Below are 72,089 nucleotides of genomic sequence, written 5' to 3'. Positions count from 1 at the left end.
GGGTAGAAAGGGGAAGGAGAATTGGAGAAAGGCTTGGGGAGAAAGAGCAAAGAAGGGCAAATGCAAATGCTGGCCTGTGGCTGAGAAGAATCAAACCATGAGGAAGGTCCATGCCCCAAGGTCCGTGCCCCAGGCTTAGCATCATTGACTGGCGACCTTCCCCACGTGGATTGGTGTCCTTGGCTTTACAAAATCAGAATCACAAAAGTAGAAAGAAGATTCTTCCTCTTTTCCTTTTCAATGTCATAGAATTCTCATTGAAAACCCTTCTGTTTTATTTTTTTGAGATTTATTTGTTTTATTTAGGCAACAAGAGCTGGGGGTAGACCAGAGGTGCAGAGTGGTGAGAGGATTCACCAGAGACAGAGTGGGGAGCAGAACAGGTGGATCCACTGAAATACCCTGCTGAGGGGAGCAGCAGGGAGACAGGAGAGGTCTGCTGCTCCACATGGGTAGCTCCCTGGTTGGGAATGGAACTCGTGCTGCAGTGGCTGCCGATTGCTTCATAGTGCTGAGACTTAACTACTTGTGCCACCAGGGAGGCCCCTTTTTGTTTTATCTTTAATACTTCTGAATCAAATTTTACTGACATAGCCTTGATTTAAATACTGCATCACTTGGGGAGCTCCACACCAAGGCTCACCACGCCCACACCAAGGTTCTAGCACCATCACATTATCAAATCGATCCTCTCTGCCCAATGCTCCATTCACCTTCCCTCTGAAATCCCTTTATTTTAATTAATGACTGAAAAACATACCTATATTTGTAGTACTGTTCTTTGAACTTTTCTATTTGTTTAAAATGTTGGGGTACATGGGTGAAATGGTGGTGGGAATTTTATGGGGACTTACATGTGAGAAGAGAAAGCATACGTTATAAAAAAGGTAAAATGATGTAAAATATATATTTTAAAAAATTTAAAAAATAAAATGTGGGGGGAGCAAATGAATGGAATTTTTATTTTTATTTTAACTCCTCATATACAAAGGAGGCCTGCTACTGTTTTTCAAAAATATACCATGGAGCATCCAGGTAGAAAATATCTACCTATGTGGTAATGAACTTGGAAGGAAAGAAGTATCCCACAATTCCTAAATTTCCTGTGGTCTTATGAAGTGATGTTAAGTTGCTACCGAGAAAACTACACCTGGAAATACTGAAAGAAAATGTATGGCTAAGCTTTGTGACAGAGAGCCGCGGACTGCCAAGTCAGAGTGCAGAGTTTTCATTTTTTGCAGATCGCTTTGGAACACTACCTTATGTAAAACTTCTCCAAGATCAAATAAACATTGGAAAAGATTATATGATCTTCTAGTGATCCCAAGAGGGGAAGGGAAGGTTGCTTGGATTAAGCAATTGACTGATTTTCACAAAGTCAACTTCATTTTTGGCATCAGTTTTCATATCTGTAAAATGACCTGGTGATTTTTTTCCCCATCAGTGGTGAGATGGAATTCTGTGTCCAGTCTCAACCTCTTTTTGAAGTCGACTTGAAGGATATCCCCAAACTTTCTGAAAATTACTGCTACTACCAATGCAACTAACAGGTCCATGTGTCTGGGAGGGATGGAGAGCTGTGAATATACACTGTGCCAAAGCAAAGGTGCAGAAGGTTAAGACAGAAGATCGTTTTACCACCAAAAAAAAGTGAAGGGACTAGCTTACATTTGAAATAGTTAATTTAAAAAATATCTAACATGCATTATGTGACTCTTGCTCTGCACCAAAAAAATAAAAGCTAACATTTTAAAAATTTTCATAGGAAGCTTTTTTATCTTCAGCAAATCTTTAAACTCCTACTAATCTCCAGGAAATACCTGGTCAGCAAAATAAACTTTATTTGCAGAGTAATTAAATAACACATGTTAGAAATGGTGAATGTCTGAAAAACAAATCAGCATCCACTCTTCAGCCAGAGAAAATTTTCATCTAGGAGAAAATTTGTGTTTAGCCTAGAGTTGAAATGAGTACTTACAGAACAGACTGCGTGTCCCTTTTGTGTCTTTGAAGCCCATAGATGTCGAGACTGGGCCTTGCTGGTGGTGGTGGTGTCCTGCCTGTGAAATATTCAGAGGGCAGGGAGGAGCGGCGGATTAGCCGAAAGGTGAACATATTGAGACAAAGATGAGGGTGTGGACAGAACATCCACTGGGGCTCCTTGCTTTCTCTGACAGATGTAAGAGACTGGACACAATAGGATTAGCTCCCAGAACATGTTCAATTGTGTGCGTGTGTGTGCCAGTGCATGCAGCCTTAGCAGGGAGCTAAGGAGGACGCTGCATTTTCTTTAAGAGTTGTCTTTTACAGGGGGAAGAGGTGGATTCTATTTCATGGGGTCACCCTCATCATGCCTGTTCATGCTTCTACAGTGGCTGTTCAGCCCTGAGAGGACAGAGGGGGCAGAAGGGGTGCAGCAGTCAGCAGAGGAAAAGATGCGGGACATTTGCATCCAGTCCCCTCCCCCTACATGGCCCCTGGGCCAGAGGGCCAATCCCCAGCCCTTCCTCCTTTCTCCGCTGCTTTTTGTGAGGCTCTGAACTAACCTGTTAGAACCATCTGCTGGGTGGGGGAAATGTGACCAGCACTCAGTTGCCAGCCCACAGGCCTGACGCCAGGGAGCCATTGAAGCCGAAGGAAGGGAGGCAACAGGCAGATTTATGGGCAGCAATCTGTTCTCCCCAACCCCCAGAGCCCCACTGCGGGGGGACAGCTTGATAATCCATCAACCCCACTAATGAATTAATTAGTATTCCCAGTAATCCTGACCCCTAAAGGAAACCAGCCTGTGGGCCCCTAAGGGGCCAGAAACTGCCTTCTTTGACCAGACACTTAAGACCCAGGACCAATGCCTGACATTAGGCCCCAGGGTGCTAAGCTGCAAGCCACAGACCCCATTGTTAGTGACCCCCAGATGTCCCTCCGTCTCACCTTCCCTTGGGAGCCCCCCAGCTTTTGCTGGATTAAAACCAATATCACCAACAAATGGACTCCAGAGTCATAAGTCAGGGACTATGGAGGCCCGATTAGTGAACCTCCAAGAAAGCGAGAATTAAGGTTGCTCATGTATTGATTTATGATGAAACTTAAGCAGATCCTAATCTGCTCTGCAAGGATCGTATGGTTTGGGGTGAGGTAAGGAAGGGGCAGAAGGTAAAGGAGGCATCTTTCCTGACCTCAAGGAGCTCAGCGCTCCGGGAGGGAAGTGATGCAAGGTCAAGAAGAACTGTGAAAAAGGTTGAAACAAAATGCTTCGTGATATGACTGGCTCCTGAATAAAGACTGGTGTGAAACAGAGAGGTGTTGGCTGAGTTTGTGAACAGTCTGGAGAGGGTGGCCGCTGAGATGCAAAGTCCTTCATTCTTTTTTAAAAAATCTGTGATGCCAGGGTCAAAAACACAACAAAACAATGAAACAAAACAAGCAAACGACACTTGGGAGTCAGGAAACCCTGCGCTCCAGGCCTTCGTCTGCCTCCAACCACGTGTCCATAATGAGTGACCGAAGCTCTCTGGACCTCACATCATCAATCAATGACCAGGGGGATTATGGTCTCGAGGCTCCTTCAAGCTCCAACATTCAGTGATGGTGACATAGTCAAAGGCTACACCCTCTAAGGCTGAATAACACCTGCCCGCTCAAACATGTGCAACTTGCATTCATAGATTTGAATAAGATGATTACAAAGTGGGTCTGGAAACAAGGGTGTCTGCTCTCCACCCAGATTCCTGCTCTCTTTTGGGAAAAATGCTTAACTCCACCTTCTCCCACCTCATTCGCTCAAGACCTGTGCCTTTGGGCTTTCACAGGGCAAATGGGGTGATCTGCTCCAGTTACAGAAAATGACCTGAGCTTGCTAAAATTTGTTGGAAAATTTCTGCATCTTTGAAAGTTCTGTACCATTTACCTCCAGGGTCCTTCTCTGCATTTGCTATACTCAATTCTTAAGAGCAAAATCCAATTGAGTCCTAACATTTCCACTTACTAAGCACATGACTTCAGACAAGGTCTGTCTCTGAGCTGAAGTTTCTTCAACTGTCAGTTGAAGGTAATAATACCTATTCGATGCACTTGCTCTGAAGGAAATATTGAAGTTGAGCTAAGGAAACTAGATCTCATTTAAACTTAAATTAAGTATGCAAAGTACCTTGTGCAGAATCTGGCACTTAGCAAGTGCTCATTAAATGGTAGTTTGTTATTTTGTATGTTATTTTGTCTAAACATTGAAGTCTGATTTTTCATTACTTGGAAATTTTAAATTTAAATTAGAAATTTTAGAAGTGGTATCAGAATCCACTTATGGGCAGAGATTCTGTTTCCTTTCTTATAGGGTGGACTATGTAATAGTCATTCATCCAGCAAATGTGTTTTATGCCCATAAAAAATGCACCAAATGCTGTGCAAAATTCTGGGACTACAGAGTTGGATAACATTTCTCATTACTAACTAAATTTCCAATATAATGGTAGAGGCAGAGAAGCAAATTATATCAATACGTAATAAAAAAACTGTATTTCTCTGTGTCTTTCTAGCATAATTACATGTGTGCCTAAGGGGACATGTGTGAAGCAGAGTTCATTGCAGTTTTGTTTTTAATAATGAAAAGGTACATTATGAATATATTAAGTAACCAACAGCTTAGCCAAATAATGGACTACTATTTAATTCGCACGAGTTGGTCTACATATACTAACAGGAAATGTGCTTTATGAATTAACATGCTATGGGGGGAAGGCAAAAAAAAAAAAAAACCTGTAGAAATACAAGGTTAATATGATATACCTAAGTTTTACATTAAATAACAGAAACACATATGTATACACATATGCACACACAGACTGGTAACAGTGAATCTCAGGATAGTCAGGACTAAAATAAAATAGATTGAGTTTAGGTAGTTATCAAACGATAGTGTGTTCTTTTTGTACAAGCATAATGTGTTCATATATAACTTCTTTTTAAAAAAGATTTATTTATTTATGCATACAAGAACTGGGGTACAGGTCAGAGGTGCAGGGGGTGAGAGGACTCACCAGAGACAGAGTTGGGAGCAGAACAGGCAGACTGACTGAAATACACTGCCGAGGGGAGCAGCGGGGAGACAGGAGAGGTCTGCTGAGTCATGTAGGTTGCTCCCTGGCCAGGGATCGAACTTGTGCTGCAGAGGCTGCCCGGAGCTTCATAGGTTGCGTCTTAACCCTTTGCACCACTAGGGAGGCCCCATATATAACTTCTGTAAGTAAAATTGATATTAAAATAGGCTGTATTTAATATGATCATTCCCCTCTCAGCCAAACTTATTATTGTCAGGAAGGAGCTGATAGATCCTCGCCCAACCTAGAACCTGGGGTACAGGGGGAGAGGGCTCACTTGTGAGGATCCCTTGCTGCCTCCCATCAATGCAGCCTCACCCTCTCAGATCCAGGAACACTTTCCTAGTCTCAGGAGCAAAGTTTCGGTTGAATTTAAGAAATATCAATTGTAATTCTTAAGTCCTGAAAACTATCTCATGGTGGGTAGTGAGGGTTTCTGAGAGCCCAGCTGTAATCTCTTCCACGGGAAGAAATGATTAAAGCCAAGTCTTCCGGGAGGACCAAGCAGAGACCAGCCCGGCACCATCCAGTCACAGCCAGATTGTCTCCACGGTCTCTCCGCTCGTGCACATACATTGTCTTAAAGCAGGTAGTTGTAGGTAACTATGCATCAGAGTCTGTTCCTTGAGTGCTGTGGGAGGGACATGAAGGCAAAGTGACTAACATTGTCTTTTTGGAGGTCAGATGGACAGCCTGGCTTCTCCCCCACTGCCCAGGTTGTGTTCAGAAGACTCCTGTTTCCCCATAATGCTCTTGCCTGAGGGTCAATTTCAGGAGATACTTTTTACCTCTACAACCTGAAATGCAATGTGAGGACATGCATCTTGTTCCTGAAAGCCCAAACAATAGGGAAAATACTCCCCACTCCTCTGGCCTTCCCTGAACCCCACTCTGCTCAAAATCTCATGCTCTGAGCCAGTCTATTATGAGTCTGGGCAGAAGGAATAACTGCTCTGATGAAAATAAAACACAAAAACCTTGTAGGATTTGAGCCAAGTAGAATGTTGAAAGGGAAACCATCAAGGGTGCAGCAGTCTCCAGAGATGCCCCAGCCTGAGGCTCATCTTCAGGGGGCGCTTTCCTGTTCTCCCACTAATTTCAGGGGAACAATAAGAATGCAACAAGCATCCACATAGCCTAGTTTTCAGACTCTGGTGTTCTGCTTTTACAATAAATGCTTCTTCAACCACAAGATCTGGTTGAGGGCCTCCCTGGAGGCGCAAGTGGTTAAGTCTCAGCACTATGAAGCTGTCTGCAGCCACTGCAGCACTAGGAGGTGACCCACATGGCACAGGAGACCTCTCCTGTCTCCCCGCTGCTCCTCTCAGCAGTGGATTTCAGTGGATCTGCCTGTTCTGCTCCCCACTCTGTCTCTGGGGAATCCTCTCACCCCCTGCACCTCTGGTCTGCACCCCAACTCTTGTACGCATAAATAAATAAAACTTAAAAAGATCTGGTTGAAATTTTCATTACATTACACACTGCTTCCTGCTGCCCCTTCTCTCAGCTAGAACTACTTCACTAGACACTTTAATTCCTGAGATAAACTAAGAAGGCAGGGAGTCAAGCAACACAGAGAATACATTGCACTGCTCTTCACATTGGCTCACTGGGATTCAAAGGCATTTTAAGACGGAATTATGATGTGGGGGGAAATGCAGGGATAAAGGAGGAAAGTGACATTTGTCAAGAATCTACACCATCTAGTTGTGGCATCGATAATCTGCACATGGCTTCATCTCTAGAAACACAGCCAGCTTTCCCTGAAATTCTGCATTGAGTTGAGAGCTTTGCCTACATTATCTCATTTAATTGGTGCAACAACTCTTTGGAATGGGTGTTATTACAACTTGTTTTTAACAGATAAGGAGAATGAGGTCCATTCATTCATGAGCCAGATAAATATTTGACTGCTTGCAATATGCAGTGGGCATTGGGATATATCAGTGAGCAAAACATAAAAGTCAAATAACTTGTCCCAGATAACATCGGCAGGAGGTGACTGTGATCCTTTGAAAGTCGGCTGACTTATTGTTATGACCCTTGAATTTATTATGAATATTATTGTGTTCTTTTAATCCTTAAGCACTAAGAGAGTAGATTGGAACGAGCATGGAATAAGTTGCTATCCTATTTCAGAACCCTGCCTCCCCCAGGGAGTCACTTTAGTTTGATAAAGGGAACTAATGGTCCTAGGTAGTTGGCGTAGAGAGATTCTCTGTGGCAAGTCCAGCCTCCACATCCCACCAATCCCCTCCCGCAAACACACACACACTCAAAGAGAGAGAGAGAGAGAGAGTTCCCACCTATAGGGTTACATGCCGATGTATTCATGTCCAGGGTGACCATAGGTTGTGGTTTGCTTAGTGCAGTCATTTTTGCACTCAGAGTAGCTCAGTGAATACGTGTCAGTTATTTTTAGAGCCCTTTTCACCTTTTCACTTTTAAAAGTATCCCAGATTTAAAGTACATCATACGGTCAGTCGACACACGTTCTACGTTGCATTTCCAACTGGCCCGTTGCTGGACTCTAGGACCTCAGCTCTCCCTTACCCATCTTTATTCCACCATGAAAGGAAAAAGCACTCCCACGGATCTCCTAGGTGCAAAGAGCTCAGGATAAAAGGAGCTGGAGGGGTGTGGAGACAGGGTAGGTTAGGGGCTTTATAAACAAAGATGATCAAAAGGAAAATTAGGAAAGGCAGGTGAGGAAGGAAAAGATTAAATAAGCAAAGAGAAAGACAAAAATCTTTCTTTATCCAGTCCAAGGTCCAGGAATACCTTCCCGAGGCTCAGCCTCGATCCTTTGACCTTCACCCTGCTCAGTCCAGGAGTCCAAGCCCAAATCCAGCTTTAGGGATGGAGCTTTTTATTCCCCCAGGCTAGAAGGGATTTAACCTCGTTAAAGGCTAAATGAAGTCTCTGAACGTTTTCTGCGGGTACCAGCTGAGGCCAGGCTAAAACTACGGCTCGACACTCTGGGAAATTTCTGCAGTAATTTGTGGGGAGAGTTGCCACTACCATCAAGCATGGAGTCTTTGCCTAGATCGTCCTCCGACACACTTACTCATCCCCGGTATTGAGATTTCAGTTTTGCAGAGATTTGAGATTGAATGAAATTCCCGCCTACATTGGCCCAGGCCTTGAAGGAGGCCGGTCTGTCTTCCCCTTCCCTTCTAAGAGTTCTGAGCAACGCCAGCCTCCTGAGACCTGACTTCCTTTCCTGTTTCTCTCTCACCAAGTAACTCTGTTCTCGTCTAGGCTCTAAGGGTGTCTTTTTCTCACTCTCTCACCCTCTCCCTGTCTCACTGCCCTCGTGCCCCTCCTAGCTTTCTTCTTAGTGCACATGTTCCTCAATTTGATTTACTTCTGTACATTGTGTAGCTTTGCAAAGGTTGGTCCTCAGAGAGCCCTCCCAGGGAGCACTCCATCTGTCAGCCTTTCCCCATCGCCCCCAGCCATGCCCCCCCACCCCGACTGGGCAGCTTCTAAGGGAGCTGTGGCAGATTTGGGGAAACCTCCTTTACCCTACTTCATCCCACCTCCGCCCTTACTTGAGAATTTTATTTCCCCCCATCATTCCATTTGATTTCTGCCTCAGGAAAGTCTTTGAAATCACAGAAATCAGTAAGAAAATACAAGTCAGTGAAGTCTGCTCCCGTACTGGGATTCCTGATGCTGTGTAATTAAGACTTGCTGATCTAATAGTATATTGAGTTATCGGTCAATACAGGATTAGGCACCTAACAGTAGGGAGCAATGGTGCAGAAAACCCCAAACAGCAGATAATCCAAAATTCTGTCCCATTCCATGAGTATCTACCTATTCAAATCCTATGAGGTGCTGGGGACACCAATGTAAATAAAATAGGAAACACTCAAGGAATTCTAGGGGCTCAGGGTCTAATGGAAGTAATTCACATATAGTCATAACGCTAATCAAGAAAAATTATGGGGAGTGCAAAATGTGCTCTTGGACTCTAGAAAAAAGTACCTTGTAGCTCAGGAAATGGCTCCAGAAGGAGGTGCAATTTGAGCTGTGCCTTGCAACAGATGTGGTTTTCAAGTGTAGTGCTGTTAACTCAGCACTAAATGGGAAGTGGATATTTATATGCATTTTTTCTATAGCTTCGCAGTCATCTATTTTCTATACTGTGTGTCATTCACTGGGGTTTTTTTTTTATTATTTAAGATGAAGAGTGTTTTGCTTTGTTTGTGTGCTGAAAAACATCAGTAGATTCATTTTGTCATTTTGCATAGAAGTTAATAATTCAATAACATTTTCTGAAAGAGGCATTGTAGCACTAGCTTTCAAGATTCTGAGAGTTTGGACTCAGAAGGAATGACAAGCCCATCTTTCCAGAGAACTTTAAATACAGAGAACTTCCTTTTCCTTCCTTTCCTTCCTTTCCTTCCTTCCTTGGGCATGAAGTCTGAATTATTTTGTGCATGGAAAAAAGAAGAAAAGATAAAATATCTGTAGGGAAAGTGACTTGAATGAGGTTATCCACTGAGAAGGCCTGACTTGAGTAACTGGAGCTTATCCGCAAACAACCAAAACCATTTGTAGCCACCACTGTTAAGATGTCACTACAGGGCCTCCCTGGTGGCGCAGGCAGTTGAGTGCAGCGCTGTGAAGCTGTCCACAGCCTTGGCAGTGCCGGTTCAATCCTTGCCAGCCGCAGAGAGACCCACATGGCGCAACAGACCTCTCCTGTCTCACCCACTACTCCCCTCAGCAGTGGATTTCATCAGTCTGCCTGTTCTGTTCCCCTCTCTGTCTCTGGTGAGTCCTCTCACCCTCCCGTGCATCTGGCCTGTACCCTGGTTCTGGTATAATAAATAAATAAATAAATAAATAAATAAATAAATAAACTTAAAAAAAAAATACAGATGTCACTACAGTCCTTTAATCCCATAATCTCACACCACATGATTTCTCTAAAGGAAACAAGTCCAAATCAGAATTACCCTTGTGTATAAATAAATGCATCACTTTAGGTGAATTTGTAAGAAAAAACTTTGCAAGTATTTAAAGCAGCAATTTAAATTACCAAGTATTTACAGCAGGGTCCTATGACACAGAAAAAGGACATAAAATAAATAAAAAGAGCATAATATACAAAACGTTGCACCTGATATGCTCTTGATGTCCTACATGTACTAAAAACTGACGCCTCTCTACAGCCTTAAAGGTTACTATCTACATCAACCTACTTTCCCTGTTCAGGAAGTTATTGACCAGAAGGAAAAATACTACAAATAATCCCACTGTTTACTTCAGTAATTTTGCTGAGAAAAAAAATTATTGAATATTGACTAATAGTCTCAAGAGTATCTTTGATCACTTTTCACAGAATATCTGTCCCAACTATATTGTTTTCTGAACAATTCTTCAAAACTTCACCTGTTCAAGAATGCCCTTTCTGACTCCTATTCTTGGCCTCCTGTGCCAGCAGGACACATGTGTGCCAGCGCCTGGACACACTTCACAAAGGCTCTATTGGCACATCAAGACAAATAATGAGACCCTGTTCTTCTTGAAAGTGGGAATTATGCCTGTACATTAACAGCCATTTCACTAAGTTGCATATGAGAAGCGCACAATAACTGGTGAATGGAAAAATGAAGAACTGGAAAACTTAGTCCTAGTCCAGTTGATACATTTATTATGTTCCAGCCATGAATAAGGAGAGTCAAAATTTGGAGGACAGGTTGTGCAACAATATTCTGTAAGGGCAGTACCCCTCTTTATCACATGACCCAGTAGTGAAAGATTTCAGCAACAATCATTGCAGGACAAGTGGCAATAAATATAGGAAAGACTTTAGAGTTGGGAAGAGCAGAAAGACCCACAAAGGTAGCAGTAAAACCTCATGCTTGAGAAAGAGTTCCAGGCCATTCTTTTCTGTCCTTGGCCAGATGATGGTGGCCAGGCACACTGAGGTAGCCTGCAGGAGGATGGATGGGTTATTGGAAGAGCCTTTGACTAAAACTCTCTTCTCTCATTCAGGTCTAATCGAATTCAAGAGGCCCAGATTAGCCAGGGGAAGACAACACCACGCAGGGAAAAAGACTCAAATATCCACAGCAAATATTGGCAGTGCTCATTTACCCTTCAATGGTCCTGTACCCCAAAGGTGGGGGAAGAAAATTCCAGGCCAGAAAATATAATTAGTCAGCCTGCTGGTTTGGGCTCTAATTTAATCTGGGCAGCTGTGCCAGGAGTCTGTATTAGCATGACACTGGGAGGCGGAGAATATAATTACTGAGCAATAGAGAAGGGGAGGAGAGTTGGGATGGTGACCAGTTTGTGCCTGCGCTGAAAGATGGGGGCTGGGGAGGATGTCAAGGGAGAGTGAGGATTCCCCCAGGAGAAGGGAAGAGGGAAGAGGCTTCTGTCAATGGGTGGATAGTGACTTTAATTTGACTTTTGAGAAATGATGTGTGTGGTGTGCAGGATGTGTGTGTGTGTGTGTGTGTGTGTGTGTGTTGTTGGTTGTAGCTAGGGGCGAGTCTACTCTGCATGACAAAAGTGAGGCTAAGAGTTGATAGATGGGCCTTATTGGCTCCTGTGAAGGGAAGGGGGAAGGAGAGTTGGAGCAGGTTATGGATGAATTCTGGGCAAATATTCTTAGATAATTCTTGGTGGCTTTTTCTAAATGGAAAAGCAGAATAAATACACATACCCATTATCTCATTTTTGTCTCTAACAGAATAAATGTGATTCAAAGGATACTTCTTTTTTTGTTTTGTTTTGTTTATTTATTTATTTATTTACTTATTTATTTATACAAGCACTGGGTACAGTCAGAGGCGCCGGAGGGTGAGAGAATTCACCAGAGCCAGAGCGGGGAGCAGAGCAGGCAGAAGGACCGAAGGACACTGCTGAGGGGAGCAGCAGGCGGCAGGAGAGGTCTGCGCGCCATGGGGGACCCTCCTCCGGTGGCCGGGGAGCAGCCGGGGATCGAACCGGCACTACAGAGGCTGCGGGCAGTTTCGCAACCCAGCGCTCAACCACTGCGCCACTGGGGAGGCCCTCAAAGGATACTTCTTAGATGATTTCATTCATACTGAACAACTACTAGCTACTAATTTTACTTTCAGGGTATTTATTCCATGTTGGACTCTGGGTTAAGCAACTTCTGTTTTCTCACCTTAAATTGTCCTCATAAAGCTCACCAAGGTATTTGCTATTATAATCTCCACTAAACAATTGAGGAAACTGAGGCTCAGAGATGTTAATATCGTCCTCTATCTAGTTAGTGTTGAAGGTATGATTCAAATCCAGACTTGTCTGACTCTGCACACCATGCTGTTTGCCACCAACCCAAAGAGGTATTAGCCTCTCCATTTAGATATGGGGAAACTGAGGCTTGAAGGAATGACATAATTTGCATTAGCTCAAAACATGAGTCAGTATCACAAGGGGAACTAGAACTTGAACAAGGATATCTCAAAACAGGCACCATCATCACAACTGACCAGGGCAATGCAAATCAAACCACAAAGAGATAACATCTCACACCTGTGAGAACGGCCCATCTCAAAAAAGACAGCAACAAATGGTGGAGAAAAAGGAGCCCTCACACTCCAGTGGTGGGAATGGAGGCTGGTCCAGTCCTTACGGGAAATAGGATGGAGGCTTTTCAAGATATTAAAACAGATCTAACACAGGATCCAGCAATTCCACTCGAAGAATACAAAAACACTATCTTGAAGGGATGTATGGACACCTGTGTTCATTGCAGCACTAGTCACAGTAGCCAAGTCACAGAAAGAACCTAAATGCCCAAGGGCAGACGAGTAGATAAGAAGATGTCATATATTACACATTGGATTATGATGCAGCTATTTAAAAAAAAAAAGATGAAATCTTGCCATGTGACAACATGGATGGAAATGGAGGGGATTATGCGAAGTGAAATAAGTCAAAAGGAGAAGAAAAATATCAGGTGTTTGCATTCATAGGTAGCATCTAGAGAAACAAAACCAAGGGTCAGATAAACCGATCCCAAAACAGATGCTGGAATCTGTCTGTAGACTGAGGTAACCGGACAGGAAAGGAGAGAGTGTGGAAGACAGATGGGAGGGGCCGGGTGAGCTATGGTGGAGAACTGTGGGTGCTGGGGCTGGGTGTGGGGTGGTGACACACACCTGTGCAGGTGAGGATTATGTCTCCTAATAGTGTGCAGTGTTACAAACCCAGTGTTATTACCTAGATAATAATAATATTAATGATGCATGGTCATAAACTACAGGCTGATCAACCAAAACAACATCCACAAAGGCCAAGGAACCTGGTGTGGGTCTTTCAGCTCCATTATCACCACGACTGGAAAAGCAGAGATTCGATCTGGACTTTAATCAGAGGTTCTCAAAGTGCAGTTCCCCGAATCTCTTGGAATGGGATCTAACCATTGTTAAATTTCAACAAGCTCTCCAGGTGATTGCAAAGCATATGTTTGCGAGCCACTTGTTTCAATAAAACGGGGAGACAAAATTCAAACAAAATACAGATGACATGACAAAAGGGGAAGCTAAAGAATAGTTCCAGATGAAAAAGAGACAAAAAAGACATGAAAAGTGTGTAATGTGTGATTCCTCTTCACGTTATTGGAAAAATAATGCAATTTTAACAAGTTCTATAAATTAAATAATAATATTTCATCACTGCAAAATTTCTCAACTCTGATAATTACTGTAGCTGTGAAAATCATTGCTCTTATTATTAGGTAAAGGGTATAGGGGTGTGCCAGCTGCAGATTATTCTTAAAAGTCTCAGAAAATAAAGCGAGAGTATGTTAAAGCAAAATATTAACAATTGTAAACCAGACTGATAGGTACACTGGCGTTCTCTTTACTCCTCTTACCATTCTTCCAAAAGTTGGAAATTAGTTCAAAAACAAGCCTCAAAATAAAGTAAATGACAATAAAAAATAATTCTTGAAACACTGTCTCAAAAGAAATTGAAAAAAATTAAGTTTACACCTGAAAACACAACATTCAAAGAATGTTTTCAGATCTAACCTCGAACCAGCTCCACCATCTTCTGTCCCACTCATTCCTTTTCAGGATGTGGCTCACCCCAGAGCCGGCTGAGCCCCCTGACTTTTCCTGACATACCCTCTGCTCCTCCCCACCTGGGCCCTGGAGCTCCTCCGGATCGTCCCACTAGGACAATCTTCTTTGCACTCCTTCACTTTGAAGATCCTATTCATCCTGGACACACTTAATAAAAATTACCCAATCTGAGAAGAAACCCGCATTGACCCACTTAATCCCTTAATCCACCCAATGTCCAGGATGAATCACCAGGTTCCCTGGGTCGCAGCTCTGAGCAGGGCGAGTCCCAGCGAGGGGCAGAGGCTGCCCCCTGGCGGTCGTCGCGGGTACTGTCCTGCGGAGGCTCCCGTGCGGCTGCAGAGATTTGCAGCCTGAGCCCCGCGGTCTGCGGGGGGCTGCGGGAGCCGCTTTCCTGGCTGCGTTGAGGACGAGGGTTACCTTAAACAAGGGGCCAGGAAAACGAATAACTGTAAGAAAGTGAAAATCAAAATCAACAAAAAACTATGAGCCAGAGACACTCCATGGGGGGTGGGGGGCGGCGAGGGGAGGGGTTGGGGTCAAAATAAGGGGGTTGCAATTGTATGGGGAATATAAAAATAATATTTATTTTTAAAAATAAAAATAAAAGACATGTAAAAAAAATAAAAGCCTTTATATGAAAAAAAATTTTAATGATAACATATAGAACTTGGTTGAAATTGTGGCTTCCTTTTTTTTATTGTTACCCCATTTACTTTTCTAGGACATGTATAGTAGCTCATTATTTTTGTTCCCAGAAGATATGTTTTGTGTACATATATATATATATATATATATATATGCATATAAAACCTGATTCACCTGAGACTGAATAAAATTTAATCCTAAATAAATAAATAAATAAATCTTTAAAAAAAGATACATTATTCATTTTCACGCAGTATTCTTTCAAAGAATGGTAGCCAGTGTCTTTACAGACATAAAGTATGACAGCAGGTAGAAACTTAAACGCCATTTATTTTCTTTTTTAATTTATATATTATTTATATATATTATATATATATATATTACATCATTGTTCATTTTTAAACAGTGTTTGCTTTTTCCCTCTCAGGCACAGTCCCCATAGAGTTTCCTCCACCAAGGCACCCACGCCCCGGCTCCTCAGTCCCCTGTGCTCCTCCCCGCCATGCCGCCCCTCCACCTCCCCTGCAGGGTGTCTCGGGTTTAGGGGGAAACGCCATTTATTCTCATTTCATCACTTTATTGTTCAGAAACCTGAAATCCAGGCGAGAGCAGAGCATGACCTCAAAGAAGGCTTGGTGACTCCACTCCCTTGCCCAAGCCTCGGTCAGAGGAAACAAAATCTTCGTCTCATTCGGCTCCACCCTCTAGTCACTGCTGCCGTCCAAGGAAAGCCTGGCGGCTGCTGGCACCAAAACAATCAGCGCGAAGGAGGCTCCAGAGAACGTGGCCACTTGGTCAGGGAGGGGGGTGCTCTTGGCAGGGGCAGGAGCCGCCCGTGAGGTTGGCAGTCCCGAGCAGCGCCCAGTCCCGAGCATTGTCCAGCCCCGAGCAGTCCCCAGTCCCGAGCAGTGTCCAGCCCCGAGCAGTGTCCAGTCCCGAGCAGTGTCCAGCCCCGAGCAGTGCCCAGTCCCGAGCAGTGTCCAGCCCCGAGCAGTGCCCAGTCCCGAGCAGTCCCCAGTCCCGAGCAGTGTCCAGCCCCGAGCAGTCCCCAGTCCCGAGCAGTGTCCAGCCCCGAGCAGTGTCCAGTCCCGAGCAGTGTCCAGCCCCGAGCAGTGCCCAGTCCCGAGCAGTGTCCAGCCCCGAGCAGTGCCCAGTCCCGAGCAGTGCCCAGTCCCGAGCAGTGTCCAGTCCCGAGCAGTGTCCAGCCCCGAGCAGTGTCCAGTCCCGAGCAGTGTCCAGTCTTGAGCAGTGTCCAGCCTGAGCAGACCCAGTCCCGAGCAGTCCCTAGTCCTGAGCAGCCCCCAGTCCCGAGCAGTGTCCAGCCCGAGCACTCCCCAGTCCTGAGCAGTCCCCAGTCCCGAGCAGTCCCCAGTCCCAAGAAGTGCCCAGCCCGAGCAGTGTCCAGTCCTGAGCAGTGTCCAGTCTTCAGCAGTCCCCAGTCCCAAGCAGTGTCCAGCCCCGAGCAGTCCCCAGCCCCGAGCAGTGTCCAGCCCTGAGCAGTGCCCAGTCCCGAGTGGTGCCCAGCCCCGCGCAGTCGGCTTTCCCAGCCAGTTTCACTTTCTGCAGCGTGTGCCAGAGACTTCCTTCCCGATTCTCTCTGCGCTGCTCTGGTTCACTTTCTTCTCTCTCTCCCTCCGCCTCTTGCGCCCCCTTTTCCTCAAGGCCCAACACCAGGCTGCCTTGAAGGCCCGGGCCGGGTCCCCTCCGGTGCCCTGAGGGTGATGGGGTGACGGTTAGCCCACTTCCTCCAGACAACCGGCAGCCCTGCTGACACACTTCGGTGTCTTTCTGGAAATCCTGGGCTCGAGCTCACGATACTGGCTCTGCCCACCCAGCCTCCAGCCCCCCGTGGCTGGGGGGTGCCCGTGCCAGCCCGGGTAAAGGCGGCAGTGGCAGAGCCTCCTGTGCAGAGAGGAGAACCCAGCTGACTTGGAAAAGCGTGACCCCATCCCCCCTGCTGCCTGGAACACGAGTCCCCAGGCGCTTTGCTGAACCCTGACCCCACACTGTCCCTGCCTCTTCTAACTTACGCCGAGTCCCTGGCGGTCTCCACTGCCACCTGCCGCCCTGCCTTGGTTTTTTGATGACAACTGCCAGGTGTTGTTAATGTTTTCATGTTCTCAATGTTTTCAAGTGCTGGACCCAAAAACTCCAGTTTCAAATATGACCCAAATCCCTGGGGTCACCAGCTCCCCAGCACTTGCTCAGCAGTTTGTCTCTAAGAGTCAGCCCGAGAGAATGAAAGCCTCCTTCACCCGAAATGGCGATTGCTCTTCTGCCCTCCTCCCGCTTTGCCGCCACCAGGTATGACACTGCTCTTGGGGTGCATGCTGCACGCATCTAGAGAGGGACCCTACTGGAAGCCTCTTTTCTTCAAAATAGGGAGTCTAAGCTGAAAGTGATTCCACATTTCTTGCTCCTCAAGTCCATAGTGTTGTCCCAGTACAAGACAGTGGGGGTGTCCTCCCTGCAGGGACCCTGACTGCCTTCCTGCTAAGTCCCCGGCCCCCCTCCACACACCTGCACCCCCACCCCCGGGCCCCCAATCTCTCGCCTCCTCTGCGGGTTTATAAAACACTGAACACTCCCTTTGTGATCCCAGGGAGACCCTGGTGAGGCCTGTGCTTCTAAATTCAACAGACTTCATGAGCACAGAGCCAGAACCCGGGCTCACTCGGCAGACAAACCCGTGTCCCGCCATCGGGGAGGCGAAGCATGAGGGTCAGCGTTTCATCTTGAGAAGAAAGGATCCAGGGGGCTGCAGCGAGGGACAACTTTCCCAAGAGTAATTTCCTTGGGATGATCCTTCCAAAAAAAAAAACCCAGATCTATACATTTGGGAAATACAGACACTCTCCGGGGAGAATCATGCCTGCGTCCTCTTATTTAAACCTGGAAGAAGTTGCACCTTCGAGAGTCGAGTTTCTCTTTCGTTAGCCACGTAGCCTCCAGGTTATTTGATCACATGAGAGAGAGGAAACCCTCTAAGGGACAATATTTTATATTTTCCCATTATTTCCCCTTGGGCCTAGTTTATTTCTGGAACTCTTAAAAGACATCCAATACAATACAATTTAGATGGAATCATAATTCCAGATCTTTAAAGGCCTCCCCTCCGCAGAGGCTCTGACAGGTGGCTTTGCGATTCTCTGGGACTGACAAATGAGGAAGAGAGAGAAGACAGGAGGGAGAACAGGCCTGTACTGCTGTTGAGAAGGGCAGGCGAATGCACTTTACAAAATTAGCATCTCCCATTTCTTGTAATCCACTTTTCGCAGAACAGAGATGCAAAGAGGACAAAACGACTTTGCTGGGCCCTTTTCTGTTGGGAGAAATTACAGCAAACCCTCGATTAGTTGGCCCACACCTTCCTCCCTGGCTTGCTTTTTTTTTTTTTTTTTAAATAATAAATTTTATTTTTATATTCCCCATACAATTGCAACCCCCCCATTCTGACCCCAATCCCGCCCCCCCCCAAAAAGGGTCTCTGGTTCATAGTTTTTTGTTGATTTTGATTTTCACTTTCTTATAGTTATTCATTTTCCTGGTCCTTTATTTAAGTTTTCTAGATTCCTGCTATGAGTGAGACCATCCGGTATTTTTCTTTTTCTTTTTGGCTTATTTCGCTGAGCATGATCCCTTCCAGCGCCATCCATGTTGCTGCAAATTGCATGTGTTTATCTTTTTTGAATGCTGAGTAATATTCCATGGTGTATATGGACCCCATCTTCTTGATCCAGTCATCTATTTTGGGGCATTTGGGTTGTTTCCAAAGCTTAGCTATTGTAAACAGTGCTGCTGTAAACATAGGGGTGCAGGTGTTCTTTGGAATGGATGTTTCTGTGTCCTTTGAGTAAATACCTAGGAGTGGAATTGCTGGATCCTGTGGAAGCTCTATGTTTAGTAGGTCCAGAAATCTCCACACAGCTCTCCATCGTGGTGGGACCAGTTTGCACTCCCACCAGCAGTTCCCTGGCTTTCTACCCTCTCTCTGCCCTCCTGAGTCGTTGGCAGAGGAAGGAGGCACATTTACTCAAACTCCCACAATCAGCAATTTGGAAGGGACAGAATGAGGGACAAGAGGCCTCTGCAAGCCCTCGGTTCTGAGAAAGGAGCAAGTTGAGGCTTGAAATGGAAGCAGACAGCTTGCGCCGGGGCCTGGGCAGAGCAGGGGTCTAGCAGCAGCGCCTCTGTTCTGGGAGGGCTTCTCCGGCAAGGTCCTGGCTCTTCCCCACGTATGGCTGGGCAGCCTGCCAGCTCAGCTCTCAATTCTGTAGCCTCCAGATCTCATGCTCAACCCCAGCTCGTCTGTTTGAGGAACATATTCGTGCTCACAGACTGTTCTTATTTATCAGTGTTATCTCAGCAGCTGAGAGTTTAGTCATCTTCTCACTCAGTACACATGTTTTTGTTTTGAAGCAAAGGAAAAAGTAAACACAATCTCATAAACTTTCTGAAATCTGAACAGCTTCTGGGCCCAACATGTCTGCAAGATATCATTCAAAAACAAATTTTACTTGATTTTGCAACGTACAAGTTCTATTTCTAACGCATTCTCTGTTACCTTAATAATGATTTCTTACCAAAGATCTGTTGCTGTATTTTTTAATTACACTTTCTCATTTTCTTTATATTTTGACTTTGCATAGAGAGTAACACATAGTTACGTGACGGCAGAGAAAAAGCGTTTGTAGATATCACAGATTTCTAGAGAATCTTGGAAACATTTCTCTTTGTTAGAAGAAAAGGATATGCAACAAAATTAAGTTGCTATCACAGGGTGAGTGTTCAAGTCAGAGGGCCCTTTATTCCAGCTCAGTGCTCTTGCTAAATTCCACCAAGCAAAGGGAGGCCCCCTCGTCTGGTATGCAGGCCAGGGTAAAGCACCAGGTGCCACAGAGAGTAGAGTTAACTCATCTTCCTACTCAGTGCAAGTGTTTTTGTTTTCAAGCAAAGGAAAACAGTGAACAAGATCTCATAAACTTTCTGAGATATGATCAACATCTAGGAACAAGGGCAAATGGCTAGGTTTTCAGGGAGCTCGTGGAACATAGGATCACACAACTTCAGAATGTGAAAGCTATAGGGGCGAACCTCTTAGAGTTTAGCGACGCTTCTTGGAACTGAAAAGCCAATACATTAAAAACATCTCCAGGATGTGGCAGATTTTTAAAAATCCAGTTTTTAAAATTCCTTAAGACAGCAATCATTTATTTTCAAAAAGAAAAAGCATTTACGTGGCTTGAGCATAAACACAAAGTGTTAAGATGTTGACACGGAAGAACAGTTGCTTATTATCAAAATGAAAGGCACCCAAGTGAAAAGGAGAAGATATTTGCAATCATAGACCTGATGAGGGGCTTATATTCAAAATATATTTTTAAAAACTCGTAAATCTCAACAATAGGAAAAAAAAAACAAATAAGCTGATAAAGAAAGTGAGCAGCGGCTCTGAATAGGCACTTCTCTAAAGGGGACACACAGATGGGCAGCGAGTGCAGGGAAAGATGTTCACGGCCTCTCATTGTGAGAGAAATACAAATCAGAACATCAATGGCGTGTCACTTCACACTTGTGAGAACAGCTCTCATCCACAGACAGGAAGCAACAAGGGCTGGGAGAAGGGAGACTTGCATGTTGTTGCTGGGAATGTACATTGTGCAGTCGCTGTGGACAGCAATGTGGAAATTCTGAAAAAATTCAATGTAGAAATTCCGTACTATCCTGTTATCCTACCACAGGGTATTTATTCAAAGAATATAAAATACATATGCTCTCTGTGTTCACTGTAGCATTATTTTTTTAAAGATTTATTTATTTATGATTACAAGAACTGGAGTACAGGCCAGAGGTGTGGGAGGTGAGAGGATTCACCAGAGACAGAGTGGGGAACCGAACAGGCAGAAGACCGAAGTACACTGCTGAGGGGAGCAGGGGGTGATTCAGGAGAGGCCTGCTGCACCATGTGGGTAGCTCCCTGGCTGGGGATCGAGCTCCCGCTGCGGAGGCTGCAGACAGCTTCACAGCACTGCGCTCAACCCTTTCGCCACCAGGGAGGCCCCATTGCAGCATTATTTACAAAAGCCAAGAGCTTGAAATAAATTCTGCCATTTACAACAATATGGATAGACCTAGAGGGTGTTAGGTTTAGTGAAATAAGTCAAACAGGAAGACAAGCACTGTGTGATTTCACTCGACTGTGGTACAGAAACAAAACAAATGTTTCAATTAAATAAAAATAAAGATTTAGGCTATAAGGCCAATGAGTGGTTACCGGAAGAGAAGGGGGTACTGGGGTGAGTAAATTGAGCAAAAAAGGGCCAATTGTTGGGTGAGGGATTGAGCTGGACCCCTTGTGGGGACCCCAGATAGTTTACACAGATACTGATTTGCAGTGATGCACACCTCGAGCTTCAATGTGGCTTCAGTAAAAAATTAGTAAAAACAAAAGAAAGGAAAACCATTGCTCACAATAGTATTTAACCTTGGAAAACTAGTTTCTGGGGAATTTACCAGAGTTGAAATGAAAATAGATTCATTTGAGCTCCCAAGTGCGTGATAGGGCTGTCGGCCTCTCACCTGAGATAAATGTGAGGGGAATTGGGTGAGAAGGTTTTACCATTTGCGACAACTCTTGGGGACAGAAAGTTTTCTTTGCAGCTGCGGGATCTGGTTCTACGGCAGGAAGACTTTGCTGTGCATCTATGGTTCGATGGGCTGCGCCTTTGCCTTCACGGAACAAAATCCCTTGTTTTGGAAAACCAAGGCAGGTGTCTGACTGGAAGAGCTCCTGGTGGTGAGGGGGTGGCTTCCGATATTTTGTTCTTTATTCTGTCTCCTGAGCTAGAGCAAAGGATGTGGCTGGTAGAGGAGGCGGGGACTGAGTGTGTGTGTGTGTGTGTGTGTGTGTGTGTGTGCTCATTTCCGCTTCCCCTTTCAAACTGGCAACAGCAGTTTAATGAAGACAGAGAGAAAGGCACCAAGTGCAATATGATCCCTTCTCACCGGCCGGGATCTCACTGGATCTCACTGGACCCCAGTACCTGGGAAGGGTTGGGCCCAGCCTGGGGAACTCTCGTGCCTCAAACTCGGCTCTCTGCCAGGAGACAGGTGAGTACAATTTCCACCTCAATTTTAAGATGAACAGATATAGGATGGCTCTGGGCACGCAGAGGACCGGGTCACAGAAAGAGCAGGTTGCGACGAAATCACAATCATCAGGAGAAAAGCTCCACTATCCCTGATTTCACACTTAAAAAATTCATCACTGTGCCTCCTGAAACAAGGATGCCCCTTACCTCTTTTTTTCCCTCCTTTTACCAGAGAGGTCTCTTTCTAGGGTCACAAAACTTGCTTTCATGGTTTGAATTAATCATTAGGAATTTTTCACCTTTCCAAGCCAAGAAGCTTCTCTGCATCTTGCTGTACTCACTTCTGCTGTCATTTCTATCTGATTCTAACTTTAAGGGTTTTTGAGGAGAAAACTTCTTAGCTTTGTTGCCGGTCCTGTTCTAGTGCCCAGCCAGACTGACTATTGGGAACACTGAGCCTGAAACGCTTGCTTTTTGTGGATACAGCCACTTTATCTAGGAACTGTGTCAGAAGATATGTTGGAGGCTACATATGAGGGGGTTTTCACAAACGCACCAGGCCAGGCCAGATCAACTAGAAGCATCCAGATACATAAACTAGCGGGCTTGTGTTCCAGACGCAGAGATGGATAGATAGGTCTGCTGGTCGCCTCATGACCCACATAATCGTGGGGTGGTGGGGTGTGGCCAGGGGAGTCTGTCTTCTTCCAACACACCTGGTGTCAGTGATAGCCAGGCTGAGCATGTCACCACCTACATGGGCTCCGGCAGGACAGAGGAGTGGAAAACTCCTCCATTCCGGGGTTTTCCCAACCCCTTTCTTGGTACTGAATTCACCATTGGGTGGAGGATATGAGGTGGGTCCCCACTGCGGAACAAGGACAAGACGACAGAGTCCCAGAGAAGTGTCTCGACAGGACCCAGGGATTAGTAGAGTTGTCCATGGACATGTGAGTGACTCTGCTGCCGCGCATGGACCTGAGCGGAGAGACTCCCAGCAGGACCCCATGGTGTGGAGGAGGAGACTGGAGATGGAGACTTTCGACTTGTGAGTCCCAGCTATAGACTTAACAGTTGTTAGGTTTGCGTGATTAGAGACAAAGCTCAGGTGTGATTCTCTCACGACGTGAAGCATGACTAGGAAGAGGATTTACTATCTGTCACTACTGAGAATATTTTCAGAGATAACAAACCTAAGATATAGCAAGAAGGACAGAATGAGTTCGAGCAAGCAATTTGTTACTCAAGGCAGCCCAGGGAGTTTAGAAAGTCTCTGCAGGTGTCCTGATAGCACCTACTTGTTTCCCTGGTCCTCTTGAAAGTCAGATGGGTCCTGTGGTTATTCCTTATGTAGAAGCCATAGAGACCCAACACAGTTGTTTTTATTTCAAGGTTTATGACTTGTGTTCTTGTAGAGAATGGAAAGGAAGTTTACTCGCAGGCCAGGTCGTGACTCATAAGGTCCACTCTACTTTACAGTAAGGGAAAAAGATCAAACAGCTATTTCCACTTGATAGCTGATGACTGGTCTGTTTTCTACCCAGAAGACAAGAGGAAAATGAATATTCCTGTACCCATAAAATTCTGGGTCCTCCCAACATTTAGACCTAATGCAGAGAGGCTTAAACATAGATTTTGAGGGAAAAGAGAGAAGGTATAGAGTCAGTGAAAGAAAAGGAGCAGAATAAAAACGAGTATACAAGGGAAAGCGCTTCATTACCTAGGAAATAGAGTGAAGAATTAAAGGTATTGATTCACAGAACTAACTCAGTGATCAGGAAATCTGTTCCTTTGCACTCTGGTCTCTAGACTGACCTATAGGTAAACCAGCCCAGAGAAACTGATGTCTCTTATTCTTGATGTCTTTAAAGCTTATCCAGATGAGAAAATCTAGTGTCTCCCAACATGGAGAACGCAAGATTACTTGTTCCCAAACGTACAACTTTAATATTTCTTGTAGAAACTTGTAAGCCTTCCATAGAAGTAAGGAAGTAAGGAAGAAAAGGAAGGAGAAAAAAAAGGTTGTAGAAACTCTCCTTTTAGAATTTATTCAGTTAAATATATTTGTGGGAGGGAGGGACTAAGAATGGAATAGATGTTTTAATGGTGAATTGGCATATTTCTTGGTTTTATTTGTGAAATAACAGCCCCCTTTCTCCTTCAGATAGATTGCATCCTTAGACCATAGAAACGCCAAAATGCTCACATGCTACTCTACTCTGGGTAAATTTTGTTCTCACGATCTTCGAACAGCAAAAAGATGAAAGAAGGCCATGAATTAGGAAGAGAGTTCCTCTCTATGAAGGAAGTGAGAGCGTGTTTCAGGTTGTTCTGTAGAATGGAGGGCAGTCACCCTAGCTTTAGGTGGGGTTTGCGCTGTCCACAGGGCAGTGTGGACCATCCTTAGGATTTCCCACAGTCCTTTGCAATGGTGGTGATGTGTGACTTGAATGTGGATAAGTTGCAGAAGGTCTTATGGGCCCCATCATGGAAACTCCATTTCTGCTTTCTCTCCTCCCACGTTTGTTTTCACTCTCAGTTCAAATTCACAAACACAGCTTGAGGTGTAGGTACAACACAGGCAGAGACATGTCCGGGGAGGAGGCCCCAAAGGCTAAAGAAAAACTGGGGGCTGGGTCTTTCTTGGAAACCAAGAGTGTCAGGAGGAAGGTTGGGCGATATTAAAGAAGAAAGCGTCCACCTGGGACTCGGAACATGTGAGTTTGAGTTCCATCGATAACCAGTAATATTCTGCGTGATTCCAGACACGCGCTCTCTCCCGCTCACCCTCAGTTTATTCAACCACAAAAAGAGTAACCAGGATTAAATGATCTTGCTGATCCTCTTGGATATTAATTAAGAATAAAGTGCCTATTAATTGCTTCTTTTTCATCCCTAAGCAGCTTTCCTCTTTCACTAACTGGGTTTTACACAGATTCTATATCCTGCAATTCATTTTCTCCCTTCTTCCATTATTTCTGATAATGTTCCATCTTTAGTGAATAGTTTAGACCGAGGGAAGATTAATCATAATTATAATGATAATTGCTATCATTTATTAAGTACCTCCTTCATGTATCAGAGACTTAATATACATTAACTGCTCTTTAACCCCTCAAAACACAAGTTTAGTACTTTATCTGTTTCACTGATCAAAAAAAAATTAGGTTTAGAGTGACAAGTAATTTTACTGAGGACATACATGCAGTAAGCGGACAGAACTTTGAGTCCAAACAAGACTTAATCTGATTCCTCAGCCTGTGCTCTCTCTATGTTTTACTGTAAAAAATAGTGAGCTATCTCTTAGCAGGGCTGATATTTGGCCGGTACAGACAACAGTCTGTACTACTTCACAATAGTTGTTAAAATGCATTTGTGCCAATTTGTAATAGCTTTCAGAGCCCTCAGAGGTAACTGGAGCATGCCTTCAAAAGTTGGACAGTCTTGTTTTGGTAGAGAGGAAGGTAGATGAAACTGTAAAAACTAAAACAAAACAGCAAAAATATTCAAAATGAGCTGGAAGTCAGGAGCAACGCCTGGCTGAATCATTCTTATTTGGATTTCTTTTTGGCCTTATTCCTGAATCAGAAAAGCTGAAAGTCTAGGAACCCCGTAAGTCTGTGTTAATTTGCAAGAGATTTCCTAAGCAGGAAGTGACTCCGGAGGCCACAGCATCACTTCCTAATTCATATGGGAAATGAATTTTGTAGAAAAGAATTTTGTCCACCAGTATTATTCCTACGTATATTTCAAATTCAACTCTAATAAATTTATAAACACTGCTATTGGAGGAAACTTTATAAAACGTTGGGTCCCACCAGTTTGTTTCCTAGAGGATCAAACAGATGCTCAAACAGAAAACCTAATCGACTTGCCAGAAATCTATTAATTACATTAAAAAGTTGCAAGAATGCCCAGTTCCCCTGACTCCCGCTTCCTAGGTATGCTCCTTTCACTGCATCAAATTCCACTTTTCATATAGGTAAACGTTTTTGTGTGACTTACTCGGAGGGAATAATTCCTTGTCCCTCTCGCTAAAACAAGGGGCGCCCCGCCTTCAAAGTTACCGTCTTGACATCTGTCTGCACTCACCCTTGAATTTTTTGCACCATTCCCCCTGCTGATGTGCTCATCTGATAATCATTTGCCACAAACGATTCCACAAATATTAACCAGTTTCTCATCCCTCCCTACCAGGGTTTCCTCTTATTACCATTGGCCAGATTCTTCTATTTCTTTTCTCCCTACCTCGTAATATTGTTGTCCTTATAGTATTTCCATGTTGCTCACTGTGAACAGGTCTAGAACCCGACTGAGACAGAGACCATGAAAAAACAACGTATTCAGTTCTCCAGTTTGCCACAGTTGTCACGATTCGCTTAGACAGATCTTGTATCTTTTATTTCAGATATGCCACTGTTTTTTATGTGAAAAATTATTCCATTATTTTTAATGTGAAAAAATTATTTCAATTATTTCCGTTCCATACCCAAATTGCTGAGACTAGAAGCATCCCAAGAGATAGATATTCTCTGTTAACCCTTAATATGTAGAGCAGGAAATGAAGCAAAGAGAAACCAAAAACTAACCCAGAAGGGCTGTCGTTGGAGTAACATCCTGCTTGTGAGATCCTAGAAAAGCGTTTTCTTTTTTTTTTTTTAAGATTTATTTATTAATTTATACAAGCACTGGGTACAGTCAGAAGCGCGGGAGGGGGAGAGAATTCACCAGAGCCAGAGCGGGGAGCAGAGCAGGCAGAGGGACCGAAGTACACCGCTGAGGGGAGCAACGGGCGGCAGGAGAGGTCTGCGCGCCATGTGGGACCCTCACGGGCAGCTGGGGATCGAACTGGCGCTGCAGAGACTGCGGGAAGCTTCGCAGCCCAGCGCTCACCCGCTGTGCCACCAGGGGAGGCCCTAGAAAAGCGTTTTCTATTTAAACTTTGGTATCTAAAAGAAGATAAAATAAAGTGAATTTCATAAATTGTGAAGCTGTTATTTTAATTATAATGGAAGAGTTTGAAAGACAAAATCCTTCAGGATCTAGGAAAGATGGTTTCTAAGAGAGCATTTCAGCTATTGTGGGAAGTAGAGCTCTTTTAAGATCTGTCTCAGTGCCCCTTAAATCATATGGTGTTGGACCATCTGGTATTTTTCTTTTTCTTTCTGGCTTATTTCGCTGAGCATGATCCCTTCCAGCGCCATCCATGTTGCTGCAAATTGCATGAGTTTATCTTTTTTGATTGCTGAGTAATATTCCATGGTGTATATGGACCATATCTTCTTGAGAGCCACACTAGGGGGGAGAGAGGAGGAGAGGGGTTGGAGTCAGAATAAAGGGGGTGGGAATTGTATGGGGAATATAACCAAAATGAAAATGCATACATTGTGCAAAAATGAAAAAGATGTAAGAATTATACAGAATAAAATAATTTTTTAAAAAATTCATATGGCGTTGGAAGTTCCCATACTTGCTGATTTGAAAGTCCTGCCTTGATGCTCAGATTTTGTTTTTGGGAGACCGCAGATGGCCGCGACCTCTCCTTCCTCCTCAGTGGCCAGGGGCGCCTCTTGAGTCTGAGCTGGGAGGAGGTGGGGGGTCGCTGGGCGGGCTGGTTTCTGAATGGACGGTGAGACCCTGTCGCTGCTTCATCCCTCAGGAGAGCACTTCCTCGGGGCGAGACCTTGAGGCCTGAGTCAGGGCCATGGAGGGCTCGGTGCTGAGCCCCACGTCCAGGGAGCGGCGGCGGGCCTGGCTGCGGCAGAGCCGCCACTGGCACACCCAGGTCCTGGAGGAAGAGGCCGCAGCCGCCCTGCAGGATGTCCCGGACCCCGAGCCTTCTAACCTGGACGACGTGTTCCACGAAGGTAAGAGGGGGATGTCCACGTTGCCGTGGGGCAGGGAAATGTGGCGGGACTCTCAGGTCTGTGGACTCTGGGTCTGTGGAGGGACAGGGACTGCTTGTCCCAGGGAGGCGTCAGGGAAGCAGTTGTAACAGATTTAAATAAATTTAAAGGAAGAAGAGTAAAGTAATTACAGGAATTATGTGAGACAGGGATTATGGGGGGAAAAAAGAGGCAGATTTTTTACTTCCTGAATAGCTGTCAGGAAAACCCCAAGGCCAGGTCTCTCTGTGAACCCTGAGGGGTGTTTCTGTTGTGTCTGTGTAACAAGGGCACGCTCGCTCTGGATGCCTGAGCTCTGGCTGCAGCTCTGACACTAGCAAACCATGTGACTTTTGGCAAGCTGCTCGCCTCCTTAAGACTTACCTGCCTAATCAAAGCAGCACCAGCCACCTCTCTACAGACACCCACCCACACACTCACCTTGCTTATTTAGTAGGAAACAGAAGTGTGGGTCCCCCCACCTTTTTGTAAGGAGAAGCAACCTTATCTGTTCCCAAACTTCATGGGAAAGAGAGTACTGAGCCCACACCCTGGGCATCTTCCAGCTCCTGTGGGAAGGGGGCGGTGAGGCAGAGAGAGAAATAGTTGCTGCTTTTATGTCTGGGTGTTTTGCCCTCATCCCTGAAAGAAAACTTTTATGGGGCCAAAATGGATTCACCATGGGGCCTCTGTAGGATAACTTGTGGGGCTGGGTGGGTTGCAAGTGTGTTTGCTTCGGGTCTCCAGTGACGTGACGTCTGACTTTTCTAGGGAATCCAATCAGTAAGATTGAAGACTGGCTGCAGGACTGTGGGTGAGTGCGAGAGGCGACGGGCTGAGCGCGGGTAACGCTGGTTGTGCTAACAGACTGCCTCTGGGGAGCTCAGACACTGGGAGATGGGCTTTGAATTGGATTGAATGATTGAAGAGAGGTTGAAATGGGGGGGTGGGGTGGCGGGGTCATTGTAATGGTTTGGGGTGAGTTTGGGGACTTGGGGCTGTGAAAAGTGCTACTTTGGGCGGAGAGTAAGTTTAGGGGGACGTCTGCTGCTGCAGACTGGATCTTGTCTACCCTCAAGAAGGGTGGAAATCTGCAGCTGTGGGTAGGGGCTGAATTGAAGTCCAAATCCCCTTCAGACTGGAGTCTTGCACTGCGGAATAAAAGAAGAGGAGCTAGAAATTTAATTGTTCTTGTGATCAGAGTAAGACTATGTTATGTCTGTGAATGCAAGCAGATACTTCAAGGCAAAATTCAGTGTCTCTCTTTGGAGAAACCCCACACCCCATCAGTTGGTATCACTTCAGGCTTAGTCTATCCAGACACAAAGGGAAAGTTTCTGTGACCTATTTAAGTCTGATCACTTGTGTGATAACGAATTCTCAGAACTTAGAGCTCGTGCCTGTTCCTCCCTTCCCCTCCGTGAACATTTCAAACTTTACGTGCATAGTCTTCGACCTAAACTCACCTACTAACTGCTATAAGCAAGGCTGCAGGGAATTCAGTCCAGTCCTCTTCCAGGACCTCATTTTAACAACTCTGCTCTGCTCTGCTCAGCCGCCATTGGAGATCACATCCAAAGCATCACAGGCAACTTGCACTTTATTTTGTTGTTGTTGTTGTTGTTGTTATTTTTATTTTTTTATTTTATTTATTTTTTAAATAAATTTTATTTTTATATTCCCCATACAATTGCAATCCCCTTATTTTGACCCCAATCCCTCCCCTCCCCACCCCCATGCCCCATAGAGTGTCTCTTGTTCAAAGTTGTTTGTTGATTTTGATATTTTCTTTCTTATAGTTATTCATTTTCCTGGTCCCTTATTTAAGTTTTCTAGATTCCTGCTGTGAGTGAGACCATCCGGTATTTTTCTTTTTCTTTTTGGCTTATTTCGCTGAGCATGATCCCTTCCAGCGCCATCCATGTTGCTGCAAATTGCATGTGTTTATCTATTTTGAATGCTGAGTAATATTCCCTGGTGTATATGTACTGCATCTTCTTGATCCAGTCATCTATTTTGGGGCATTTGGGTTGTTTCCAAAGCTTACCTATTGTAAACAGTGCTGCTATAAACATAGAACTAGACATAAGACCTGAAATCATAAAATACATAGAAGGAAATATAGGCGAAACACTATGTGATATGCACATCAAAGGCATCTTTACAGACACATCACCCAAAGCAGTGATAGTGAAGGCAAAGATAAACAGCTGGGACTACACAGCAAAAGAGACAATAACAAAAACAAAGAGAAACCCCACTGACTGGGAGAACATTTTTGCACACAACTTGCACTTTAAAACTTCCAGGGGAACAAACTCTATAAAACTCACAACACATCAGCGCTTAAAGTGGATTAGAAAACACAGACATGTAGGCCTCCAGATCCCCATAGGTGGGATCTGAGACACCACAGCACCAAGGAGCAGGAGTGGTATCCAGGTACTCTGGGCCCAGCTGAGAGTTTCTCCCCAGGTTACTTCACTCACCTAGTTTACATAGAGAATTTCTTCCTTGTTTTAAAACTAAGTTGTTTCTCATGGTCATTGATGCTGATTTCTTGTCTGTTCTTCCTTTGCACAGATGGCAATGGTTTGATAACAGTGTATCTCAAAATGTAAAAATACAATCTTTAACCAAGATGCAATTTCTGGTGCTCCTAAAAGATATGATATTCTGCAAGAACAAAGCTCAGAGAAAAGGAAGGGGTTTGGGGAGATAAGCTGACTTCCTAAAAGTTTCGCGAAAAATCTCAATGTTTGTATTTATGATGTCAAAAGTAGGGCAAGCATCTGCTTTTATAAATGAATGTCTCTGGTTTTGCTTCTACATGGTCTTTATTATTTTACGCAGTGACTGAAGAGTCATAGCTAAGCTGACTTTAGACAATCTAGTTGGTCGATGAAAGCGCAATCTAGAACAGGGCGCACACCTCTCCCAACTCAGTGGTCTCTCTAAATGTGTCCACTAAGTATTGTTAAATAAACTTTGTCTTAGTTTTCTTCAACATAAAACAATTTAAATACTAATGACTCATGAAAAAATGTGAAGTTGTGGGAGATACTTAAGGAAAAGCCTCTTGCAATGTAGTGATTTCAACCCTTTATGTGATTTTGGGTTTTAGAAATTCTGAAGAAGGGTTTTTTGAGGACACAGGACAGTCGATCTACAATGGTGAGTAGAGGCTCTGTCTTTTCTTCTGTTGTTCTTGTACCTGCACAATGATATGACTTTGTGTGTGAGAGAGAGAGAGACCATATGGACACACGCGTGCATGAGAGTGCTGTCTTAACTGTCTGCATAACACCTACTTGTGGGCACCAGGCAGCCTAGGGGGTTCAGGAGAGAGTCAGCCCTGGCTCAGCGGCCAGGTTGACTGTAATCTTCTGTTAGTGGTTGCTCAGGTTAGTAGTTACTACTATGAGAAAAGAGCTTTATAATGATATGGGTTTGTGTGAGTGCACACCCCATATACTTAACTTTGGCAGAGGATTGTATCCATGCCTATGTGATACAGGGGACACGTTAGCTATGGAGGATTAATTACATGGGATTATTTCTGAATCAGAACATGAGTGTGATTCCCAAGACTGGGGAGAGTTTTGCAGGCACATGAGTATCTGATATGATTGTGTGGCTGTACAAGGTTAAGGACATGTCGATGCCCGTGTATGTATGTGTGTGTGTGTGTGTTTATGCCCATGCTCAAATTTCCATGACCTTTGCCTTATTATTTGACAGGGTGCCCCAGCCATGGGACCAGCTTTGAAGATGACTTGACCCTCGGAGCAGAGGGTGAGTGGCACAGCTCTCTGAGGAAGGGGTTGAGGGAAAGAATAGTCTCATTGTGATCTAATGTGTCACATGCCCATAAATACTTCCATTTATCATATGTCCATTTTTGGAGTTTTCATTTGGGCCATAGGAAAATAACATGTAAAGTCACCATATTTGCTGCCCAAATTAAAACTGTTTCTGTATAGGAAACCGAAGTAACCTGAGGCCACAGAAAGAGATTGCACTGCAGGAAGTTAAGGATTTGAGTAAAGGAGGGACATATTGCAACCTCCCAGTATCTCATGTACAGGATCACGTGGCAGGATGGGACTAGCAGCTTGTAAGACCAAATAACTCTGTTCCCAGGACAGAGCAGCTCTTGTCTGGATACTGGCAATAGGTCAGAGTTCAGAGGCTTAGGGCCAGTTGCTATCCACCATATCTGTTCCCCTCCCAAGCCTGTGTTTGATAGAGGTACTCCCATAAAGAGCAGAGTTCATGGGGTTCAGCTAGGCTGTAGTTGAGGCAGAGGAGATCAGAAAAGGCAGAGCTTTGAGGGGACAGCTTAGAAAACTTTTCATTTTCCCTTCTAACTTTCATCTTTGTCTTTCTGTTTCCTGTCCAGCCACATTGTTGGCCGCCAATGGCAAACTCTTCTCCAGGTAAGCATTCAGTTCAGCCAGGCAGAATGATGTCCCCTTCAAAAATTACTGACTCGGGATAGGTATCAGCATCAAAGAGATTGAAATGAAAGAGCTAAAAATTCGCAATGGAGGATGGGAGGAGATTCCCCAACCAGAAATAAGGCCATAGACTGAGTTTTCACAGCAGATGGTGCAAAGGGGCCCAAGCAGGGCATGACCATGCCCAGCAGGGCCTGTGTTGGAGTCAGAGTACTGACTGCTTGTGAGGTGAGTGTGGCATCTCTGATCCCTGCAGGAACTTCCTGGAGACAGCCCGGCCTTTCCAGCTGCTGGACCTTGGCTGCAGCTTAGCTTCCAGCAGCATGACTGGTGGGACCAACAAGACGAGCTCAAGGTAGGTACCAACTTGGCAGGAGTAAGAACAGTGGAGGAGACAAGAGGCAAAGAAGAATAAAACTGAAAATCACTGACTTTTTTTTCTGGAATATCTTACTGAAGCTTTTATACAGTCATATACTTGAGAAGAATGACTGCATTTACTTCAAGAATCACAGAGCATACAGAAGAATCTAGAACTCAGAGCTGGGTGCTGTGTGAAAAATATAGTGTCTCTTTCTGCTGACTTTCTGTCCCAAGAGGTGTACTATTGATAGTTCCTGGACCATGATATTTCCTGGACTTACAGTAGGTTCTCAGTGAGCAATGAGTTAATTGATTCATTGATAGAATAAAGCAAGGGGATATTAATTCATTCAGGCAATTTTGTATCACCTATTGCAGGCCAGACCTTGATTGTATGGAATTTGAAAAGCTGAACTAGACAAAAAACTTGATCCCAGGGGCTCAACAATCCTATAATGTAGACAAAATATATATGAAATAGCTTGAAAACAAAATGAAAACTAGTATAAAACTGGTATAATAAAAAAAAATCTGAAACTTGGAGCCAAAGTTGAATTTGAGACTTGGTTCTGGGATTTATTATCCATGTAACTCTTTAGTGACTTGGCCTGCCTGAACCTCAGCTTGGGCTACACCCCCTTTCAATTTAATCAGAATTTCAGGCAAGGATAAATACTCAGATATATGCATTTTTTTAAAGATTTATTTATTTATTTATACAAGAACTGGGGTACAGGCCAGATGCACGGGAGGGTGAGAGGATTCCTCAGAGACAGAGCGGGGAACAGAACAGGCAGACTGATGAAATACACTGCGGAGGGGAGCAGCTGAGGAGACAGGAGAGGTCTGCTGCGCCATGTGGGACCCTCTCCAGGCCAGCCAGGATTGAACCGGCGCTGTAGAGGCTGTGGACAGCTTCACAGCACTGAGCTCAACCGCCCACGCCACCAAGGGAGGCCCTCGGATATATGCATTTTTTAAAAGCTCCCATGGTGACTCTAATGTGTTTGTCACTATGATTAGAAAACAGTAATCCAGTCTTACGCTCACAGTTCAGACAAGGAGACGTAGGACCCTGAAGAGAAAAATAAGCACACGGTATCGAGCACCGGAGTAGAGCTGGCAACTTTGGTTATCCAGCCATCAATGAGACAAGATGATCTCTCTTTGGGTCAAAGCCCCTTAGCATCTTTTCTGATAGTATTCAAGCTTCAAATAATCCAACACTAATCTCTCTTACTCATTGTTTGGGGTGCAGAGCGATGGAGCTCTAATGTCACACCGCTTGATGGTTTACCAAACCTGATGTGGAGAAAATGCAGGGGCTACCTAAGGGCTGAGGAGTGCTCAGTCTTCTGTAGTGCAGTGTTTCTGTGCTAAATACAGTACAAAGGAATACACCTCTCAACATCAGGCTTTGAACATACTCATACTGATACATTTTTACTCTTCGAATGAGAATAAAATCAGTTTTGTGTTCTTTAGACACATTTTCTGTTGTCTGGGCCAAGCTGGGTGCCAAATTGTAAAGCACTTGATAGCTGGATAATCAAGGTCAGACATACCACGGTCCATGCCAAAAGGAGCTGACTGTCTACTAAGATGACTGCAAGATTTCTTAGCATCCATACCGGTTTTGATTTTTCCACGCCTCGTGTAGCAAATTTTCACTCATCTATAATCAATAATTCAAAGTATTATGATAGAATCTCATTCAATTTTTAAACCAGGGCTAGATTGTAATTCTCATATTTCAGAAAGAGAGTTTAGGTTCAGAGAAGTAAAAGTTTTGCTCAAATTCACAGCAGAAGGTAGAAAACAATCTCGGAAACCTGGCCAGAGAATCATCAGTCTCCTGACACATTTACTAGACACTGTGGGTTACCCTGTTCCTCAAAATTGCTGTCATTTACCCAAACTCCCTCCTTTCAGCATCTCAGAGATTCTGGACAAGGTGCAAGAAGATGCGGAAGATGTCCTCTTCAGTCTGGGTTTTGGCCAGGAGGACCACAGGGACACTTCTCGAATTCCTGCCCGATTTTTTACCACCCCCTCCCAGGCCAAAGGCATTGATTTTCAACTCTTCCTGAAGGCCCAGGTGCAGAGGATTGAAATGGAGGACCCTTGTCTCATGCTGGCCAGTGAGTTTCACCACAGACCCATGCTCTGCTTCTCCTCCAGTGTCTAGGGATTCTCTACAGAGGTCAAACCCTCCTTTCTCTTGGTCACCTTCTCTAAACTCTTTGTCTTGTCTATTTCCTCTTATGTTGTCTTCAGTGAAGATGGAGAACTTTGAAATCTACTTCTGTCTCGTGAAGAGACAGTCTTCAGGAGGTCCCATGTCGCTTTTGCTTTCTTGAGGATTCTCCTTTAGCTGAACCACGTCAGAACCATGTCTTTAAATCTTACTGCAATTTTCTCTTTCTCAGTTGGAATTATTCAATATTCTCCATTTATAGACACTGCATAAAATTACTTCCATTTAGGGCAGCGGTTCTCAAAATTAAATTTGTTAATTGTCCAGGGAGTGTCTAAGGAATATTTATAATGACTATTCCTATTCATAGGTTTTTCTTTAAGAAAGGGGCTGGTTCACAAGCACACAGACAACCTTGCATGTAATCCTTAAACCTAAATAAACAATGGTTTAAGTTGTCCTGATATGATACTAAGGAAATATATGAGAGGGCTTCTTCACCTTGATGAGAGAAAATACTCAATTTGGTTGTATATGCTGAAATGTATTTCAAATTATATTCTACCCCGACATGATGTTGTTTCCGACAGTATTGTTTCAAGTTATTTATATCAGATTCAACTTAAAATCTTGGTAAAACTAGATTCCAGAGTTCCATAGGCAGAATTCTGAGTTAGAGTATTTTTAGAAGCACCTTAGATGATTTTTATGTATGCTAAAATTTGAGAATGATTTATTTAATGTATTTTATGGAACAGGTACCTAGCTAGGTATTAAATTCTGGAAGAACAGTTGCTATGCAAGAGGAGCATGATCCTTAGCTTTAGGAAGGTTACAGTTTAATAGAGAACACAGTTTATCAGAATGCTTTTCGAATATGGGTGTGCATATGAATTACCAAAAGATATTGTTAAAAGGTTTGTGGTACAGTCTGAACTTCTGCTTCTATAATACATCCCCAAGCAATGCTGACACTACTGGATGCAATCCATCTAAATATCTCTACCCCATTCATTGCCTGGTAATTGCTATCCTTCAAACTAGTTGCTATCAAGAAATCATTTATAATCCTAAAGTTTGGATACCCATCTAAGAAAATATCACTCTTTTTTGGGGTCATATTTGTCATCTAAAGCAATTACAGTGATAAAGGCCATTGTTTAGAATATAGTGGCAGCAAATAGGATAGGCTAAATTATGATATAGAAATTTTTATTCCATATAAAAATTAATTTTTTGACTAAAGGTAAATATCTACTTGGGGTGGAGAGTCAGGAAGTCAAGAATGGAGATCATGGATATTAAATATCCAAATGGGATAAACATCAGTGGCAAAAGGGACACTTTCTTTCTGAGCTTGGAGCTTTAGGAAGCTTATTGCTGGAAGGTAGTAAAAAAATAATTGATCCCCAGATTCACTGTCTTCAACTTTTGTGCCCAGGCCGATTTAAACAGGTGCAAACACTGGCTGTCACTGCTGATGCCTTCTTCTGTCTCTACTCCTATGTGTCCAAAACACCTGTTCAAAAGTTCTCACCATCTCACATGTTCTGGAATTGCAACCCAACCGAGGTACCATCCATCAGAATTCTGGCCCCAGAACCTGAACCTCACTCACCCAGAGACCGCCTCCGGAAGGCCATCTCCAAGATGTGCCTGTATACGTGCCCCCGAGAGCGGTTATCACCACCCCACGATACCTCCAAAAGGAACAGTTTGGACCAAGTGGTGTGGGAAGTGATGGACAGAGTGAGAGGAGAGAAGCTGGTAAATCAGAAAGACCCTGGATTTGGGCCCAGTGCACAGGACATTCCTATGGCTCCCATCATGGGTACAAATATTTCCTCTTCTTACCCATGTGTCCTCTGTGCGAAAGTGGAAACGCAGCAGGAGACATCCACAGAGGGAGCACCATCACAGACTCTGGATTGTAATCCTGAGGTCCCCTGTTGCATGCATTTTCTGCCCAGGGCAGATGGACAGTGGAGCAGAGACTCTGCACAGGCAAAGAGAGAACTGTGGGGTTTACAAGTCACCAATAAGGAAGACCAGTTCATCAAGGATGAAACATTCTGGCAAAGAAGGAGCAGAGCAAGAAAATGCCTGTTTCAGAAGACTCCCATGGACAGGAAGATTGAATCACTGGACCTGTCTGCCATCAAGCAGAAATGGAAGCAAAGCCCAGAGAGACAAGAACTGCCCCAACCTCTGACCCAGCAGCTGCAGGACACTTGTGACTTGGAGGAGGTGAGTGTGTTGGAGATGAAGGAGACATTGGCAGAGAAAGACTCTGGATTCTTGTCACTGGGTAAAACGAATCCAGGATCCCTGTCTTTGCTCCATACCAATTCTCAAGCTACATTCAGAATCCTTGTTAGCAGGTTAGTATAGAAAGATAAAGTAAGGGCCTCCCCTGGTGGCGCAGCGGTTGAGCGCTGGGCTGCAAACCTGCCCACCACCTCTGCAGCACCGGTTTGATCCCCGTCCGCCAGCGAGGGTCCCACATGGCTCAACAGACGTCTCCTGCCGCCCGCTGCTCCCCTCAGCAGTTTATTTCATCAGTCTGCCTGTTCTGTTCCTGACTCTGGTGAATTCTCTCACCCTCCCGTGCTTCTGACTGTACCCAGTGCTTGTATAAATGAATAATCTTAAAAAAAAAGAAAAGAAAAGAAAGATAAAGTGAAATAGGTCATTTCTTAACAGCATTGAGGTTTCCAGAACTCCCTTTCAAATTCTTCATTTCATCTGATCTGGTCTACGCTGAATTTTCTCTTCAGGTACACCTGTTCCATCATTTGCGCCATCAGTCAATAATATAAATTGAAGCTGGTTATACACTAAGCTAAATGATGAAACTTTCTTCTCTACCTTGTCAAATAGGTAATCAAAACCACCCATGATTACACGTCTAGAGTTGTCATATTCTTAGGATGTCTGTGCTAGAAGAGCAGTGTGGGCAGAGCCACTCCAAAGTCCACGGGCCAACCTGCCATGCTCACATCTGTGCCGCACCATAAGGGACTTGGCACACAATGTGTGTGCACCACAGTCTGCCTATCCAGATGTCACATACCCACATGAATAATGCTACCATTGACTATTGTCTTTAACCACTTTTCTTTAACTCTTTCGTAAATACTTTATATATCTCTGTGCTCCACCATTCGATACATATATATTTAAAAGTGTATATGTTTTTCTTGTATTAGACCCTTAATCATAATATAATGCCCATTTCTATTTCTTATTACCTTCTTAACTGGAAATCTATTTTATAAATAGATACAAATATGTTCATCCCTGACATATTTGAGCATTTGCTTGAAAATTGTTTTCCAGCCTTTAACTTTAAGCAACAGCGAGGAGGAGGCAAACCACTGGCCCAGGAGACTCAGACACCCCTACCTGTACCAGAGTTTCTCTGACCAAGATTCAAGAAGTAAGTGGGTCCCTCTCTCACAGGCAGTGGTTCTCAAGCCTGACTGCACATTACAAACACCTGGGGAGGGATATTTTTTTAATTTTTTTAAAAGATTTATTTATTTTTATACAAGAGCTGGGGTACAGGCCAGAGGCGCAGGAGGGTGAGAGGATTCACCAAAGACAGAGTAAGGAGCAGAACAGGCAGACGACCGAAATACACTGCTGAGGGGAGCAGCGGGCGAGACAGGAGAGGTCTGCTGCACCACGTGGGAATCTCCCTGGCCAGCCGGGAATCGAACCTGCGCTGCAGAGGCTGCAGACAGCTTCACAGCACTGCGCTCAACCCACTGCACCACCGGGGAGGCCCCGGGAGGGATTTTTAAATACCCACAATGAAGAGTCCTACATCCTGCCATTCTGATTGAAATGGCATGGCATGGAAACCAGTGACTGAATTTTTGTTTTTATGCTCAGAGGAGGCGATTCTTTTATAGCTGGGTTAAAAACCTCTTTAGGTCAGTGGTTCCAAGCCTTTAGCATCAGAATCATCTGCAGGACTCGTTAAAATATAAATAGCTTAGGTCTTTTAAGTCCACATTGACCCCAACTCGCAATGTTCTGATTGAATAGTCTAGACAGGGTCTGAGAATTTGCATTTCTAACAAGTTCCCAGGTGCTCTTGGTACTGCTGGTCTGGTGACTACAGACTGAGAACTGCTGTTCCGGGGAAAATTCTATATAAATTTACTATTCAAAATGTAGTCAACATGCAGACCAGCAATATTTGCCTCACTTGGGATTTTTTAGAAATGTGGAATCCCAGCCTCCAACCTTGGACCTAATGAATCACAATTTTGTAAGATTTATTCCTACGTTGAAGTTTGAGGAGCTTTGTTGTAGATGTTTTATAACAGTAATAGGTAAAGTCATGAGAAATAATAGTTCAGCTAGAGAAAGTATGCAGAGTCAGAAATTGAAGTGAAAGAGGAACCCTCCGAAGCATTCATACTTGAAGACTGATCAAACAAAAGGTAATTCGTAAAGGAGAAGTCTTGTTGACTGGGGAAAAAAGAAAGTTTCAAGTAGAAGCCGAGTGAAGGTTGCCTTAAGGAAGGACAGCAAAGAAGTCGTAGTCCTTGGGAACATAAGGCATAACATACCCAGAAGGAAGGAAATGTCAAAGATAATATTAGATTTGCCACTAGATGGTGATTAAGAACATTGATAAGGGTGTTTTATTTGTGTGACGGAACTTTAAAATATTAATGTGGAAAGCAAACAGGCAAGTAAGCAAATAAAGTAGGTAATGTCATCAAGGTATCTAAGGAGTGCTTTGTTTTTTCTAGGATGGGGAAGGGTTAAGTGTGCATATTTATTGAGAAGAAAGAATCAACACTGGGGAGAGGAAGGAAGGGAGAATGATAGTGTGAGGTCACTGGAGAACTGGAATACATTGAGATCCAGCACACTTTTGGAGGGTTTAGCCATGAGCTAGAGGCACAGATTTTTGAGATTAGAGGAAAAGTAAAAGGGCAGGTGCGTGTATAGTTTCACTGGTCATATGGAGAGGGTGTCCAGATTCAGGACACTTGATACGACATGTCGTGGGATTTTTACTTGGGGTAGGTAATTTGGAAGGGAAAATAAAGCTGTAATTGATAATAGAGCAGCAGTCACTCATTATTATAATATTACATTGTTATTTTAAGGTTTGCACCCAGTTTTGATTTTGGCTATACTGAAATAAATTATGTACTAATACATCTCTTTTTTTTACCTCACTTCATCTCTTTATCAAAAGACTTTGATGTTGGTGCCTGTGAGCTTGTGTTCAATAAAAGAACAATATTCCCTAGCTGTGACAGCCAGTTCAGAGGCCAACAACCAGAAATTCTAGCAATATAAGGGCATTTAGATCTTTTTCATCAGCCAAAGTATTATATAAAACAGTGATATGGGTGTACATATGAATTACCAAAAGATATTGTTAAAAGGTTTGTGGTACAGTCTGAACTTCTGCTTCTATAATACATCCCCAAGCAATGCTGACACTACTGGATGCAATCCATCTAAATATCTCTACCCCATTCATATTGGATCCTCACCGAACTATGTGAGGCAGGGAATTTGAGGACAGTAATAAAGATTTGTGGGGAAGGGAAAAGAGAAATAGTCATTACTAGAAACACATCGTAACAGTTGAATAATGTCAGGACTCAGTTCAATGTGCAGAACATGAATTAGCAGTGGTTTAATAATTTTCATCAGTGGTGCTCATCAATCCATGTAAAGTATAAGAATAAAAGTATAAGTATATTTTTAAAAATATATCATTTAATCAGTCAAAGAAAATAAGAGGTGAACGCTTCCAGGAATGAACACTGCAGAAGCTCTGTCACATCACCCTGATCCTGCTGCTGGTGCTCCCGCTAATACCTTTAAATATTACTTAGAGTAGCTAGAAACATTTCAACGGGTGAGTCATGAAAGTTTCTACCAAACCCAGCATCCAATGTTGCCTCAAAAAATAAAACATGTGATTCTCATTACAGGCTTTCTCTCCCACCGCCACAGCGCAGATTCTGACAGCGGCAGCTTTAGAGAAGAGCGTAATTCCCACTCCCGTTTGCAGGAATTTGCACCGAGCCTTACATCCAGCTCTTGACCCCTGGCTGTACAAACCCCGGGTCCTAGAGGGAGCAATGATTTGGTGCCCTAGAAAGAGGACCAGACTGGGAGGCTCGAATCTCCGTCCTGCAGCTGTTTTAAACTCCATGGACAGAGAAATCCTTACTTAGGCTCAGCACTTCAATGTGCTCTGCCCACATCTCTACTCATCCCTATGTGAGTCCGATTCTATTACAAAAAGTCTCTCAAAACACTAGAGACCTGTCTTTCTTCTTGAGACCCTCTTAAAACCAGGGTTGGGGGTGGAGGGAGGAGATTACATGTTTTCCTCTGTCCCAAATCCTGTATTTTCATAATAAAAAATGACTGGGATTCAGGAACCCCCCTCATGACCTGTAAAAACTTCACAGATTTTTCTGCTGGCAGAAAACATTACAAATAAAAATATTTTTTAAAGCCTGGGTGTGTTTTTAGATGAATCAGCAACTGTGTTTGTGTTGGGTAGAAAATGTTTTGGCAACAAATGGGACTTGATCATCTTTCCAAGGGAGTAGTGGTAGAGTAAGTCTAAGATACGTTTTGTTTTGTTTTTTTGTTTTGTTTTGTTTTTTAAGATTTATTTATTTATTTATACAAGCACTGGGTACAGTCAGAAGCGCAGGAGGGTGAGAGAATTCACCAGAGCCAGAGCGGGGAGCAGAGCAGGCAGAAGGACCGAAGGACACTGCTGAGGGGAGCAGCGGGCGGCAGGAGAGGTCTGCGCGCCATGTGGGACCCTCCTCCGGTGGCCGGGGATTGAACCGGCACTGCAGAGGCTGCGGCCAGCTTCACAACCCAGCGCTCAACCGCCGCGCCACTGACACGACCATTAATATCTGATTTCAACATTAAAAGTGAGCGATTTAAAAAAAAAAAACCCCAAGGAGAGAGTCAAATCTGTGTTGAATGGTCGGTCCAGATGGTGAGGGAAGAGATTTGGAGTAGAGGCCAGGAGGAGACAGCATTCCAGAGCACCACAAACCCACATCCACAACGAATTCATACCTCGTTTCTCCCTGAGAACAAGTGTTATCCTTATTCTCTGTAAGAATCTTTACTTACGGCCGGAGACCAGGGCGGTGGAGACAGCCACCAGCAGCAGGAGGGCCAAGAGCTTCATGATGGCCAGTTGAAGAGCAGGGAGCACAGACAGGACAGCTCAGAGCCCAGCAGACGTGAGGTCTCTAACTTCCAGATTCAAGATCCCCGTACTATATAGGCAGAGGGCACCAATCAGGAGCTGTCAGGTCCGAATCCGGGTTAGTTCATGCCAAGAAATGTTTGTACTCAGACAAATCACTTTGGAATCAACACTATAGCCAGAGGCTTTTTGGAAAGATCCTAGGTGTAACCCTTTCATTCTGACCTGGGTTCAACTCCTACTAACTATTTTTCCAGCAACAGCCCTTCTTCCAGGCTTCCTCTCAGCTTATAAGATACAGTGACGCCGTGATTACCAGCTGCTGACAAGCTAGACAAAGCCCGAACCCACTTCCTGATTACACCATTTGCAGCGCTCTTTCATGAGCCATTACACGAGCATGGTTGGCTTAGCCCTGGGTCTCCTCAGTGCAGAATCAAAGCCTAGGGAAGCGTGGTCTAAGAACCATGTTCTATAATTCAGGCTGTGATCTTTAAGCTGCGGCCTCCCACTGTAAAGGTAGATAACATTATCTGACACAGATTTTGCCCAGCACTGACATGATCTGTCTGGATACAAGCTACACCCCTTTGGCAGTACCCGTTTGCTACTATGGGAGCCTACGAAGACTGCATGAAACCCGAGCGTGAGAGGTCCACAGTGGACACGACAAAGAAACCACGTCTGGTCGTGTATAATGTCCATCCCCGTTATGAACTCAGCTCCCGAAGTATCCAGTAAAAACGCTGCCAGCATAAAACAATAAGTGTAAGAGTTGTGCTTATTACTCATTGCAGTGGAGGATGGGCATAGAGCATCGGGAGTGGGTGTCCAGATTCAGGACACTTGATACGACATGTCGTGGGATTTTTACTTGGGGTAGGTAATTTGGAAGGGAAAATAAAGCTGTAATTGATAATAGAGCAGCAGTCACTCATTATTATAATATTACATTGTTATTTTAAGGTTTGCACCCAGTTTTGATTTTGGCTATACTGAAATAAATTATGTACTAATACATCTCTTTTTTTTACCTCACTTCATCTCTTTATCAAAAGACTTTGATGTTGGTGCCTGTGAGCTTGTGTTCAATAAAAGAACAATATTCCCTAGCTGTGACAGCCAGTTCAGAGGCCAACAACCAGAAATTCTAGCAATATAAGGGCATTTAGATCTTTTTCATCAGCCAAAGTATTATATAAAACAGTGATATAGGTCAGTTAAGATTAACAAAAACATGGTATCACCCCACCCAAACAAACAAAAAATTTCCATTTTTGATGATGTTGCTTATTTTTATTGAGTCTTTAACAACACATAAACTGATTGGAGACAAGGGAGATGTGTAAGACATGGTACTAGTTGAATTAAATCAAATGAAGGGACATTTTGGTCCAAGTGGGCCAATCCAATGCAGAAGGTCAAGGCTGATCTATTTCAGTTATTGTGGGACTATAGAAGGAGGTAGTTTTCTGATCACATCTGTAGGAGGAAAGAAGATGTAAGGAAAACAAAGATGGCGGCCGCGCCGGGAGCAATACAGCAAATGTAAACTGAGTTCTATTCTATGCAAGACCCGTGGGCCTGGGGACTCCCAATCTATAACTGAAAACATATCAGTCAGTTCTCCAGGGGTCACCAAGTCCTCTTGCCCACTGACTCCCCAAATCCTATTGACCCTCTCAGGTGCAGCTGAAACCAGCAGGTATTCTGTGCTTTATCTTTAATATTTCAGTATTCTTTATTGTTATTTATTGGCACACCAGCGTTGTGTAAAAATAAAGATAAGGGATTAAGTACAAATCAAATTATAGCCTAAGTTGTTGGAATCGGAACCATGATGTCAACTTTTTTTTAAAGATTTCTTTCTTTATGCACACAAGAGCTGGGGTGCAGGCCAGAGGTGCAGGGGTGAGAGGATTCTCCAGAGACAGAGTGGGGAACAGAACAGGCAGATTATTTGAAATCACTGCTGAGGGGAGCAGTGGCCAGGCTGGAGAGGTCTGCTGCTGCTGTGCCATGTGGTCAGCTCCCTGGTGCGCCAGATCAAAGTCCTGCTGCAGTGGCTGCTGGTAGCTTGATAGCTCTGTGTCTTTAACCCCAGCACCACCAGGGAGGCCCCATGTGTCAACTTGCTCTTCCTGAATGTTGTGTTGCTCAGTGTGTTGCTGGTGGGAGCTAAGGCAGTTGGAAAAATGGCCATGACGGCGGCTACAGAGACTGGCTAACACCTGAGCAGCAGAGGCCACAGTGAAAAGGACAAGGAGCCCCACCTGGTCATGGGTAGGGCCCATCCCCATTATGAGTTCAATACCCCAAAACAGTCTCCCCTCCCCCCCCAAAAAAAAGGAAAGGAAAGAAGTTGCAGGACACAAAGCCACAAAGGCGAGGTTGAGCTTCTACCCACTGCAGTGGGAAGGGAGAAGCGGGCCCAGGAACGGCAGGGAGGGTCCCGGGGTGAGGGGATTATTGGGGATTTGCTCTTGTTTAGGGTAATGTAGATATTTAGAAGTGAGAGTGAAGCTGCAACTGGTGATGAAGAAGCAACCGCTCCTCACATAAGAGAAAGGCCTATTGAAAAGATGTTCAATGGTTTTCACATCAACTCCTCCTGTGCGAGCTACACTGAAAGGAATTCTGCAGGGATTTTGCTCACATTCCTTCCACATAGTCACTGAGTCACTCTGTTCCGTTTCAGGAGCCTGAGACCAACAGGAGAACACTATTTCCCAGCTGTGAGTGCAGCTCAGACACCAACAGCTCCAGACTCACTTGGTGTTCAGTGGAACTTGGTGTTTGCCCATCAGCCAGGTGTGGCCTATCACAATACCTTGGGTCAGCTCCGAGGAGCTGCCCTTGGATTAACTAATCCTTGCATCGCCCCACCCAACCACACACAAAAGCACCCATTTGCTGTTGCTTATCTTTATTGCTTAGTTGATTTCAGAGAGAACGGTGAGGAGCAAGGGGGAGAGGCAGGCATGGTAGTAGCTGAATTAAATCAAATGAAGAGACATTGGGCCCAGGGCAGCCGATCACATGCAGCAGGGCCAGGCTGATGCCATCTCATGGACCATATCAACGGCCATGGCTCAAAATGTTCTTCAGAACTGCAAGAAGAAGGAAGTTAATGAGATGCTGTCCAAAGCCTTCTGACACAGGAGAAAGCATGTGACTTTACTCGTAGGGGTAGGAAGAATGATAAAGAATGGCGCTGGAGTCAATGGAGTCAAGGGAACAAGAGGTTTCAAATCGGGAAGATAGACAGCTAGCAACTGTGCAAAGTAAATTTCATCAGCAACTGGACGAAGCCCGGGAGGCTGGAAGTTGCAAAGCAACAAGGAGGCCCGGGGGAGTGTTAGTTTCCCGTGTAACACGGTACCCACAGGCCAGCACCTCCCCGCCTTTTCTCCCCAGCAGCGGGACCCCAGAGCCGTCTCCTCAGGGCCGCGATGCCGCAGCAACTCCCTGTGTCTCCTCGTGGCAGTGGAGAAACCAGAGGCCCCGCCTGGCGTTGGGCACCAAGACCCACAGGCGCCTTCCGGGCAGACCCTTGGCACACAAGCCACAGCTGTCCAAGAAATGACCTGCGCTCCGACCACCCCCTCCTGACCCCCGACATGCCCCCTGCCCTGACCCCGGGCACAGCCTGGAACCGCCCCTGCCTGGGGACCAGGACGCGCTGCCCACTCAGGACACGCGCTGCCCCACTGCATTCTGGCCGGGGACTCTCAGCCTCCCTGCCGGAGACGGGTTTTCACCTTCAATGTCAGTAATTTGAAAGCAAAATAGGCAAAGTCAGTAAACAAAATCCACAGATTCCTGCTCGCTTGATTCTATCTGTTGACTTTGTAACAGCACAAGAAACTTTTTTAAAATATGGGGGGAAAAAAAGCCCATGCTTTTTTAGTGGCTTCTCTTCACTATCCCAAAAAAAACACTCCTGGAAGAACTGGAAACCCAGGAAAAGTAGGAGCCCCATATAGACGCCAGTTACCTCCTAGTAGGCCAGAGTTCGTGGTGGTTGTAGAAGCAGAAGTTGTTTGAGTGGTAGCAGCGGCAGCTGAAGTAGCCGTAGTAGCTGGAGTAGTACCAGGGGCTGAAATTAGGAAGAAATGATGTGGGTGAGACACTGGAGGAAAGTCTGTCCCACTTCAGCCAGAGACAACACTCCTCACGCTCATTTCTCTGAAATGCCGGATTCTGCCAGGGCTTTAGCTGGACGACACCTGCCTCTTGCCTCACTCCTACACATCCCAGCTTCGGTGGGAGAAAGACTTTGAAGTTTCCCTCCAAGGATTGAGGCTGATACAAGGGGCAGCAAATCATTTCTCGCAGACACGAGCACAGAAGACAGACCCACGTGTGCTCCCGTCACAGGAGCTGCCGCTCAGGGGGAGCAGGAAATCCCTGGTGGACAGAATTCCTGGACCTGCCCCAAGGGCAGCGTGGCCTGAGCAGCTTCCGTGGCAGCAGAATGAGTGAGCTGGGGGGAAAGTCTAGGAGGGAAGAGACCTAAGAGTAAGAGTTGGGGAAGCAGGAGTCACCTGTCTTCAGAGGATAATAATAGTGACTCTTGATTGGAACGATTAAAATCCCTGCCTCAGGTCCTGGGCTGAGGGGGTCCTATTCCACTCAACTTTTGTGTCAATGAGGACTTGTTCATACAGCAAATATGTGAGAGACGTGAGACATGATGGGAGAGATGGTGAGTTCTGGAAATAATGAGAATCAGTAAATGCCCCATCAATCCCCCCAGGCTCAGGCTTAGAAATATCACCCGCTGCTGCTTATACCAGAGCTACTGGCAAGGAGCAAGTGTCACACCCACATGTGTGAGTTCATTTGACCTCAGTAATCAGATAGTGCCATCACCAGGCACACATCTGCCTCACTGATCAGGACTCGTTCAGGAAAGGGAGTATATTTAATGGAGCTCACATGACAGGTAGGATGTGTGGCTATTGTGTAAGGCTGACTGCAAGAAACAATGCCCCAGGGTCAAAGACACCAGACCACGCTGTGGATGAAACAGACATGCACCTCACACCTGTGCGGGCAAGACACACACACCTACAGAATGCGATGGACCCTGGGAGATGCCCACACTGACAGGGGCTTTGGTCCTGAATATCGTGTTTCAGAAGAGAGAAAAAAACAGGCATCAGCATGGAAATAAGGTGCACACACACACACACTCACACACACACATGCACACACATCCCAATGTGTATAGTTTTCCATCCCCCCCACCCGTGTGATCTAACTCCTCATGTCATTTTCCATTTAGGAATGATGCTGCCTCCTTCATCTTGCTACTACCTGGCCTCTCTTTCACACACTAGTGTTAGATGCAGCCCTGCAGTCAATATTAGTCAGAAAGTCATGACCCACGTACCCTAAATTGCTGGGACACAAATAGATACCCCAGGCCTCTCTACTGAAGAACAAGGATAATCAATCCACATACAATACAAATCAGCAGTTTTGTTGTTTGAAAGCAACTTAATTTTCCTGAGCGTAGTTTTCCCAGGGTTTTCCTAAGGGCTCACTAGGACCAACCCAGGGGAAGGCGTGACAGTGACAGGGATGGTTCCCGCTGCCAGCACCAAGAGGGCACGTGGGACTCACCGGTGGTGGCGCCAGTTGTAGCTGCTGGTCCTGCTGCAAGGACAGGAATAGAGAGGAGTGAGTAAAGTGGGGGGGAGGGGAGAGCAGATTATATGCACGTGGAAAATCACCATTGCGGGAAAGAGACAAGTGTAAGTGCAGACTCACCAGTAGCAGGAGCTGTTGTCTCTGAAAGAGAAAAAGAATTAATCAGACGTAGGTGAACACCGGGGGAGAACGGGCAATACTGCAGGCTGTCACATCTGAAAGCTTCATGTTGAGAGAGAAAATGCAAATAATATAAAACTCCACAGCCACATCAAATACGTACTATGTGGTCATTTCTACTTTCTTATAAAGCCCTCCAAGGGCCTCCCCAAGGATATCTTACCAACGCCACCATTAATATCTGATTTCAACACTGAAATTGAGTGGAGCTTGGATTGGGTTTGGAAAAGCTCATGGATGGGGCAGATCAGTCATGAAAGGTCTGTCCACATGGTGACGGGGCAGAGTTTGGAGGTGACAGGAGGAGCCTGCATCTAGGATCCCAAAGATCCACATCCCCAAAGAAGTCATACCCTGATGCACTGTTTCTCCAGTGAGAACACGCATTATCCTTATTTTCAGGGAAGCATCTTTACTTACGGCCAGAGACCATGAAGGTGGAGACAGCCACCAGCAGCAGGACAGCCAAGAGCTTCATGATGGTCAGTTGAAGAGCAGGGAGCGCAGACAGGACAGCTCAGAGCTCAGCAGATGTGAGGTCTCTAACTTCCAGACTCAAGATCCCCATGTTATATAGGCAGAGGGCACCAATCAGGAGCTGTCAGGTCAGAATCCGGGTTAGTTCACGCCAAGAAATGTTTGTACTCAAACTTGTGTAGAATCAACAAGACAGCCCGAGGCTCTTTGGAAAGATCGCACTGCAACCCCTCAATTCTGACCTGGGTTTCAACTCACACTAAATATTTTCCCAGCAACGTTTCCTCCAGGCTTCCTCTTGGCTGCAGGATGGCATGACACCATGATCACCAGGTCTTCCTATAAGCCTCAGAAATCCCATATCCAGCCTTTCTGGTCTACTCAGAACCTGCAATGCTCTTGTATTAGCAGCAATAAGATCATGGTTTTTTAGTCCTGTGTCTCCTCAAAGGGGAATCATAAAGCTAGGGCAGGCTGATTTAAGAACCATGTTCTATAACATGAGGAAGTGGGGATCTCCCTGGAGGCCTAAGGGTTAAGTCTTAGCACTCTCACCACTGAGGCCTGAGTCCCACACCCAGCCAGGGAGCTACCCACATGGCACAGCAGGCCTCTCCTGTCTTGCCCGCTGCTCCTGTTAGCAGTGTATTTCAGTAGATCCGCCTGTTCTGGTTCCCACTGTCTCTGGTGAAAATCAAACAATGTCAGTGCATTCGTTTTCTGTTTCTCCACACTCATCAATGAAAATGTAATGCTTTAGAAAACACAAATTTATAATCATACATTTTTAGAGAGTAATAGTCCAAAATGGATCTCACTACATTATGGCAAGTTATACAGGAGTATACTGCTTTGGAAAAACCTAGAGGAAATCCATTTTCCTTTCTTTATCATTTCCAGAGGTTGCCCACACATCTGGGCTCATAGCCTCTCTCTAGCTTAAAGATCCTGTGGCTTTCTCATTCTGCATGCCCTTGAAACTCACTTTTCTGCCTTCATCTGCCATATTTAAAGTACCTTTGTTCATTCAATCGGGCCCACCATGTAATCCACAAAAATCTTTCCCTTTCATATGTTCATTGGATTTGCAACTTTAATTCTATTTGAAAACTGAATCTCATTTTCCTTGTAATCTAACACATTTGTAGACTCTAACAATTATGATATGAATATTTTAGGGGGCTCATTATTCTGTCTACCAAATTTAGTCATCCAATCACAGAATGAAATATAAAATCATGACTATTGACAGAAAAAAATGGATGAAATTCAATATTTATTCATTATTTTTACATATTTTGCTATATCTGGCAGAATAGTAGGTAGATAGATGAATAGATAGATAGATAGATAGATAGATAGATAGATAGATAAGAAAAACACTAGGCTTACCTCTTCACTATATTTTATAGATAGAGACAAAGAGAATTTCCAACTCCTGGAAAATCTGCGATTAATAAAGGATCAGCATTTTCATGAGGAAAAGTAATAGACAACTTCAGGAAGGATAGGAAAATGTGGACATAATCCCACATGGAACTCCACGGGTGCACGGCTACTGAATATAGGAATGAGGAAAATGTAACACGGACATTCTTTTGGGGGACTGAGGATTCACTGACACCTCAGGCACCTTTTCACCTGGAAAATCCATGAGAGGGGATCACAAAGCCAGGTGTGGTGATGGAATGGTCTTCCTCTGGAGAACAACTGAAGTGTGAGGAGCACATTTGGGGCTCATTGCTGGGAACCAGAGTCAGAGGACAAAGCACCCTGTACTTTGGCCATCGGAGGAGCAAGGTGGCCATTGGATAGCCTATTGCTACCAAGACAGCACGAGTGAAAGGTAGGATCTGGCTATCTGAGCCTACAAACCCTGGGAGTAGACAGGTACAGTTCAAGTCTTTGGAAACTTTGGCACAACTTACCAGAAACAGAATGGGGTCTAACTGTGACTCCCAAAAACAGTGCCCAAGAGGCTGCTCTCTCACTGGATCCATCATTATATGAGACACAAACCCCACTCCGCCTTGCCTCGTTGCTAGATTTACGTACATTTATGGTTCTCGCTTCCTTAAGTCCAAGCTAAAACTAAAACCCTCAGGTCCTGGCAGTTGGAACTTAACCTATGCGCAAAATTTTGTTCATGGAAACTGCTATGAGCGAACCGCAGAGACAGCTCCCTTCCAGGCAAAACCCCCTGAATTAGACAAAGACACACACACACACATGCACACACACAAACACAGGAAAACTGCAGATAATTTCTAATGAGCATAGCTGGAGCCAAAGAATGTGATTGAGTAACTGAACTACTCACTAACCACACACAACAATAAATAAAAATTCAAAATGTATTAATGACTTGGATGGAATGCCTAAAACTATAAATTACACAGAAGGAAACATAAGTGACTTGTTCTATGACATCAGGTTTTGAGTACGTTTGTGGACTCAGCCCCAAAAGCGCTGGAAACAAAAATGACATAACCATTGAGATTAACCACATTTAAAACTTTCTGTTTAATAAAAGAAAATATCAAGGGAACAGAAAGATAGCCTGTAGAAAGGAAAAGCTATTTGTTAACATCCAAGGAATATAAAGTACTCACTAAATTCAACAAACTCCCCCCCCCAAAAAAAAAAGCAACCTATTAAAAAAAATGGACAGATCTGAACACAAACTTTTCCAAAGAGGACAAACAGATCGTCAAATAGCACATCACCACTTTTTATTAGGAAAATGTAAATCAAAACTGCAATGATATATCATCACGTCTGTGCGAATGACTAACACACACACGCAAAAGTAGCCACAAGTGTTGGCGAGAATGTGGAGGGAAAGCATCCTTTATATAGTGAATGTAAATTGGTGCAACCATTCTGGAAAACAGTGGGAGTTACTTCAGAAAAAGGAAAACAGAACTACCATATGAACCAGCAACCTCACTTCTGGTATCTATGCAAAGAATATAAAATCATTGGCTCAAACAGTTATATGCACTCTTCTGTTTATTGCAGCAATATTTACAATAGTCTAGCTATACAACAACCAGATAAAGATATTGTGATAAATAACCAAATGGACCACAACTCTACTACAAAAGCCAATGAAATTTCCCATTTATTGGAAAATGGAATTCAAGGAAATTATCCTAAGTGAAGGAAGCAAGAAGAAAGACAAATATGAAAACATAGTCAACAAAGCAAACGAATAGACAAAAAAACAGGTATTTTTTAGCCAGTGGCTATTAACAACTGAACCCAGCTTACCCGTTACCCGAGAGGAAGAGGGTGGAGTGTGGGAACATGGGGAATTTCAAAATTTGTTTAATAATAAGAATATTTTCATAGGTAAATAAATAAACAAATGTTCACAAATAAACAAATGTGTACACTGAGTACAAGATGCCCACCTCTCTGTCGGTGGAGAAATGTTCCCTTTACTGACAAATAATGCACCCGTGAAGAGAAGACCTCTGGGAACTCAAATTACCAGCATCTAGTTCAACAGGGAGGTTTTCATCTACTCTAGGAGGATGGTCAACACCCAGGCCCTATCCTCACACCAGAAACCCATTCTCCAGTCTAGCTTTTTGCTGGTGCCAGGTTTTAAGTCAAAGTTAAGCTTCGGATGCTACACCTACTTACACGTTTCTACGTCTATCTTATAACTCTCCCAATGGCTTTGAATGAAATCAGAAGCTCATTTTTAAAGGTCATAGAGATAATCAAATTGCTTTCCCAGAGGACTCTAAAAATTAATATGAACAGAAAGAAAATAAAAGAGAGAACTTTTAGAATCCTCTCTGCCATCAGTCAATGTCACCTCAATCCAAATGGCTGATCTGATTGGTTAGAAGTAATGTTTAATGTTCATTTGCGTTTCCAGGATTAAAGTAAATTTGAACTATGGCATGTATTTACCGATCACTTCATGTTCCTCTTCCATGATTTGCTGAGTCAAACCTGTTTACCTAGGCGTCTTCTGTTCTGAAATGTAAAGGTTTATAACATACAAGCAACATTAATAATTTTTGATAAAAAAAAACAAAGTGCTCTGATCTAAAACTTTATCTTAATTTCATTCACAATATATTTTACATGGTTTCAATTCAAGTATTCCAACCATCTGTGTTACAATTTATAATATTAAACAATTAGAAAAAAAGTGGAAGTTGGTCATCCTAAATTGGGGACACTAATATTTCTCCATACAGACATCACATTTCTTTCTAATCTCTGGATCTACCCAGTGATGATCAATCTGGTCCCAGTCACCAGTGCACACTGATTGAGAGTATAATGAAAGATTGAGGGTCCTCCCTGGTGGCGCAAGGGGTTAAGCATTGCACTATGAAGCAATCCACAACCTCTGCAGCATGAGTTCGATCCCAGGCCGGCCAGGGAGCAACCCATGTGGCAAAACACACCTCTCCTGTCTCACCCGCTGCTCCCCTCAGCAGTGTGTTTCAGTCAGTCTGCCTGTTCTGCTCCCCACTCTGTCTCTGTCTCTGGTGAATCCTCTCACCCCCAATCCCCATATTTCTGGCCTGTACCCCATCTCTTGTATGCATAGATAAATAAATCTTTAAATTAAAAAAAAAAAGAAAGATTGATAGGCTCAAGAAGCCAGAAAAGAAAGCTTCACAGCTGGCGCTCAACCGCCTGCACCACCAGGGGAGGCCCCAGACATAATTTTTGATGCTTTGCTCCACCAAAACTTAACACCTAACCTAATTGCAGTTTCAATCTCTCCCAAATGTTGACTTTTAGATTAACCAATCTACAATTTCCAGATTAGCACCAGTGAGGTAAGTGCTTCTTTCCCCATCAGTGCTACTTTCTTCCATGAGGGGAAGAGGGCTTTGCCATGTCGGATCTTTCTTTTCTTGTCCCGCCTTCTTTTCTGGCTATAAAAACTTTTCATATTGTACAACTCTTCACAGCAACTCCTTTTAAGCTACTAAATAAGATGTTGGTCAATTCATAAACAATTTATTATATCCAATTAGATCTTTAAAATTAACTCACTCAGTTGGATTTTTACTTTTAATATTTAAACACAAATGTGCAGCAAGAAATAATGAGGTCAGTGGTTTTCATGAGAATTTCAAACAAACAATTGCTTTGAGGACAATTGAAACCATATAAATTATTGGGGTCTTTGATTTTCAAATTGGGAAGTATCATTTCAGTACAACCCAAAGAGTGACCCAATGGAGTCTTTTTTGAAAGGAGTTTGAAAAGACAAAATAGAAGGGAAGAAGGGTTAGAAAAGCTGTTTTCCAGGAATTAGGATTGGTGGCATGTTCTATTCCTCAGCGTCTGTGACCGTTCAGTCAAGGAGACCTTGATTACCATGGCTCAAAGCAACAGGAAAAACAGACATCGGAGCACAGTTCTCAGAGACAGCTGTGTCTCATGAAGACTGGTTCTATTAAAAAATTGAGTAAAAATTGAAAAAAATTTAAAATTTCAGTGAAATAGCATTTGGAGTCGAATATGCATCAGATTAGATGACCTCAAATACCCCTTTTCACAGGAAAATAAGAGGGAAGTGAGGTGGTGAACGGTAGAGAGTTAATAGCCCGAACAAGCAGGAGATTCTGCTGCTCACTGATCCTCTCTCCTGGCAAAGAGTGCACCGTCCTCACGCCCTATGATCAGGATGCTGCTTCTCGTGATGTTTTCTCAAACAACAACGTTTAAACAATTGCTATTTGGCCAACTCCAAAGCCTTTGACCCAGTACAGGCAAGACACGGAATGCCATCACTCTATGGTGACTGCCAGACTCCATTTCAAAATGGCCCCACAAATACAAACTTTTCACAAAGGGAAAATGCTCAAGACAGACTTAGAACATTATGGTAAGAAATGGAGGGATGACATGTACACACAGCAGGAAAACACACAAAGATAAAAATGGAAACAGCCTCCCGATTGCCTTTTTTATCGGCAGGATTTCCAACCAAAATGTTAGTGGAAATAGGCCTGAGTTTTGCTGCCTGTCACTACCAAAATCGCCAATTAGAAGAGAGAGGAATCAAATCTATCGGTCTGAGCACTTTTCTTTTTCAGATCACTGGCCACTATCTGAGAGATCAGAAGGGCCGCTCTCCTATAATTGTTGGTCTGAGAAAATGGAGGGACCGTTCTACCTGCTCATCTCGAGCTGGCGCTTTTGTAATGAGTTAAAGAAAAACAGATGGTCATAGGCAAAATGCCCATCAGAACAGCGGTGACAGCTGATGTTCTTGGTATTTCTCACATTCAACCCCTGAAATGGAACAAGAGCATTTGGAGCCATGGAAGGAGTTCGATGTCTTTTGTATTTAGGGAAGTCAGAATTTTTAGAAACCAGGAGGTAGAATAGAGTAGAAAGACTTTCTAATTGATTCACAAAATGACTTGTGCTAATTGCTCAAGTTTGTATATTTGACAAGGCATTCAATTGTTACACCTTAGGTCATTGTATGCACAGAGATGTTATCAGGATGTGCCCGATTTATCACAGGAAGGAAGAGACATTCAGTAAGATTAGAAACTCAAGCAATTTCGGGCGCTGGTTATGAGAGTGAATGGCAAACACACATGAGTGATAACAAGCAGCCGCAGGAGCTGTGAACAGTGTCTTACTTCCAGCCAACAGGTCAGGGGGCACCTCAACCCGCTTACCAGTGACAACTGAATTGGCTAAAGTAACAAATGAACTTCCAGAGGAGCTCAGGATGAGGGGAAAGCCTGGCTGGATGACACCTAGACGCAGCACTGGGAGAGTTTGAACAAAGAGCTCAAGATTGCCATCGTAATTTCTAACCCACAGAAGTTAGGATAATAATTTTTACTTTGTTTTTAAGATTTATATTTATTTATTTATGCATAGAACTGGGGTGTAGGCCCGAGGTGCATGCGGTGAGAGGATTCACCAGAGAGAGTGGGGAGCAGAACAGGAAGATCTACTGCAATCCACTGCTGAGGGGAGCAGCAGGCGAGCAGGAGAGGTCTGCTGCGCCATGTGGGTAGCTCCCTGGCCGAGAAGTTGATAGCATGATATGAGATTTAACTCCTATGGCATGAGGGAGGCCCAAATTTCACTGTTTAAAGTGCTAAGTTTGTAATAATTTCTTGCACAGTGATAGTGAAATTCATAGGGGAAGTAGTCAAACAACATGGAGAACAAGAATAACACAATCCCACAGAAAGAGTGAATAGAAATAAAATTATGGTCATTAGTCATCTGGGGTAGAACAATGACAGAGAGACAGAAAAATGAAAGAGACCAAGGGGGTCAAATCTGCAGTGATCTCACTGTAAGACAGCTGGGGGGAATTAACATTGAAGTGAATTCTGCAGGACAATTTGATATTGAGCTAGACAAGAGTCAACAGTGAACACCTACCACACTCTGTACAATATATATATATATAATATACTATATCATTCATGTGTTTCCCATTCATTTTCATACACAACACTCGACACTCTATATGATACATATCATATATATTATTACTCTAAATGATATATATTATAAATATATTATATATTGGATATTATTACTCTATACAGTAATATATTATTGTATATTAAAAATATTTCATTAGTAATATATTATTGTATATTTATAATATATAGTATAGAGCTATAATATTTAGAATATATAATATATATATTATATAATATTATATATATTTTACATATATATGGGAAAACTAAATGAGGAATGCAAAGAAATGAAAAGAAGTGAACGCTTTCAGACGATAACATAAGAAGATTGACATAGACAAATATTTGTTAAATAAGAACTGGTAAACACTAATAAGGAAGCTAAAAAGGGTGCACCCGGCCATAACAAACAAAAGAAACTTGTTTATCCAAAGGAGAGTTCAACAAACTGTAGCTCCTGACCAAGACTCCTGTAAAGAGGCTCTTCCACCCAGACACCTACCATCATTCTCAGGTCGCTGAAGCTGCTTCAGGGCACAGCTGCCCAAGTGAGCCGCAGAAACAGAAACTTGCAGCCTGCAAGACAGAAATGCTGCTCACCTGGCGCTCCAGAAACAACGGATCCAAACCATCATTCAGAGTGGAAAGACCCTCCTCTGAATGGGAGAAGATATTCACAATAGATGTAACAAACTAGGACTTTGGTTTACAGTCTCTAGACCACAAAAGAGCACTTTAAATACCTCTAAGCAACAGATGGACAATTCAATATAAGCATTGGGAATTGCTTGCAAGAAGCTTTCACATAAAAAGAAATGGACTCCCAAATAATCAAGAAGCATAGGGAAAAAGTGCTCAAACTACTAGTTATCAGAAAAAGCAAATAAAAACAAGGTCACACGGGCCTCTCCGGTGGCGCAGCGGTTGAGCGCTGGGTTGCGAAGCTGCCTGCAGCCTCTGCAGTGCCGGTTCGATCCCCAGTTGCTCCCCAGCCACCTGAGGAGGGTCCCACATGGCGCGCAGACCTCTTCTGCCGCCCGCTGCTCCTCTCAGCAGTGTACTTCGGTCCTTCTGCCTGCTCTGCTCCCCGCTCTGACTCTGGTGAATTCTCTCACCCTCCCGTGCTTCTGACTGTACCCAGTGCTTGTATAAATAAATAAATAAATCTTTAAAAAAAAAAAAAATACAAGGTCACACTAGATTTCATCAAAATGACCAAACAATAAATGACTGAGAGCGTCAGGTATTGGTAATGACCTTGGGAAACTGGAAAAAAACACCATCATGCCTGGAACACACTACTCAAAAAACTATAAAACTTAAGGAATTCAAAGTAAATTAAGACATACAGTATACTCATGAACTGGATGACACAGTACTGGGAAGAGATCAATATCCCCAATTCTGCCCAAATTCATCTACGCACTAACAAAAACTAGTCAAAATCTCTGCTTTGTGTGTCAAAAGTAATACGCTATTTCCAAAATTTACACCAAAAGGCAAAGAGCAAAGAAGACTGAAAATATTTACAGAGAAAATGAGAGACAGACAGCCACGCCAGCTCGCATCAAGTCTTACTACAAAGCTGCAATAATTAAGAGAGTGTGATTCTGTGCAAGAACACACCAAGAAGAAAGTAGAACAGACTGTAGACAAGAAATGGAAGAATTGCCCCATTTTAATCCAATATGGCCATGAAGAGCTCTCAGAAGATGCTGTTTGTCTCTCTTTGCATGGTGCTGCACCAACTAGATGGCCAAACAGAATGAAATGAAATTTGACTTCCATACCACTGCTCATGAAACATAGATTTCAGGATGATGCTAGATGAAATGTCATGACCAAACAGGAGAGTTTACAGAAGATAGACTAGAAGGATGTATTCATTCCTTGACAAGCAGCAGAAAGAGGACAAAGGGGAAGCAAGGAAAGGCACTTCCAGAAGGTATTCTGAGTCAGAGGCCATTGAACCTAAAGGGAACCCACGAGGAAAAAGACGTAAAAATGTTGAAATATCTCTGGTCACTCTGGAAATAAACAACACACACACTACCTGCCATGATCGCACCACGAAAACAGTGTGGAATAGATGTCATCTGATCCTATAGCATTCTCATAATGCACTTTCATGTTTCTTTTATAATTCCAAAAATAAGTATGTGCAACAAATGGATATTTAATTTGTACAACACATACTGTAGCTATCACTTGATTCAAGGAAAGCAAGGCAATGTGCGTAACCCCCCAAAACATGAGGAGATCTTCCATTCTCCTAGCAAAAGAAAAAAAAATCTTAATGGAGCAAAAGAAATGCAGGAAAGGCATAATATATCATTTACGTTTCTAGGAAGCTACAAGAGCGATTCAGTCATACCCTAAGAGAGGACTGTCAGCTTCACCCCTAGAGGGAATAAAGCCTCACCAGCTGTTAGTGCTCAGTTGACACACTTCCTAGCAGCAGCACACAGGTGGCTACTGCATCATTCTGCTAAGGCCTCCTTCCACACCAGTGTTAACCAATCTTGGCAGCTATGAATGTGGGCAAGAAGGTATAATTGTGTGGGCACAGGAATTCCCTGAGGACAACTGAAGGCTTCCTCCTGGTCTAAGCCCCTGGTCTCTACTGATTTTCTTACACTTGGGAGGACAAGAGAGGACTGTCAAGCAACACGAATCAGCCCTTGTGACTTGCTAAATAAACACTCAGAAGTAAAGCCCCGGGATATTGGATCCTGACCTGGATCAAGACCACAGGAGAGATGGAGTGCAGAAGCTTGGCACACGTAGGTCTGAGAGGGAGCACACGGCACGCCCGAGGCCAGGAAGGTGCAGGCAGACAGGCCGGGGCCACAGGGATGCCAGGGTCTTCGCTGAAACACTTCCCGGGTCCAGGGCTAAGACCAGGCTGGTCCATGCAGACCCAAAAGACAGAATATTGGGGAGCTCCAGGGTCCTTATCCAAGGGCCACTAAAAGAAAGGCCCTCGGAGACAGGGGAGATTGTTCCACGAGGACTGTGGGAGTCCTGTCCGAGTTTTCATTCCCTTGTGCTCTCACCTAGGACAGGCATTCACAGAAGGGCTTTGTGCCACTCAGGAGCCTGGCTCACAGGGGAGCTGGGGGGAGCTTGGGGAGTGTGGAGGCAGAAGTGTGTTGGAGCAGCTTTGCTAGACACCCAACACCCCTCCCGTGATGACCAAGCAATAGAAGCAACAATCACTGGTCTAGCAAAGGTTGAGGAACAAAGGTGTGTGTCTGCAGTCCTGAACTACCTCTCCATCCAGGCCACAAGATGGAGCCTGCGTGTGCTCAGCTGATCCTGCCTGACATCCCAGCTCAGCCATGGCCCCCTCGTGGAAGGAAAGAGCCGTGCAGGCAGGTCAGGGACCTCATGCTAGTGGGTCTGAAACTGGAGTTTTGTGTGCATGAGCTCTATGCTGAAGATATTTTCTGGAAGTTAGCCAGTTGGCTTTCTGAGGTGTGACGATGTGTGTAGCAAGAGGTGCCTGTGAGGCAATGGTACCACCTGGTTCAGCCACAGGGAGTCTAAAGCCATTAGATTATCCATCACCCTTTAGTAGGGCGTCATGCTCTTGCTGAATTGACCTTTAGGTGGTTGAGTAGGGCTGCTGATAATTGCAGGATGCCCCACTGTCATCTAGTAATTATGCACCCTGAGAAATGTGGCAGGGTTTGTTTCTACTATAAAAGGGTTACACATTGAACAATTTACTCTATATCAAGTCACTTGCATGTAGAAAATGGAGAGATCATTGAAAATCCAGTGCTGAGGGGAGCATCTCCCTGTGAGCAGAGGTGACTGACATCCCTTCTGATGTCAAAGCAGTGGGACACCTTTACAAAGACTGGTTGGGAATTCTAGAAAAGATTGTAGTAGGTGTAGGTGTGTGGAGATGTGAGGTTTGGGCATTAGAGTGTATTAGCGCCTGCAGTGAAATTTCTCCCCATCTGGGGGACCATCTATGTTTTAAAAACCTTAGTGAGGTGTCCTTGATGAGACCATTTTAACGTTTTAAATTCAGGCTTTGACACAACAAGCTGGTGATATTCCACCAGATTCTGGGTTCTGAAGTTCACCACTAAAGAGCCAAGAGGTGAAAGGGGTACCCTGATCTCGTCTATCACGCCTGGTGGGCCAAAGGTGATAAATACATGCGTGGGGAAGAGGAGCTGCAAGTGGGGAAAGCTTTGATCCCCCAGGGGCCAGCAGGTGTCAATGAAGGTGTCAATGACTCCCCTAGGGTGGAGTCATACCCTCTTGATCCAGCAGAGGGCAGCCGGGGTCTGATCAATTCAGTCTGTCTTCAGTAAAGACAAACCTGGCCCTGGGGAATCAGCCCTCACCTGGAAATCTTCCAGCAGTTGGGGGACAAAACCACACTGAGAGGCCAAGTCGCCTCTGTGAGAATGACCCGCATGCACTACTCCTGTATGATATGGAGACTAGGACTGTCTTCACCTAAATCAGGAATAGAATTTGGTGAGCCGCTCACCTCTTTCCTCTTCTCACTAATAACTGGCTGAAGATCCTGCACAGTGCAAGAGGCAAGAGGAAAAAACGTGAAAAGCTCAGAAATAGTTCCAGTAACCTGACTATACTTGCAGGTGATGTTTTTTCAGATGCTGATCATATGATAATGAGCCCAACATCTATTTAAAATGATAATTAGTAAGACAAAAAGATATTCAGAATTCCAACCCCTGTCCTACTCAGAAAATTTTCCCTGTGCTCAGGGTATAAATCCTGTGGAAAAATCCCCAAAGCGCTTCCCTTATCTCAGTGCATCATCCAAGCCACTTCGTTTGCACTTACCTAGACACCATCTAACTGGCAACGCGAGAAACTCTAACCAGCAGCCCAGAGTCTGCAAGTCTGCACGGATCTCTAAGCCAGCAGCCCAAGGCTCTCTTCACTGGTAAGCAGAGGGCTCTCGCTCTCCTCTGGCACAAATCCTTGCCTTTGCTGCCTACAGAGCAGTGTCAGGCAAGCCCCAATTCAAAAACTCCTCTGCAAACAAAATCATACTTTGCCAAGGCCAGTCCGTGAGGTCCTGGAAAGGTCTATTTTTCACCCAGCAAGTAGCGGGAGGTGTGGGAGGGAGACCCTAAACATCCTACTATAGCTGCTCTTAAAAATGCAAATTCCACTCCATGAGTGAGCTTTCCTGTGCTGCTATCACATATCTCACTCTCCTTCTCACGTCATGAGGACATAATCAGTAGGAAATCATTGAACTTACAGCCAAAGAATAATTTGATGCTCTTAAAAAGGGGAACAGTTTTGTCAAACACCACTGACAATCGCAATTAATGGTCTTTGAGAGGAATCAGCCTCCAAAGTTTTCGACTTCAAAATGAAGAGAACTTGGCAAAGAGTCCCCCTTGGTTTCTGCCAAGACTCTAGTCTGTCTACACTCGTGATGGCAGACCCTTGGGATAAAGGGACTCCCTGGGCCCCCTACTCAGGAATCTGTGAAGCGGCATCTGCTCGGACCCCTCAAATCAGAGATCTCCCCAGACACACTGGAGAAAAGGCCACCAGGGCACCTTGAGGAGGATGAACTTCCACACCAGAAGTGTCCACTGGCCTCAGCCCCTCTTCTTTTTTTACAGATTTATTTATTTATGCATGCATGAACTGGGGTACAGACCAGAGTTACGGGGGGTGAGAGGATTCACCAGAGACAGGGTGGGGAGCAGAACAGGCAAATCTACTGAGACACACTGCTGAGGGGAGCAGCAGGCAAGTCAGGAGAGGTCTGCTGCGCCATGTGGGTTGCTCCCCAACGGGATCCAACTCATGCTGCAGAGGCTGCAGACAGCTTCACAGGGCGGTGCTTACCCACTTGCGCCACCAGGAAGGCCCCCTCAGCCCCTCTTTCTTATCAGCATGATCCAGAAAACACGGTGACGTGCCCCCCTATGAGCATTGTCTGCTTGCACCAACACGCACACCTCACAGGAATTTCACAGGTGAGACTAGACTTTGCACAGTGAATGAACATGGCACCTGTCCTCCGGTTGCTTCATAGATACTAAAGGTCTGACTTCCTTGATGAGTATTTGTCTGAGGAAGCAATTACAATATGTACTGATTGTTCCTAAAGGTTATTCACTTCAAAATTTCTCATTGGATATGAAAATGTGTTAATCATTTTCATATCCCTGGGGCAATACAGCAAATGTAAACTGAGTTCTATTCTATGCAAGACCCGTAGGCCTGGAGACTCCCAATCTATAACTGAAAACATATCAGTCAATTCTCCAGGGGTCACCAAGTCCTCTTGCCCACTGACTCCCCAATTCCTATTGACCCTCTCAGGTGCAGCTGAAACCAGCAGGTATTCTGTGCTTTATCTTTAATATTTGAGTAGCCTTTATTGTTATTTATTGCCTCACCAGCATTGTTGAAAAATAAAGATAAGGGATTTAGTACAAATCAAATTATAGCCTGAGTTGTTGGAATCAGATCCATAATGTCAACTTTTTTAAAAAAATTTCTTTATTTATGCACACAAGAGCTGGAGTGTAGGCTAGAGTGGCAGGGGTGAGAGGATTCTTCAGAGACAGAGTGGGGAGCAGAACAGGCAGATTGTTTGAAATCACTGCTGAGGGGAGCAGTGGGCAACTCAGGAGAGGTCTGGGGCCACTGTGCCATGTGGTCAGCAACCTGGTGGGCCAGATCAAGTCCTGCTGCAGTGGCTGCTGGTAGCTTGATAGCTCTGTGTCTTTAACCCCTGCACCACCAGGGGGACCCCATGTGTCAACTTGCTCTTCTTGAATGTTGTGTTGCTCAGTTTGTTGCTGGTGGTGTTACGGGAAAGGATGTCCTGAGCTAATCCCATGCAGGCTTTGTGGACCCCACCCCCACTCCAGACTAAAGCCATCAAGACATTGGGAAAGACAAATCCCGTCTCCACCAAAGGGAAGGTGGCTGGGACCTGAGGGTGGAGTTAAGCAGCCAAGTTGGGTATAATAACCAAACACGTGGGCCTTGGGGGTCTCGCTATTGCTCGCCTCCTGGCTTCACGGCTCCTGGCTCGCGGCCAGCTCCCAGAGCGCCATTTGGGATTCCAGATCGGTGAATCGGGTAGGACTCGTTTAAAACTTTGTCTCCCACTTTTCTCCCTGAGCTGTACATTTCCTCATTTCCCCTTCCCTTGTAAATAAACCTTTTATTAATCTTTTGTGTGTGCCTGCAGTGGAGCATTGATAAGTCCTTTTAAGAGTGCGTGTGAGGACCCACAGTCAGGCACCTCGTTTTGTATCGGGGCTGCTCTACAACAAGACTAACAGGAGAACACTATTTCCCAGCTGTGAGTGCAGCTCAGACACCAACAGCTCAGGAGTCGCACAGTGTTCAGTGGAATATAGTGTTTTCCCATCGGCCAGGTGTTGCCTATCACAAAACTGTGGTCAGGTCAGGGTATCCGGCTTTGGATTAACTAATCGTTGCATCGCCCCACCCAACCACGCACAAAAGCACCCATTTGCTGTTGCTTATCTTTATTGTTTAGTTGAAATCAGATAGAATGATTCGGAGCTAGGGGGAGAGGCAGGCATGGTAGTAGTTGAAGTAAATCAAATGAAGGGACATTTTGGCCCAGGGCAGCCGATCACATGCAGAAGGTCCAGGCTGATTCCATCTCAATGACATATCGCAAGGACTTTGTTTACAATGTCCGTTAAAGCTGCAAGAGGAAAAAAAGTTAATGAGATATTGTCCTTCTAATACAGGAGAGATTATGTGACTTTACTCGTAGGGGTAGGAAGAATAATAAAGAATGGCGCTGGAGTCAGTGGAGTCAAGGGAACAGGAGATTTCAAATGGGGAAGATAGACAGCTAGCAACTGTGCAAAGTAAAGTTCATCAGCAACTGGACGAAGCCAGGGAGGCTGGAAGTTGCAAAGCAACAAGGAGGCCCGGGGGAGGGTTAGTTTCCCGGGTAACATGGTGCCCACAGGCCAGCGCCTCCGCCTTTTCTCCCCAGCAGCTCCTCAGGCACATCCGTGAGCAGAGCACGTGTCCCTCATGGGCCCACGATGACATGGAAACCAACATTTGAAGACCGTGTTAGGCTTTGACTGCTCAGGTCCAAATCCACCCCTTTTGTTACTGCCCACGTGTTCAGAGCAGCTTCCCCTTGTAATTTTTTCCATTTATTCGTTGTCAAATGTTCATTCCAAGGAGGTAGTAGGAGATGCAAAATGGGTGTGAATTGAATATTATGATGACAGAAATCCTCTTAAATCAGCACATTTTATACTCGAGCACACAAGAAGCTTAGGGGGAAGGAAAACGTACCAGGGCTAGGAAGACACGTTCCCCATGGGACCCTCAGGATCCTCCAGGAACAGGGTCCTCAGGGGGTTCCCAAAGCCCAGTCATCCTGGAGGGGCACTCAGTGTAGCTTTCTCATGAAAACCTCATTAAACCTATTTGTTTGTGGAAATACCAGAGCAGGCCACGAGGAGGTTTCTGACATCAGGCATTGAATGTCCCTGACCCGTGGCCACACTTGGGGCTGTGCGCAGGCCTTTCTCCTGTGGAGCACACTTTGCACCAAACAGGCCCCACGTGTCTCCAGCCGCCGTGTGTCATCCTGGCTGTGGCTGGTGCAGCGGGACCCCCAGAGCCGTCTCCTCAGGGCCGCGATGCCGCAGCAGCAACTCCCTGTGTCTCCTCGTGGCGGTGGAGAAACCAGAGGCCCCGCCTGGCACTGGGCACCAAGACCCACAAGACTTTACGGGCAGACCCTTAGCGCACAAGGTACAGCTGTCCAAGAAATGACCTGCGCTCCGACCACCCCCTCCTCACCCCTGACATGCCCCCTGCCCTGACCCCGGGCACAGCCTGGAACCCCCCCTGCCTGGGGACCAGGACGCACTCCCCACGCAGGACACGCGCTGCCCCACTGCATTCTGGCCGGGGACTCTTAGACACATGCTGGAGACACATTTTCCCATTTAATTTTCCCATTTCAAAAGCAAAATTGGGAAAGAAAAATCTGCAGTGTCTGGTCTCTCTGATTCTATCTGTTCAGTGTATTTCTAAAAACACAAGACTTTTTAAGTATGAAGAAAACAGGCTTTTCTTATGGATTCTCCTCACTGTCCCCAAAAATATAGTGTACTGTGAAACAGGGAAACCAGGACCCCAACATAAATCACTGACCTGCTATTATGGTATCTTTCACGTTCAAGACACCAGAAGTAGGGGCAACTGAAGCTTGAGTAGTGTCAGCGGAAGCTGGAGGAGCGGTGGTTACTGAAATGAGAAATAAATGTTCTGGGTGAGACACCAGAGGAAAGTCTGTCCCGCTCCCGCCTGAGACAACACCCCTCACACTCAGTTCTCTGAAACGCCCGATTCTGCCAGGGCTTTAGCTGGACGACACCTGCCTCTTGCCTCACGCCTCCAGCTCCTGGCTTTGGTGGGAGAAAGACTTTGAAGTCCCCTCCAAGGATTGAGGCTGATACAAGGGGCAGCAAATCATTTCTCGCAGACACGAGCACAGAAGACAGACCCACGTGTGCTCCCGTCACAGGAGCTGCCACTCAGGGGGAGCAGGAAATCCCTGGTGGACAGAATTCCTGGACCTGCCCCAAGGGCAGCGTGGCCTGAGCAGCTTCCGTGGCAGCAGAATGAGTGAGCTGGGGGGAAAGTCTAGGAGGGAAGAGACCTAAGAGTAAGTGTTGGGGAAGCAGGAGTCACCTGTCCTCAGAGGATAATAATAGTGACTCTTGATTGGAACGATTAAAATCCCTGCCTCAGGTCCTGGGCTGAGGGGGTCCTATTCGACTCATCTTTTGTGTCAATGAGGTCTTGACCATACAGCAAATATGTGAGAGACGTGAGACATGATGGGAGAGATGGTGCATTCTGGAAATAATGAGAATAAGTAAATGCACCATCAATCGCCCCATGCTAGGTAGGGGTGGAGGGAGGAGATTATATGCCCATGGAAAAAAATCATCACTGTAGGAAACAGATGAAGCACAAGTGCAGACTCACCAGAAGAAAGGTCACTTGAACCCACTAAAATCTCTGAAAGAGAAAAAAGAATAAGATGCAGGTGAACACCAGGTTTGGGGTGCGGGAAGTTGGAAGAGGGACAATGCTGGAGGCTGTCACATCTGGAAGCTTTATCTTTGTTGCGCTGAATGACGGGGAAAGATACACAGATAATATAAAATGCACAGAAACATATCAAACAACATATATGTGGTGATATCTGCTGCTTTTTTTCTAACCCTCCCATGACCTTAAAGCGTATTTTACTGACACAAACATTAATATCTGATTTCAACATTAAAAGTGAGTGATTTGAAAAACCCCAAGGAGAGAGTCAAATCTGTGTTGAATGGTCGGTCCAGATGGTGAGGGAAGAGATTTGGAGTAGAGGCCAAGAGGAGACAGCATTCCAGAGCACCACAAACCCACATCCACAACGAATTCATACCTCGTTTCTCCCTGAGAACAAGTGTTATCCTTATTCTCTGTAAGAATCTTTACTTACGGCCGGAGACCAGGGCGGTGGAGACAGCCACCAGCAGCAGGAGGGCCAAGAGCTTCATGATGGCCAGTTGAAGAGCAGGGAGCACAGACAGGACAGCTCAGAGCCCAGCGGACGTGAGGTCTCTAACTTCCAGATACAGGATCCCGATGTTATATAGGCAGAGGGCACCAATCAGGAGCTGTCAGGTCCGAATCCGGGTTAGTTCATGCCAAGAAATGTTTGTACTCAGACAAATCACTTTGGAATCAACACTATAGCCAGAGGCTTTTTGGAAAGATCCTAGGTGTAACCCTTTCATTCTGACCTGGGTTCAACTCCTACTAACTATTTTTCCAGCAACAGCCCTTCTTCCCGGCTTCCTCTTGGTGTATGAGACACGGTGACGCCGTGATTACCAGCTGCTGACAAGCTAGACAAAGCCCGTACCCAGCCTTCCTGATTACACCATTTGCAGCGTTCTTTCATGAGCCATTACACGAGCATGGTTGGCTTAGCCCTGGGTCTCCTCAGTGCAGAATCAAAGCCTAGGGAAGCGTGGTCTAAGAACCATGTTCTATAATTCAGGCTGTGATCTTTAAGCTGCGGCCGCCCTCTGTAAAGGTAGATAACATTATCTGACACAGATTTTGCCCAGCACTGACATGATCTGTCTGGATACAAGCTACACCCCTTTGGCAGTACCCGTTTGCTACTGTGGCAGCCTACGAAGACTGCATGAAACCTTAGCATGAGAGGCCCACAGTGGACACGACAAAGAAACCACGTCTGGTCGTGTATAATGTCCATCCCCGTTATGAACTCAGCTCCCGAAGTATCCAGTAAAACGCTGCCAGCATAAAACAATAAGTGTAAGAGTTGTGCTTATTACTCATTGCAGTGGAGGATGGGCATAGAGCATCGGGAGTGGGTGTCTAGATTCAGGACACTTGATACGACATGTCATAGGATTTTTACTTCGGGTAGGTAATTTGGAAGGGAAACTAAAATGTAATTGATAATGGAGCAGCAGTCACTCATTATTATAATATTACATATATAATAAGAGAAAGGGCTACTTGTTATTTTAAGGTTTACACATCAGTTTTGATTTTGGTTATAGTGAAACTAAATTATGCACTGATACATCTCTTTTCTTTTTACCTCACTTCATCTCTTTATTGAAAGACTTTGATGTTGGTGCCTGTGAGCTTGAGTTCAATAAGAGAACAATATTCCCTAGATGTGACAGCCAGTTCAGAGGCCAACAACCAGAAAGTCTTTCTGGCCAACAACCAGAAATTCTAGCAATATCAAAGGGAATTTAGATCTTTCTCATCAGCCAAAGTATTGTATATAACAGTGATATAGGTCAGTTAAGATTAACAATTAACAAAAACATGGTATCACCCCACCCAAACAAACAAAAAAGTACCAGTTTTGATGATGTTGCTTATTTTTATTGAATCGTTTCCATCACATAAACTGATTGGAGACAAGGGAGATGTGTAAGACATGGTACTAGTTGAATTAAATCAAATCAAGGGACATTTTGGCCCAAGCCAGCCCATCCAATGAAGAAGGTCAAGGGTGATCCCATCTCAGTTATTGTGGGACTACAGGAGGAGGTAGTTCTCTGATCACATCTGCAGGAGGAAAGAAGCTTTTAAGATATTGTCCAAAACATTCTAATGCAGGATAAAGAGTATGATTTTCATACATGGGGTAGGAAGGAAAACTAATACCGAATGAATGGCATGCAAACAGTGGTGTCAAATTGAACAGGATTTTTCCATCTCTGGAATATAAACAAAAACACTTGTCCAAATAAATCAGATATGCAGCTGGATAGAGCACAGGAGGCTGGACTTTAGAAAGAACAAGAAGGAGGGCTGCATTTATTAGTTTTCCAAATGCGATGGCACTTGCAGCCCAGCCTCCTTTTTTATTTCTTTGAATTATTTTATTTATTTATTTATTTTTTACGGAGAAGAACTGGTGTATAGGCCAGAGGGGCAGGGAGTGAGAGGAATCACCAGAGACAGAAGGGAACAGAACAGGCAGGTCTACTAAAATACACTGCTGAGGGGAGCAGCAGGGTGAGACAAGAGAGGTCTGCTGTGCCATGTGGGTCAGCCCCGTGGCCAGGGATCAAAGTCCTGCTGCAGTGCCTGCTGATGGCTTGATAGCTCTGTGTCTTTAACCCCAGCACCACCAGGGAGTCGCCATATGCCAACTTGCTCTTCCTGAATGTTGTGTCGCTCAGTTTGTTGCTGGTGGGAGCTAAGGCAGTTGGAAAAATGGCCATGACGGCGGCTACGGAGACTGGCTAACACCTGAGCAGCAGAGGCCACAGTGAAAAGGACAAGGAGCCCCGCCTGGTCATGGGTATGGCCCATCCCCATTATAGTTCAATAACCCAAAACAGCGCCCCCCCCCCAAAAAAAAAAAAGGAAGAAAAGGAAAGAAGTTGCCGGACACAAAGCCATAAAGGCGAGGTTGAGCTTCTACCCACTGCAGTGGGAAGGGAGGAGCGGGCCGGGAACTGCAGGAGGGTCCCGGGTTGAGGGGATTATTGGGGATTTGTTCTTGTTTAGGGTAATGTGGATATTTAGAAGTGAGAGTGAAGGTGCAAATTGGTGATGAAGAAGCAACCTCTCCTCACATAAGAGAAAGGCCTATTGAAAAGATGTTCAATGGTTTTCACATCAACTCCAGTGTGAGCTACACTGAAACAAATTCTGCAGGGATTTTGCTCACATTCCTTCCACATGGTCACTGAGTGACTCTGTTCAATTTTATAAGACTGTGTTCAACAGGAGAACACTATTTCCCAGCTGTGAGTGCAGCTCAGACACCAACAGCTCAGGAGTCGCACAGTGTTCAGTGGAATATAGTGTCTTCCCATCGGCCAGGTGTGGCCTATCACAATACTGTGGTCAGGTCAGGGTATCCGGCTTTGGATTAACTAATCGTTGCATCGCCCCACCCAACCATGCACAAAAGCACCCATTTGCTGTTGCTTATCTTTATTGTTTAGTTGAAATCAGATAGAATGATTCGGAGCTAGGGGGAGAGGCAGGCATGGTAGTAGTTGAAGTAAATCAAATGAAGGGACATTTTGGCCCAGGGCAGCCGATCACATGCAGAAGGTCCAGGCTGATTCCATCTCAATGACATATCGCAAGGACTTTGTTTACAATGTCCGTTAAAGCTGCAAGAGGAAAAAAAGTTAATGAGATATTGTCCTTCTAATACAGGAGAGATTATGTGACTTTACTCGTAGGGGTAGGAAGAATAATAAAGAATGGCGCTGGAATCAGTGGAGTCAAGGGAACAGGAGATTTCAAATCGGGAAGATAGACAGCTAGCAACTGTGCAAAGTAAAGTTCATCAGCAACTGGACGAAGCCCGGGAGGCTGGAAGTTGCAAAGCAACAAGGAGGCCCGGGGGAGTGGTAGTTTCCCGGGTAACATGGTGCCCACAGGCCAGCACCTCCTGCCTTTTCTCCCCCAGCAGCTCCTCAGGCACATCTGTGAGCAGAGCACGTGTCCCTCATGGGCCCACGATGACATGGAAACCAACATTTGAAGACCGTGTTAGGCTTTGACTGTTTAGGTCCAAATCCACCCCTTTTGTTACTGCCACGTGTTCAGAGCAGCTTCTCCTTGTGATTTTTTCCATTTATTCGTTGTCAAATGTTCATTCCAAGGAGGTAGTAGGAGATGCAAAATGAGTGTGAATTGAATATTATGATGACAGAAATCCTCTTAAATCAGCACATTTTATACTCGAGCTCACAAGAAGCTGAGGGGGAAGGAAAATGCACCAGCGTTCATTTTCCCCATGGGACCCTCAGGATCCTCCAGGAACAGGGTCCTCAGTGGGTTCCCAAAGCCCAGTAATCCTGCAGGGGCACTCAGTATAGCTTTCTCATGAAAACCTCATTAAACATATTTGTTTGTGGAAATACCAGAGCAGGCCACAAGGAGGTTTCTGAAATCAGGCATTAAATGTCCCTGACCCGTGGTCACACTTGGGCCTGTGCGCTGGCCTTTCTCCTGTGGAGCACACTTCGCACCAAATAGGCCCCATGTGTCTCCAGCCGCCATGTGTCATCCTGGCTGTGGCTGGTGCAGCGGGACCCCCCAGACCCCGTCTCCTCAGGGTCGCGATGCCGCAGCAGCAACTCCCTGTGTCTCTTCGTGGCAGTGGAGAAACCAGAGGCCCCGCCTGGCGTTGGGCACCAAGACCCACAGGCACCTCTTCGGGCAGAACCTTGGCACACAAGCCACAGCTGTCCAAGAAATGACCTGAGCTCTGACCACCCCCCGCCTGACCCCTGACATGCCCCCTGCCCTGACCCCCCATGCACACCCTGGAACTACCTCTGCCTGGGGACCAGGACACACTCGCCACTCAGGACACGCGCTGTCCCATTGCATTCTGGAAGGGAATCCTCAGTCTTAAGCTGGAGATACATTTTTCTGTTCAATTTTCCCATTTCAAGAGCAAAATTGGTAAAGAATCTGCAGTGTTCTGCTGTCTCTGATTCTATCTGTTCAGCGTATTTCTAAAAACACAAGACTTTTTAAGTACTATGAAGAGAACAGGCTTGTTCTCATGGATTCTCCTCATTGTCCCCAAAAATATAGTCTACTGTGAAACAGGGAAACCAGGACACCAACATAAATCACTGACCTGCTATTAGGCTATCCTTCACGTTCAAGTCGGAGTTACTTCAGTAGTAGTAATACCAGTAGTTGCTTGAGTAGTAGCGGTGGTAGCTGGAGAAGTAGTGGTACCTGAAATTAGAAATAAATGTTCTCTTGAGACACTGGAGGAAAGACTGTCCCTCTCCAGCCTGAGACAACACTCCTCACACTCAAATCTTCTCTGAAATGCCCGATTCTGCCAGGGCTTTAGCTGGACAACACCTGCCTCTTGCCTCACGCCTCCAGCTCCTGGCTTTGGTGGGAGAAAGACTTTGAAGTTTCCCTCCAAGGATTGGGGCTGATACAAGGGGCAGCAAATCATTTCTCGCAGACATGAGCACAGAAGACAGACCCACGTGTGCTCCCGTCACAGGAGCTGCCGCTCAGGGGGAGCAGGAAATCCCTGGTGGACGGACCTCCTGGACCTGCCCCAAGGGCAGCGTGGCCTGAGCAGCTTCCGTGGCAGCAGAATGAGTGAGCTGGGAGGGAAAGTCTAGGAGGGAAGAGACCTAAGAGTAAGAGTTGGGGAAGCAGGAGTCACCTGTCCTCAGAGGATAATAATAGTGACTCTTGATTTGAAAGATTAAAATCCCTGCCTCAGGTCCTGGGCTGAGGGGGTCCTATTTGTCTCTTCTTTTGTGTCAATGTGGACTTGACCATACAGCAATAAGGTGAGAGCATGTGAGACATGATGGGAGAGATGTTGCGTTCTGGAAATAATGAGAATAAGAAATGCCCCATCAATTCCCCCATGTTCAGGTTTAGAAATATCACCCCCTGCCGCTTATACCAGAGCTTCAGGCAAATGGCAAGCGTCATACCCACATGTGTGAGTTGACTGGACCTCAGTAGTCGGATAGTGCCATGACCCTGCACACATCTGCCTCACTGATCTGAACTCATTCAGGAAAGGGAAGAAATCCATCTATAATGGACCCCATATGGCCAGCAGGACGTGGGGCTCACTGTGAGGGCTGACTGCAATAAGTGAGCCTGTGTGTCCCCCACACCCCGATCTGTGGATGAAAGGGACATGCACAC

At 44.8% G+C, this 72,089-nt stretch overlaps 1 protein-coding gene across 1 annotated transcript; it reads left to right on the top strand.

Moving 5' to 3' along the window:
• Positions 1–27,619: 27,619 nt before the first annotated feature.
• Positions 27,620–41,316, top strand: TESPA1 (thymocyte expressed, positive selection associated 1). The gene is made up of 10 exons (XM_037515384.2): positions 27,620–27,782; positions 28,572–28,614; positions 30,925–30,974; positions 31,542–31,595; positions 32,203–32,239; positions 32,517–32,615; positions 34,556–34,764; positions 36,262–37,067; positions 38,160–38,259; positions 40,796–41,316. The coding sequence occupies exons 1-10, from the start codon at positions 27,620–27,622 to the stop codon at positions 40,906–40,908; spliced, it is 1,674 nt and encodes a 557-aa protein (XP_037371281.1). The 3' UTR covers positions 40,909–41,316.
• The last annotated feature ends 30,773 nt before the right edge of the window (positions 41,317–72,089 follow it).

This window comes from Talpa occidentalis, unplaced genomic scaffold, assembly GCF_014898055.3.
Source record: "Talpa occidentalis isolate TD23 unplaced genomic scaffold, MPIMG_talOcc4v2.1 talOcc4.16, whole genome shotgun sequence".
Classification (NCBI taxonomy): domain Eukaryota; kingdom Metazoa; phylum Chordata; class Mammalia; order Eulipotyphla; family Talpidae; genus Talpa; species Talpa occidentalis.
Note: the sequence above shows the minus strand (reverse complement) of the source record. Positions and strands in the feature narration are given on the sequence as shown.

Bases quoted from the DNA above. Each gene is read 5' to 3' on its own strand.
- TESPA1 (XM_037515384.2), top strand. From the start codon at position 27,620: ATGGAGGGCTCGGTGCTGAGCCCCACGTCCAGGGAGCGGCGGCGGGCC. The intron at 30,975-31,541 runs GTGAGTAGAGGC...ATTATTTGACAG, and splicing joins AGGACAGTCGATCTACAATG to GGTGCCCCAGCCATGGGACC. The intron at 32,240-32,516 runs GTAAGCATTCAG...TGATCCCTGCAG, and splicing joins AATGGCAAACTCTTCTCCAG to GAACTTCCTGGAGACAGCCC.